The sequence below is a fragment of the Jatropha curcas genome, chromosome 11 (genome assembly GCF_041381405.1).
Source record: "Jatropha curcas cultivar XTBG-Jc1 chromosome 11, XTBG_Jcur_1.0, whole genome shotgun sequence".
Lineage (NCBI taxonomy): Eukaryota > Viridiplantae > Streptophyta > Magnoliopsida > Malpighiales > Euphorbiaceae > Jatropha > Jatropha curcas.
The window spans coordinates 9,923,615-9,995,703 of record NC_143161.1 but is presented as its reverse complement, the minus strand read 5'-3'; the positions used below and the strand labels follow the sequence as shown (position 1 = coordinate 9,995,703).

Here is a 72,089-nt window from a genome sequence, read left to right as displayed (position 1 = left end):
TAATTGATAAAGTGAATTGTTTTTAATGGGGATGTAGCTCAAATGGTAGAGCACTCGCTTTGCATCCAAGAGGTATAGGGATCGATACTCCGCATCTGAAAACTTAAAGCTATTCTTATTTATACCTGCAATAGCATTTTTATTTCAACAATAACTCTTTGGAACCGGTAAACAAAAATGAGAAGAAGTACAAATAACCCAAAATGAGAAGAAGTACAAAGGCAACCATTAGTTAGCAGTTTCCTTGAGTTGATCAGTAAAGCAAATTGTTTTCATTGGAGATGTAGCTCAGATGGTAGAGCGCTCGCTTTGCTAGCGAGAGGTACGGGGATCGATACTCCACATTTCCAGACTTTTTTATTTCCACAATTAACTCTTTCGAACCACGAAACGTACATTTCTTGTCAAAAAAAAGTCCTATTTTCAGTAATTTTTTACTAGATGATTTTTAACGAAGCAAGATCATATGTAATTAAGCTATAATCGAATGCAAGATAAGCCAAAATGAGAATAAGTCTAAAAGCAACCATTGGTCAGAAATTTTAAGGGGTCGATCAATGATGTGAATTATTTTCAACGGGGATGCAGCTCAGATGGTTGAGCAGTGGCTTAGCGTCGAGAGGCATGGGGATTGGTACCCTGCATCTCCAACCTTGAAGTTATTCTTATGTGTAAACGCCATAGGATTTTTAATTGCAAAATTAACTATTTGGAACCACGGCTTTGTACATTTTTCATTAAACAATCCTGTTTTCACTAATGTTTTATCAGACGATTTTTCATGAAGAAATATCAAATGTAATTAAGCAGCAATCGAATGCAAGATAACCCAAAATAAGAAGAAGTACAAACGCAACCATTGGTTAGAAATTTCTCAGTGTTGATCAATAAAGCGAATTATTTTCAATGGGGATGTAGCTCAGATGGTAGAGCGCTCGTTAGCATGCCAGAGGTACGGGGATCGATACTCCCCATCTGAAAACTTAAAGTTATTCTTATTTATACATGCAATAGCATTTTTGAAAACTTAAAGCTATTCTTATTTATACATGCAATAGCATTTTTATTTCAACAATAACTCTTTGGAACAGCTAAACAAAAATGAGAAGAAGTACAAATAACACAAAATGAGAAGAAGTATAAAGGCAGCCATTAGTTGGAGGTTTCCTTGAGTTGATCAATGAAGTGAACTGTTTTCAATGGAGATGTAGCTCAGATGGTAGAGCGCTCGCTTTGCAAGTGAGAGGTACGGGGATCGATAGTTCTCATTTTCAGACTTTTTTGTTTCCACAATTAACTCTTTCGAACCACGAAATGTACATTTCTTGTCAAAAAAAGTCCTATTTTCAGTAATTTTTTACTAGATGATTTTTAACGAAGCAAGATCATATGTAATTAAGCTATAATCAAATGCAAGATAAGCCAAAATGAGAATAAGTCTAAAAGCAACCATTGGTCAGAAATTTTAAGGGGTCGATCAATGATGTGAATTATTTTCAACAGGGATGCAGCTCAGATGGTTGAGCAGTGGCTTAGCGTCGAGAGGCATGGGGATTGGTACCCTGCATCTCCAACCTTGAAGTTATTCTTATGTGTAAACGCCATAGGATTTTTAATTGCAAAATTAACTATTTGGAACCACGGCTTTGTACATTTTTCACTAAACAATCCTGTTTTCACTAATGTCTTATCATATGATTCTTATTTATACATGCAATACCATTTTTATTTCAACAATAACTCTTTGGAACCGCTAAACAAAAATGAGAAGAAGTACAAATAACCCAAAATGAGAAGAAGTACAAAGACAACCATTAGTTAGAAGTTTCTCTGAGTTGATCAATAAAGTGAATTGTTTTTAGTGGAGATGTAGCTCACATGGCAGAGCGCTTGCTTAGCAAGCGAGAGGTACGGGGATCGATACTCCGCATTTCCAGACATTAAAGTTATTCTTATTTAAACATATAGTATCATTTTTATTTCCACAATTATTTCTTTCGAACCACGAAATGTACATTTCTTGTCAAAAAAAAGTCCTATTTTCAGTAATTTTTTACTAGATGATTTTTCACGAAGCAACATCATATGTAATTAAGCAATAATAGAATGCAAGATAAGCCAAAATGACAATAAGTCTAAAAGCAACCATTGGTCAAAAATTTTAAGGGGTCGATCAATGATGTGAATTATTTTCAATGGCATGTAGCACAGATGGTTGAGCATCGTCTTAGCGTGCGAGAGGCATGGGGATTGGTACCCTGCATCTCCAACCTTGAAGTTATTCTTATCTATAAAAGCAATAGGATTTTTGTATGCAAAATTAACTATTTGGAACCACGGCTTTGTACATTTTTCATTAAATAATCTTGTTTTCACTAATGTTTTATCAGATGATTCTTCATGAAAAAATATCAAATGTAATTAAGCAACAATCGAATGCAAGATAACCCAAAATGAGAAGAAGTACAAAAGCAACTATTGGTTAGAAAATTCTCGGAGTTGATCAATAAAGCGAATTGTTTTCAATGGGGATGTAGCTCAGATGGTAGAACGCTCGCTTAGCATGCAAGAGGTATGGGGATCGATACTCCGCATCTTAAAACTTAAAGCTATTCTTATTTATACATACAATAGCATTTTTATTTCAACAATAACTCTTTGGAACCGCTAAACAAAAATGAGAAGAAGTACAAATAACCCAAAATGAGAAGAAGTACAAAGGCAGCCATTAGTTAAGAAGTTTTCTCGGAGTTGATCAATAAAGTGAATTGTTTTCAATGGGGATATAGCTTAGATGGTAGAGCGCTCGCTTAGCAAGATCATATGTAATTAAGCAATAATCGAATGCAAGATAACCTAAAATGAGAATAAGTCTAAAAGCAACCATTGGTTAGAAATTTTAAGGAGTCGATCAATGATGTGAATTATTTACAATGGGGATGCAGCTCAGATGGTTGAGCACTGGCTTAGCGTGCGAGATACATGGGGATTAGTACCCTGCATCTCCAACCTTGAAGTTATTCTTATCTATAAACGCAATAGGATTTTTATTTGCAAAATTAACTATTTGGAACCACGGCTTTATACATTTTTTTATCAAAAAATCCTATTTAAGTAATTTGTTATTAGATGAATTTTCATTCAGAAAGATCAAATGTAATTAAGCAATACTCGAATGCAAGATAACCCAAAATGAGAAGAATTAAAAAGGCAATAATAGGTTGAAAATTTCTCGGAGTTAATTAATAAAGTGAATTGTTTTCAATGGGGATGTAGCTCAGATGGTAGAGCGCTCGTTAGCATGCGAGAGGTACAGGGATTTATACTCCACTTCTCCAAACTTAAAGTTATTTTTATTTATACATGCAGTAGCATTTTATTTCCACAATTAACTCTTTGGAACCACTAAAGATATATTTCTTGTCAAAAAACAATCCTATTTTCAGTAATATTTTACTAGATGATTTTTCATGAAGCAAGATCACATCTAATTAAACAATTATCGAATGTAAGATAACCCAAAATGAGAACAAGTCTAAAAGCGAACATTGGTTAGAAATTTTTAGGAGTGCATCAATGATGTAAATTATTTACAATGGGGATGTAGCTTAAATGGTTGAGCAGTGGATTAGCGTGCGAGAGGTATGGGGATTGATACCCTACATCTCTAATCTTAAAGTTATTCTTACTTATACATGCAGTAGCATTTTTATTTGCACAATAACTCTTTGGAACCACTAAACACCAGGCTTATAATTTTTTACTAGATGATTTTTCATGAAAAAAGATCATATGTAATTAAGCAAAAATCGAATGCAAGATAACCCAAAATGATAAGAAGTACAAAGGCAACAATTGGTTAGAAATTTCTCGAAGTTGATTAATAAAGTGAAATGTTTTCAATGGGGATATAGCTCAGATGGTAGAGCGCTTGCTTAACTTAGCGAGAGGTACGGAGATTGATACCTTGCAATCTCCATACTTAAAGTTATTCTTATTTATACATGCAGTAGTATTTTTATTTCCACAATAACTCTTTGGAACCACTAAATACGAGGCTTGGTACATTTCTTGTCAAAAAATCCTACTTTCTATAATTTTTCACTAGATGATTTTTCATGAAGAAAGATCATATGTAATTAAGCAATAATCGAATGAAAGATAACCCGAAACGAGAAGAAGTATAAAGGCTCCCATTGGTTAGAAATTTCTGGGATTGATCAATGAAGTGAATTATTTTCAATGGGGATGTAGCTCAAATGGTAGAGCGCTCGCTTAGCATGCGAGAGGTATGGTCATCGATACTCTATATCTCAAAACTTAAAGTTATTTTTATTCTTATTTATACATGCAGTAGCATTTTTATTTCCATAATTAACTCTTTGGAACCACTAAACACGAGGCTTGGTACATTTCTTGTCAAAAAAAAAATCCTATTTTTAGTAATGTTTTATCAAATGATTTTTCATAAAGCAAGATCATATGTAATTAAGCAATAATCAAATGCAAGATAACCCGAAATGAGAAGATATACATAGGCAACCATTGGTTAGACATTTCTAGGAGTTGATCAATGAAGTGAATTATATCCAAATAGTAAAGTTTTGTCTTTGCATGTGAGAGGTATGAGGATCGATACCCTGCATCTTGAAATTTTAAGTTATTTATTTATATATGCAGTAGCATTTTTATTTCCACAATTAACTCTTTGGAACCATTAAACACGAGGCTAGGTACAGTTCTTGTAAAAAAATCCTATTTTTGGTAATTTTTTATTAGGTGATTTTTCATAAAACAATTGACGATATGTAATTGAGCAATAGTCGAATGCAAGATAACCCCAGACGAGAATAAGTGCAAAGGCATCTATTGGTATGTCGTTGATATATGCATTGTAAATTGTGATTACGATATTAACTATAAGGAAAATAAACTTTGGACTAGGAAGGGAAATTGTTGAGTTTTTCCCTATTTATATTTGGAGAGGTTTTTTCAAAGTTATAAATTCTTCTTAATTATAGTGTGGAGCATAATGTACAGAGAGTGGAACGATTGGTTCTTTATATAGTGCGATTTGTGTGCCAATTCAAAATACTACACGGACAGCTTTCCCAATGTCTTCCCTTCATAAGTTTTTAAGCAATTGATCATATGTATTTAAGCATTAGTGGAATGCAAGATCACCCCAAACGAGAACAAGTACAAGACAACCATTGATATGTCGTTGATATATGCATTGTAAATTGTGATTATGGTATTAACTACAAGGAAAATAAAGTTTGATGTAGGAAGAGAAATTGTATGGTTTTCCTTATCAATGTTGGAGAGATTTCTTAGAAGTTACAAATTCTTCATAATTATATCGGTGGACCATAATACACAGAGGGTGGAGAGGTTAGTTCTTTATATTTAGTGCGGTCAGTGCCAATTTTAGAAAACTACATGGACAACTTTCCAAACGTCTTTCCTTACCTAGTCTTTAAGATTTTTTTTGGTGAATTCACTTAGGACTTTTCTTAGAAGCTTTTATAGGGTAAAAGATATTTCTCGGAAATATCTAAGAATTGACCGATCAAGTGAATTTGTTATAATGGGGATGTAGCTCAAATGGTAGAGCGCTCGCTTAGCATGCGAGAGGTACGAGTATCGACATCCTGCATCTCCAAACGTTAACATATGTTTACTATACAATTACTTATACAATGAAATAATTAATTAAATAAATAAAATACACTCTAACACGTTAACATATGTTTACTATAACAAGTAACTCATTGCACAGTTAACTCTGTGGTGGCATTTTCAGTAATTTTTTACTGAGATATTTTTCGTGAGGCAATTGATCATATGTAATAAAGCAATAATCAAGTACAAGACAACTCTGAACGAGAATAAGTACAAGGCAACCATTAGTATGTCGTTGATATATGCATTGTAAATTGTGGTTATGCATTGTTAATTGTGGTTACCTTATTAATTACAAGGAAAATAAACCTTGAACTATGAAGAGAAATGTTGGGTTTTTCCCTATCAAGATTTGGAGAGGTTTTTGAAAGTTGTAAATTCTTCATAATTATAATGGTGGACCACAATGTACAAAGAGTGGAGAGATTAGTTCTTTATATAGTGCAGTTAATGCCAATTCTAAGAAACTACATTGACCGCTTTCCAAACATCTTCACTTCACTAATTTTTAAGAATTTTTTTTGGTGAATTTACTTATGACTTTCCTTGGAAGTTATTTTAAGATAGAAGATATTTCATGATACTTGAATGTATATAAACTAGCTACTGTTAGATTGTAGTTCAAAATCAAAATCTCAATTTACGATTCCACTTCCAAAAAATATGGGATCAGAATTGAGAATTAATATTCCTTGTTCAATTTTACTATCAGTTTTGACATGTTTTAATTTCAAAATTAATACGCTATTTGTTTTCATAAAATAATTTATTTAGAAAATAATTTTTATATTTTCTAATGTTTGGAGTAATTGATAAAATCAATTAATAAAAAATATTTTTCTTTAAAAAAATTATTTTTAAAGAAAAATGACTTTAATATTTCATAAATTTGACGAACTTATTTTAACCTTATAAACTAATCATCAATCCTCTCTTAAAAAAAAAAAATACTAATCACCAATTTGTTTTTTTTATTCATTACGATACAAAAATTATTATACATTCTGCACTATTGGTGGTAATTACAATAATTTTAAGCCCATCAAAAGCAAATACAATATATTATAAAACTCATTAAAAGACATTACAACTCAAATGAGTACATTATATGATTACATGGACAGGAATTCAAGCATGCGCCTCTATTTCATTGACTTCGTGTGTTATACGTGGGAGGCTATGACAAAGTAATGAAGCACTAGAATTGGCCCACCCAAGGGTAGATTGACACGTAGGACGAGACAAAATCACGTGTGATAATTCTTTATTATTATTTTTGCTTTTTAAGTGTTAAATTTATTTGTTTTGTGTGCTTGACAATCTATATTTGAATACTTCAATTTGCATTGTTATTTTTATTAATTTTCTTGTCGCTTTCTTTTTCAGACTTATTTATTTAATCAAAGTGTAAGTTAAGTGTCAACGTACAAGTCGGCTTAAGATCCCAATGTCTTGCAAATAATAGAGGGTTAAATAATTCTTAAATCGTTAGTTAAAAAAGATAAACTAGTTTAATCCCTTAAAAATATAATACCCTTCCGTCTCATTTTATTTGTATAATTTGACAAAATACGCATATTAAGAATTTAGTTAATAAAAGTTATTTTGTCCTTTTTTACCATTAACTTATTAAGATATTAATACAAGTCTTTTATTTAATTAAGGATAATAAAAGTTATCATGGAAAAAATAATTATTTATATATACAAATTTAGAAATTTTGCAAACATTTTGGGACATTCAAAAAAAAGAATACCAAATAAATAAAATGGGACCGAGGGAGTATCAAGCAACACATTATATATTGTATTATTTAAAAGTTAACCATTTACATATTTTAATCCTTTAATTTTATTTTAAATTCATTATGTATATATAGTATAGAAAACCTCAACTTAGGAGGAGGAAGAAAATAATTGGTTAACATTTTTTCTTTTATTGATATTTTTTTAATTAAATATTCTTTTTTCTACTTATTTATAATGTTATTAATGATTGGATTTAATTGATTTAAAAGTCATATTTCAAATCAATTTATTAATAAAAAAGGTATTTGGTAAAATTGGCTTATGCATAAAACAACTATTTAAAAGATTAGAGAGATCCAAACATGTGAAGTTAAAATATTATAATAATATGAATTTATACCAACTTTACATATGATAAATAAGTCAATCAAGTGTGGTCTGATAGGTTTTCCTACGTCTCGCATTAATTTAGTGAATATTATTTAAAGAGGAAGGCTATCACCTACTGTATAGCCTACAACGTTATTCCGGTACATTAGGCCTCCCATGTATAAAAAAAATCAAAATGACTGAATTTATTTTCGTATATAACAAAGTTTCACATGTTGCAAAAGAAAAAAATTAACAAAAAAAAAAAATTCTAAAATATTAAACATGTATCAATATAACTTTCCACAAAATAAGTTATGCATAGAAATAGCAAAATAGTGTAATTTAATATATAATCGGTTGGTTCAATATTAATTAATAGGTTTCTATTCCTTTAAACCATATTCCTTTAATGGTTTGGTTTAATTAATGCAGCGAATCATAGAAAGTGTTTAACCAAAAATTTTATTTGAGTTGAATCAAATTTATCGATTTGATTAATTTTAATGCAACCCTACAAATCATTTCAATCCAAGTACAAAATTTATTTCTCCTTCCTTCTTTATCTTTATCTTAGGTTAATAATTAGGGTGAAAGTATATAATTGAAAATACACACTAATATAAGAATTAAAAAGAAAATTACTTTTATATATATATATATATATATAAAGTAATAAAATGAGTTAGTTCAATCGGTAAACAAGGGAATTGTTCTTCTTTACCGATTAATATTAACATAGCTTAAAATCATCCAAATAATTTATTTTTATTGTGTTCGAGTATTGCACACTAAAATATAAATTAAATTTAAGCTTAATGATAAATATAAATACAATCTCATCATAGATTTATATTCAGAAAAAAATTATGCCGGCGTGTATATATATTATATTAGATTTTTTTAGTGGGACCATAAAAAATCCAAAGATCATATTAAACTTTTAGAAGATTAAGGAACAAAGTCAACGCATAACAGTTTTTTATAATAAAAAAAGCAAAATTCAGTTAGAAGTTGTATTCGAATTCGGAACAACAACTTTCCTTCACGCATTGATTTTATTTTTTAAAATTAAAATGCATGATTTGTTTTTTTTGTTCTTCTGAAAAGAAGATAAGGTTGGCGGTGGACTGATAATCTCCTAGTCTTACGATTTGACTTTTGAGGGCATTAATGAAGATTCAGTGTTCGACTTGTAAGATTCTCTTGATTGGCTGCTCCATAGATATGACATGTGTCATTAATTAAAATATAGATGGAACCATATGAGGAGACCGTCTAGTATTCAAATGGTCTTTTTTTTTTAAAAATAAATTTTGTGAAATTTTGGTTAAATTTTCTTTTATTTTTCGGTGGAATTTATATAATTTAATCATTAAAATATTTCTGACTTAAATATTAAGTTACTATTATTATAAAGTTTTTGGGGTTTAATTGAAATTTTATAAAGTGCTAGGAATCAAAGTGTAATTTAATAGGGACTAAATCATAATCTTAAGGATAAAAGTGTCATTTCAAAAGGCTAAATTATAACTTTAGGGACTAATATATAAATTATAGAATCAAAGTGTACTTTTACAGGGATCAAAAGTGTAATTTGCCAAAATCACCTCGCAACAATTATCCTTCCTGCCATCTGGCAGAATCTAACTAGTTCCTAATTTTCCCCCTATTTCGAACAATTTTGACCCCTTTTCAAATCCGCCCATTAGGCCTCATTCTTAGACGCTGATATTTCTCCGGCTTTATTGACACTGAAAAATCTCTCTCTTGCCTATCGTATTGCTATCCTTTTGTAATTGCTAAGCCTACCATTTTCCTAATTAATTTTCTTTAAATTAATTAGGCCTAACTATCCTTAAAATTAATTAAATCACCTTTTTCTAATTAATTATTTTTTCTTAGAATTAATTAATTTCACTCTTTGAATTAATTCTCTTTTAATTAATTTGGCTTACTTCCGTAAAAAATAAAATGAAATTGAGATTCGGTCGAATTATTCAAGTAATTCTTGAAGTTCTCAAAATCCACAATGCTAAAATACGATTCTCTAATAGAGATAAAATTGTGGAATAGAGATGCTCTTCACCTTAAAGTTTTAAGAATTAAATACAAATTACACAATGATGTATGCCTTTATTTCATCAATGTTAGTAGGTATCATTTTTCATTTTGGCGCCAGGTTTGAAAAGTCCTTCCTTTAATTCTTGATAGTTGTAGTTACTTTTAATTGGACCTTTGGTTGAAACTTGATTTGATTCTTCATGAGGTTTCTGTTGTAGACGTCATTTCTTATTAGTTAATAATTGTGTTGCAGATTATGTTAATGGAATAGGGAGATTGAGATGAGATGTTCTACAATTTTAGTTACCGGTTAATATTTGAATTTACTTATAGTGTATTCCTTCCTTAAACGCTATTTTTTATAGTAGTCGATAACATAGTGTTTGAATTAATTTTTAAAAGTTTAGATAGCGCTTTGTGAAAAACTAATCCATATAACATTGAACTTTTAACGTTTCATGAAAATCTATTTAAACAACTAACAGTTAAACGGTACTAAAATAATTAATTTTGTCGAACAGACCATTTCTAAGGATCGGTCTAACTCAAGTGAGTTTACTATTAAATGGGCTTACAACTGATTGCACAATGGCCCTATGCATGCTTTGGAACTAGTTTGGAAGATCTTTAATTTGGACTCCGGCAAGGTCTCGTGCCTCTCTGTATTTGTAACAAAAACTGAAAACATAGTTACATCTTATTTTATCTTTATTGATAAAGTAAACTGACTTTTGGTTCAATTTTCTAATTATCTGCTTGGTCAAACAATTATTTGCAATAAGTTCCAAATGAAAATTATTTATTATTATACAAGTGTTTTTATATTTATATCCGTAAATTCTAATCATCTGAAAATCGATCATTTTTCTTCTTTTGATTAATAAAAGGATAGAGGTACTAAAATCTCTATGCGCAAGTTCTAGAATAGAATGCTCTACTAACATCACGAAAAAGCCATGGAGGAATCAAATTAAAATATGTATACCTAAAAGTACAATTTTAACAAGATTCATCAACTGATATGTGATAAATATAAGATACATGACATTTCCAATCCCCGTCGGCATATGTTTTACTGAAAGAAATGATGGCTTTAAACCATCTGAAAATTGGTCATTTAGTATATTATCATAAGTCAATCTAAAAATAATAGTGACTGTTTGTTTAATTTGATCTATAGTCATTATGTTTTCTCTTTACAAAAATTTAAATTATTGAATATATTATGATATTACCATTAATTTTTCTTAAGGACCACCTAAAGGCGTATTGGGTTCAGACTCTGTTAGATTTTAAAAAATTTTAAAATTTCAATAATATTCTATCTAGATTTTTTTGGAGTTTATTTTAAATTTGATGGTTTTCAAAAAATTGCTGATTTTGAAGGATTCTATAAAATTATTGATTTCATTGGATTTTAGAGTGTTAGGTATGAATAAAAGTGTCATTCACAAAATTCATCTTCCAATCCAAAGATTTCAAAAATATTTTAAAATCTCACAGAGTTTTAATCCAATACATTCCTTAATAGAATAAGAAGCATGACCGGTATTCGTGAATTTTAAACTAATTGTATAGATATCCATTTAAAATTTTACTATCCGTATCCGTTCTAAAACAGTTTAAATACCTATTTAAGTATCCGTATTCTAATCCGTTTAACTATTTACCATCTGTATCCGTCTAAAATCCATTAAAAATATTTTTTTAAGTGGGCAGGGTATCCGCGAATCTTTAACTATTCAAATTTTGAACTTATTTAAAATACATTTTTTACTAATAATGGATAGGGTACCCACGACGAAACTTGTTTAATATTAATGGTTAACGGGAGTGCAGATTGGTCGCTGACGAGGCTGACCATTGCAAGCCTTTTTTACTATCGTCTGCGGTAAAGTTTTAACGAAGAAAAAAGTGATTTTAGAGAAGATGATGCATTTTGGTTTTTGGTCCCTCATTGTTTTCTGTTTTTCATTGGGCTTCAAAACCTTTTAATTTATTTAATTAGATTGTGAAATTAATTTTGATTGGATATATAAAAATCATTGTAATTGCATTAAAGTCAATCAAAATCTATAAAAAAAAGCCATACCAATTTTACAAAACTCTATGTAGAATTCTAGTAGAAATCTAAAGAAATCCTTCAATTCCATCAAACTCAACAATCCTTTTAAAATCTAACATAATCATAATCTATCACATCCCTAAATTTTAATTTGTTTACAAAAAGATAATCTACTTTTGATTTAATGACGGAACATGATGGTTAATACTAACCCTGAGCAAGATTGGTTCCAAGAAGTATAATGTCGGTCCAATGGACTTCCTTTCCACCAATCTTGACCACCTACCAAGAGCTTTTTCCATTCAACGCGTAATGTAAGAGTTTGATTCATAGTTGTAAATTTCTCTTTTGATTTAATTATTGATAGAAGTAAAATCAAATAAAAAGATAATTAAGAAAATAGATAATGATAAACAGTGGGTTGTCCAACTCCGAGCGGAAGACACGACTATTAATAATCAAGCAGTGGGTTGTACAACGCTTAATGTATTTTCAAATATATCCTCAGTATATTTATTAGCCTATCAATTACTATAATATGATTTTTTTATGATATAAATAATATATAAAATATGACTACTGTTTATGACTCAATTTTAACATATTTAATAAATTTTTAAATAATAAGAAATTAATTTATAGCATACTCTAAACATTAAATTCTAAAAAATATATATATAGAGGAGCGAAAAATAAAAAAAAATTAAGATAGCAAGTTTTTAATGCATTGCAAACAATATTATGCAAATTTTATTTTGACAAACAAAGAAAATTTTATTATAAAATCAGTTATAGGAAAAGAAAAATGAACAAAAATTAATTGTTACACCATCTAGAATGATCTATTTCAATTACATTATATAATAATTAAGAATATATATCATATCATGCGGCTAAAAGAACGATAAAAAATATAAGATGCACCTCATTATATCTCTCTCCTTTAAGTAATTACGTTTTCAAAGAAACGTAGCTCTTTTTTCTACCAAAATCTAAATCCTTAAAAGCTTTCTTTTCTTTTTCCATATGCCGCCACCGGTGGTCATCTTCTTTCTCGTTTTTTATTTGTATTTTTTATAAATAATCCTCAGATCTATATACATATATGAATTATTGTCATCCAAATATTGTGATTTATAATCGCTCATATCTTGAAAAATTTTGTTCTCAGATTTAATTATAAGTTATTGTTATCACTATTATGGTGATTTTATCTAGCGGTTTTTATTATTTGGATAGTTATGCAAAAAGAAGTGCAGATTTCCTCTCTAATAAAAGGAAAAAATTTGAAGGTAATCATATTGGACTCGTGGAAAGACCATGGAAACGAACAATGGCCATGAATAGTCATCAAGTGAAGTAAGTGATCGCCTATGATACAAATATTATGCTTTGTCAACTTGATCAGATACTTCAAATCAAGATTGTGTTTTTTTATTCTTTATATGAGTTGTTTTTTTTTTTTTTTTGAAAACTTATAATTCATTAATAATGAATATAAGTTGAATACACCATAATATTTCTATAGGAATAAGAAATACAAATATAGAAAATTGAAATCTTCTGCTTAGAGATGTTCTTGATCTTGGCAGAAGAGGTTAATCTTCCGAGTAAAAACTGGTCAATTTTCAATAGGACGACAAAAGAAATATTCCACAATATTATCCCAAACATTGTTTTTTTGAAAATAATTTGTTACAAACGACACCCGTAGAAGAGTTTGAGTTTAATATACCAAACTTTAATGGAGAAACAAACCGCACTACTAGGCTCCATTGTTAAAAGAAACTTACTCGAACTTGAATATTTGAAGTCTCTAACTACAAACAATCAACAATTCGTCTTGTTTTTAGAAATATATGAGAAATAAAATATGCACATAAAAACTCTTCAATAACGAGGAATAACCCCATGGAAGGAAAAAAAAAAAATAATAATCCCACTAAGAGGATACCAAAAACACTCAAGATCTACAAATCTGAGAGACTAAATCCAAATTGCATTCTAAACAATCATAGGTTTAGAAATTACGAAAAAAAAAAAAAAACTAAACAAAATAAAGAAAAAAGATAGAGAGGGACAAAAAGAAACCATTGCCGACCAAAGAAGATGACTGACGATGATTTAGAAACAAAATCTACAAGAACACAAGAGAGAGAGAGCTAGAGTTTTTTAAATTACTAATTTGATAAACCTTTATATAAGTGATTTATTATTAAACTTCCTATATAAAAATATAGAAATATATTCACCTATATTTTATATTTATAAACAATTTTATCTTAATGAAATTTTTAGTTTGATTTGTAGGGATAAAAAATATAGATACTTATGTATTTAGTAGATGCAAGATTAGCAGGTCAATCAATAAATAAATTAACTCAAACGATAAAATAGTTTATTACTTTAGTCATAGTCATAGCTAAAATTAAGCTCGATATAAAGGGAACAAATTAGGCCGAAGTAGCATAATTGACGATTAAGGCCCAAAATATCATAAAACGGAAAGGCCCAACGTAATCTTTTAAAGCATTATAAATGCCCAGCCCAATAACAAGACATGAAACCTCAAAAAATGACATTTGTTAAAATGCCCCTTTCTTTATCATCTGGCTCCAATGCATAAAAGAATTGCTGTTTTTTATTTTAATTTATTTATAAAACTTAATTTTTTTTTATTTATACATAGACCTGAAATAACATTGCGCGATGAGTTATAAACATAGAGGAATCTTCTTCTTATTCATCAATTTTGTGTAAATTTTTATAACGGAGAAAATTCGAACTTGAGACCTTATATATTGATATTCTTAAAGAAAAATCTCAATTTTTTTTTTCCCAATAAACGCTCAGTTTTAGCCTGCTTTGTTATCGAGAGATTTATCAGAACTCAATTAAAAATATACTTATATGTTTGTCTATTTTTCTTAAATATACATTTGTATTTTAATGCGAAATCAATTAAAGCAATTTTTTTTGAGAGAATTAGCAACATTATTAATTCTATGATGTGAAAGATTATTTATTAAAAAAGATTATTAGAATATTTTGATTATGGATAACAAAATATTAAGAAAGGTTTCAACCATATGGATAACAAAATATTAAGAAAGGTGTCAACCATATGTGGTGTGATTGTTCTTTTAACTAATATGAATAATGTGAACTCTTGAGTTTTTTTTACTACAAGAGTTTTTACTAATTTGCTGAGTAAAGAGTAAGATTCCCTGAACAAAATGAGACACCCGTCAAAACAAGATTAGTTTCATAAAAGTATATGGGATACCTTTTAAATATTTTTTTAAAAAAGATCAATGATATTTTATTTTCACAAGGCAAATTAGATTCATTTGTGTAGCCTTTTTTAAAATTGTCCAACTCATGAAGTTTTTAAATTTATTTTTCAAAATAAAAAACTACAAGTGCAAATTAAAAATATAAATAAAAACAGAGACCGTTTGTTTAGATTATTCCACTTTACATCGGATTTGGTCATCTTATGTACAATTTTGGCTCAGATCATATTTTTTTATGTAAATAATAAAAATTGACTTAATGAAAATTTATCTCATCAAAGATTAAAAAACAGAATTGTAAAAAAAAAAAAAAAAAACAGAATTAAAAAAAGGAAATTAATTGTTTCGTTATTGAGGTTCTGCAAAATTAATTAGCACGTATATATATTTTTGACTATTAGGTATTTAGACCTCATTTTTAGTTCGGTTTCAAAATTAGAATTTTTTCCGTTAAATAAAGCTGAAAAGAATAAAATACGCCCTTAATAATTAAAATAAATATTGACAAAAAATTAAAACTCACTGTCTCTCACCTTCTTTATCATCTACTCAAACTTATCTCCGGTGACCTTGACAAACACATACTCTTGGGCTGAGTTTGAGATTCGGTGATAATTTCAAATATGCAATTAATTTCTAATTCAGTAACAGCATAAAACGAAACCGATAAATGAACGATTTGGATTTATTTTGAGGCATCGGAATCTCATTCGGAGCATCTTGCATTTGGTCATTGAAATGAGGATTCAGTTCTTAGTGTCAATGATGATGCAAGTTTGAATTCCGGTGGGCTTATTGCAGCTTGAAATCTCGTGGTTGCAGTAACCGTAGCCACCACCATTAAATTACCCGGCATCTTCTCTAACCAATCATCCTGGTCCATTTACACTAACAAAGAAAATCCCAAATCTAACATTAAATTGCATATTTTTTATTTTTGTTTTGCTTATAGTTTATGATGAAGAAGATGGCATACACGATTACAAAGCAAGGAAACACAAATCTTTGGATTAAACACCAACCTGGTATATGGACCCCACGACCACCTTTTCCCACTAAATCAAATCCTCCACTTTCTCCCAACACAAGCCTTTAGATTAAACACAGATCTCAAATCGATCAGGCTGTCTGTCGGTGAAGGCGAGAATCTTATATGGGGAAGGCGAGTCAAGCCATCTCTGCTCCTAGAGAGCTGTCTAGCTGGAAAATGAAAGATTTTCTGTCCAAGTCTGATTGTTGCTTCATCTTCGGCCGAGGGAAGCGATTTCTCTGGATGAATTCTGTTTTTTTCATTATGAATCGGTCAACTTGATCCCTGTTGGATTCTGATTTGTTGTTCGTATTTTTTTGAGATACTTTGTGGGATTCAAAGATTGCTACGATTGGATTCTACAGCATGCTTAACGAGATTGAAAATCATGTCTTTCTATGAAGTTCAAGCGCAACATGAAAAAGAAGATGAAGAGAAATAAAAAGAATTTTTATTATTTTTTCCATATTTAGTTGTCAGATTTTATTAAGGGTAATTTGTCATTTCAAAATATTTCTCTCTCTTAGCCTCATTTAATGAAAAAATATTTAATTTTAGACGGAATGACTGTTTACTAACGTGGAACCAACGTCGAGGTTAAATAATTTTGTAAAACTTTAAGTACGGAATAATTATTTTCTTTTAAAAAAACTTAAAACAATTAAAATATCTTATCCAGCCGCCGTCATGTACTAGACTTGCCTAAAAAACTAACCGCGTGTCAGACACCATAACACGCTGTCGTTTTATATTGTCGTACTCAGCTTCTCTGCAGGCGACACTTGCAAGCAACCTATCACAGCAAGCGTGTCCTTTAATTCTCTAGACAGTCCAAATTCAGCTTTCTTTATCTTAAATTTGCGACTTCCATAGACAGTGACCTTAAGCTTTCTTGAGCTGAAGCTGGATTAAATGGGTGTTTTATAAAGTCTCAAGTCTTTTCAGATTTTTTTGGCTTTAACACTCTTTTTCCCTCCTAGAAGAAAACCCATTATCCGTTTGGGTAGGCGAGAGGGGTTGTTGTTAGTCTTCTTGCTCTTAAAGAACCTTTTTATACAGGTTGTTACCTTGGTCGGTCTTTGATTTTCAGTTTTCTATACTTATATATTATTAATTTATTTGTTTGGTAGGTGTTGTCATTTGTTTAGTCTTTTTGATTTATTTTTCTCATCCTTTTCTCTTTCTCTAGCCCTTTTAGTCTTCTTCCCTTTTGCGTTTGTTTTTCTTCTCTGTTGACCATTTTTTGGGGTGTTTAGAACTTTCCTATATTGCTTTTCCTTTTTGTCTTGGCGTAGTGATTGTGTGGTGAGGATGGAGGAGAGGTATGAGCCAATTAAGGACCTTGGTTCAGGAAATTTTGGAGTGGCAAGGCTAGTGAGAGATAAGAAGACAAAAGAGCTTGTTGCTGTAAAGTATATCGAAAGAGGGAAAAAGGTAAAACTTTTTTATTAATTTCTTAATGTACTTAAATTGTCAATTCTTCTTTTTCTTTTGTTGTGCGTTACTTATTTTAGAAATGGCTTTATCTGTTAGTTGTCGATTGGATATTGTTCATTTTTGATTCTTATGATTTTTTGCATTGGTGTCTAAAGGCTTCTCATTCTTGCGGCTATTTATGGTTAGCCTTCTTTAATTTGGAAGGTCCCATTTCGTTTTGGGGATAAAAATGGAAAGCAAAGCTTAGAAGAGCCAGTTATTCTAATCTTCAAGTATTTATGTTAACCTTATAATAATTATTATGTCGAACCCAATGGTGCTTTTGAGAATATAAGGTGGGATTGTTGAAGGGATTCTATATTCTAACAATATACTTATATCAAGTTTTATTTGGCTAGTAAATTTTGGAATTGTATGCTTGTCTTAGGCTATACCTGAATGTATTTGAACTACTTTTGTCTGTTACGAATAGCTTTGTTGTTTCACTAGGTAAGTGCTGAATTTATCAAATGATAACTGTGATATCTCTACCTCCTATGAAGCATTTCTACAATATTTTTCTCATTCCTGGATTCACATTATTGCTTGCTTAGTGCATATACATTATGTTTTCTTGTAATATTGCATTTAATGTTAAAGAAAATAACAAAAAGGGAACTTAGTGAACACAGAGCATAGAGGTTTTATCAAGTATTGACCATAAATGTTAAGGACTCCAGAAGTATATCAGAGTGGCATACGTTCCCTTTTTCCCCTAAATTGGCAGTTGCGTGGATCAATCATTATTTGCATAGATTGGGCTTTGGACTATCATATCACAAAAGCTTTTGTTGTCTCCAACTCTTTTAATCCTAGAAGTGCAAAGCTGGTAGTAATCATAGTTTGGGGTTGCATACATTTCTGAGTATGACTTATAGAACTGGTATTATAATGCCAATGTAGTATTAATTTTTTGCTGCAATTTTGTCAATTATAGCAATTTATTTTTCCAAAGTTTTCAAATTCCTTTGCAAACTCTAAGGCCTTTTCTGGTTAAAAGCATCTGGCAGTATCAACTTGCTATTTTCACATGCAAAATGATAGGACGCATAGATAGTTTTCAAATGGACAACAGCACGATAAGGCCTGATGCCCTTTTTGCTTTCTTCTATACATAACGAAATGAGTGAAATTATAAGTGTATATATATAATTAATGTTGCATTTTGTCTATTATGTCAACATGATAAATGAGCAATTACTTTAACCTTGTTGATATCTCTGGTTTGCTTGTTGTTCATTCCCGTCTCTTTTCATTTTGTTTCTTTAATTTTATTTAATTCAATGTATAAATAATAAATATGAGTTTGTTTTTTACTGATTTGACTGAACAAGGTGCCTTAAAATTTACACTAATGTAGCAATGCTATCTAAGCATCAAATATTTCCATACTGTATCTTAAGCATTTTTGTTGTCAGAGTAATAATTTAATTTACCATGATAATCATTACATTTTCTTAATAACTGGTTGGCTGATGCTACCTATGTAGTTTGGTGATGTTTATGTTAAATTGGTTGCTTGAACCCATCATGCTTCAACGTGTCTGACATTCACTAATCAGATTTCCGCTTCTAATATTAACTTGTCATATATACATGCATGCGAGTCTGATGATTATGAATTCTATTTCTGGTGTCAGATTGATGAGAATGTGCAAAGAGAAATCATCAACCACAGATCATTAAGGCATCCAAACATTGTCAAGTTCAAAGAGGTAACACATCAATTCTGTATTTTTTCTCACAAGACAAGTCATTCTGGGCTTCTGATGAATAGCCAAGTGAACTCTACAGTGGTTAGAACACCTAAGCTTGTTTGACCTTGGATTTTATTAGTTACAGTAAAGCAAGGTTTGACAGAGACTTTTGATCCTTTGCATGATGTTTTGGTACCAGAGCTTTTTAATAAAATGCCATATAGTAATTATTGAAGCTTTTTTATTTTCTTGATCTTTTGAAATTATGTTATCTTTTCTTATCCAATCCTGACACATTAATCACAAAATTCTAAGGTTCCTTTTTCTTATATGTTTTTCACATTTCTATTTTATTGCGTATCATCTGCATTAGTCTAAATTCCTATAAATAGATACACAGGAAAACTAAGATGTGAGCTCTATATTCAGGTTGATTAAGTGAACCTAGACATCTGATTTTTAAACCCAATTCTTGAAAATAAAAGTCTATTTACTTAGCTATAGTTCTAGTGAAATAAAACAAAAAGTGGTTAATCAAACAACTACTTTCATCAATACATACTTTCTTATCTGGCCCACCAGTTCTGGAAGTAATCACTTGATGTCGAAGTCTTGAGACCATCATCTATCACCTGAACTTGTTGAACTTCTCTCCTGTTGGAGGACCTTAAGGACTCTGTGCGTTAAAATTTTTTTATGCATTGGTTGTTCTTACTTCTCAGGATTTGAGTTTGCAGCCTTTTGGTTCCAAGTCTGAGACACTTATAATCAGTCCAAGCAGCACCTCTACTCAAACTTCAAATAAATTTGCATGCAGTGTAAACTTTTGTAGAATAACATGTAATGTTCTTCACTATTGGTGCATACTTAGAGCCATTTACACTACCCAATATCTGGAGCCCTACTTGCTAGTTGTAGGCTGTGCAAGTTCTTATAATAGGTACCTTCTTTGACAATATGCTACATTTTTTTTTTGTGTCGCATCACAATTAATGCTAGATTTTTCCTGGGATGCATATCTAGAATGAGAATATTGCAACATTAATTATGGATGCCAATGTTTCACTTTGTTCTTATCCATAATCATATTTCCTCTATGCTAAGCATATAGAAGCACATTCCTCTTAAGCTGAGGTGCAGAACAAAAGCACTCTACAAGGCCAAGCAATGATGGTCCTAGGTCAACTTAAGACTGCCTTGTCAATTTTGCTGCTTAGTCCTAATTTTTGAAGCCTAATTCACCTCACAAGGATATGTCGGTAGATCTGCCAAGATTATTGTACCAGAAGCACATTTTTGTATGTTAGTAACTTAGCCATGCATGTAATCAACCTCTGCATATTGGTTGAATAACAGACCTTGAATCCGCTATAAAGGAATTCAGGGTTGAGTATAACCATTAACATGCTCTAACAGTTATTTTTTTCCTGTAGGTTTTATTGACTCCAACACATTTAGCAATTGTCATGGAATATGCAGCTGGTGGTGAACTCTTTGCAAGGATATGCAGTGCTGGTCGATTCAGTGAAGATGAGGTTATAAAGCTGTTGCTTGTATTTTGTTTGAATAATTTTCTCTTGAGTTAAATACACTAATGAATATCTAATTGACATATCCTTTTCACTGCAGTCAAGATTTTTCTTCCAGCAACTAATATCTGGAGTCAGCTACTGTCATTCTATGGTATGATGTCTGAGGTTTCTTGTTATGCCATAATTCCTTCTCTTTTACAATTTGTTGCTTTTATTGCAGGAAATTTGTCACAGGGATCTGAAACTTGAGAACACACTTTTGGATGGAAGCCCTACTCCACGACTTAAAATATGTGACTTTGGTTACTCGAAGGTGATGTTGCTTTGTCCAATTCTATCTTGTATGCTATTCCATTATATATATTTTTTTTCTTATTCAATTTTGATTTTCTTTTCTTGCATTTTTAATTTCAGTCTGCTCTGTTGCACTCACAACCGAAATCAACAGTTGGGACACCGGCATACATTGCACCTGAAGTCCTATCACGAAAGGAATATGATGGAAAGGTACTTAGTCAACATAGCCCAAAGCCCAGCTCCCTCTCACTTTTTTTTGGTCATCAACATAACTAAAGGCACACTTCAGGTTTCACACTCCTGTTTTCTATACAACACAAGTCTGTATTTCGGCTGTTTAATTGGTATATAAACCTTCAATTTATTTCACATATAGTGTCCCCTATGTTTTCTACAAAAAGAGACAGTGTAGCTAGTGCTTTATCATGCAGCTTCTTATTGTCTTTAACATTTAATCAATATGTTGGTTGTCGATGTCCCAATTTGAAAAGTTCTAGTTGTTTTAGAATTATCAATATTTCTTTTGAATCTTAGAATTAGTGAGTAAGTAGAAAAGGACAAGAGAAGAAACATCTTGCAGTTTATTAATGGGCGCTCTCTATACGCTTATAAAACATTCAGATGAATGGTTGATGACCATTTAACTTCACATGAGTTATCGAACATACCATTTTGTGCTTCATATTGTAGAGCTTTGATATTTTATTAGCTGTTCATAAGTGATATGGGCTGCTCAAGCTGACTATTACCAAGTAGAGTTGCTGTTGAAAGCTTTGTAATTAAAATCAATATTGTCTTTCCTAGTTTAGGTTTATTGTCTTTCCTAGTTTAGGTTTATTGTCTTTCCTAATTTAGGTTTATTCCTATTTAGATCTCTTCCTATATTGGAACAATCTTGTGTATATATATAGTGATGTAGAGATTGAAAATATAACACACAATAAAAAAGAAATTCGAAATATTCTTTCAACATGGTATCAGAGCCATTGCCGTGAATTTTTTCGGCGATGGTTTCGATTTGAAACAGGGCTGAGATATACACAGTGCCGCCGGAGTTAGGAGTTGGCTGTCACCGCCCAGCTCAGAAGGAAGAGGGACTGCCGATCGGCCCTCCATCCAAGCCGCGTCGCTGTCCGACCACGCGCGTGTGCACACGCGCCGCCAGAAGTTTTCGGCCGTTCTTCACGCGTCGGCGCGTGCGGCTGTTTCCGGCGAGATCCGTCGATGTTTTTTGTTCCGACGGCCTCGATTTGTTGTGGCGTTCTTCCCTTGCTGGTTCTTCAGCACCAGTTTTGCTTTTTGCAATTTTTTCCTTTTTTTGGTTGATTTCTGCCGCTGCCAGTTCTTCGCCACTGCCGCTTAAAAATTTTTTTCTGACAATATGGCTGACGGAAAAAAGGTAGATATGGGTTTTCACTCAGAGAGCCCCTCTCTTCAGATTAGTCCGGTGAAGTTAGATGGAACAAACTACCTGGCTTGGTCTCGATCTTGCTTATTATTCATTGAAGCAAGAGGTTTGCAGGGATACCTTGATGGTGGCGCAACTAAACCAGGTTCGACAGATCCAGGCTTTAACAAATGGAAATCCGAGAATTCTCTTATTATGTCTTGGTTAATAAATTCCATGCAGCCAACTATTTCCCGAGGCTATTTGCTTCTTGATACAGCTAAGAAGATATGGGATGCCGCTTCACAGACGTATTCGCAAACTGGAAACTATGCTCAGAGGTATGAATTGCGACAGAAAGTTCATGAAACCAAACAGGGAGATCTGACTATCGCTCAGTATTTTGCTGAACTTAGTGGGTTATGGCAAGAACTGGATTATTACCAAGACTTTCAAGCCAAATGTACTGATGATGCGACTCAAGTTCAGAAGTTGATTGAAGAAGAACGTGTGTATGATTTTCTAGCTGGCCTAAACAACGAGTATGATCAAATTCGAGTCCAAGTTCTTGGACGAGATCCTTTTCCATCCTTGCGACAAGCATATTCTTTTGTACAGCAAGAGGAGACTTGGAGGAATGCAATGGTTCACAGATCTATAATTGATAAAGCAGGGTTGATTGCTAATTCTGCAAGTGAACATATACAGGCTGCCAAGAACGGTTCTTCAAACAGAGATCAATTATTTTGTGACTATTGTGGTAAGAACAGGCACACGAAGGAGTTCTGCTGGAAATTACATGGACGCCCAACTAAAGGGCGTGGAGGAAAGCGGTCAGTTCTTCTAGACTGCAGGCACACATATCTGATGGTGGAGCTTTATGTGAGGAAACATCTACTACTGGTAGCTTTTCTGATAAGGAAATTCAGTCCCTGAAACGATTGTTGTCACAGCTTGATTCTTCCTCAACTCAAACTGCAGCTTCTAATTTTGTTAATTCAGGTAATGCTTTTCTTACCTTTCTTGCAAAAATTGCAAAAACCTCTTGGGTTATAGATTCAGGAGCAAATAAACATACAACAGGCTCTATAAAACATTTCCTTACGTATTCTAAGTATCAAGGCACAGAAAAAATTCGCATTGCGGATGGCTCCTTAGTACCCATTGCTGGCACAGGTTCTATTAACTGTACTTCCAATATTAAACTCTCCTCTGTTCTTCATGTCCCTAGATTCCCTATTAATCTATTATCTGTTAGCTTAATCACAAAAGCGCTTAATTGCAAAGTAACCTTTTACCCTACTCATTGTATATTTCAGGAACTGAACACGGGGAGAACGATTGGCAGTGGTAGCTTGCGCGATGGACTGTATCTGTTGGATGACGTTTGTCGTTTTTCAAAGTCGGGTACCGGTCAAGCTTTGTTAGGAACTTCTAGAAATCCTTCCCATGAAGTTATTCAATGGCATAGGAGATTAGGACATCCCTTTTTTTCTGTTTTAGGACGTTTATTTCCCACTTTATTTGCTAAGTGTGATTTCGATTCATTAGTATGTGATGCTTGTGAACTTGCCAAACACACCAGGCATTCTTATTCTCAAATTAATAATAAAAGCTTGATTCCTTTTGCTACTATTCATTCTGATGTATGGGGTCCTACTAAAACTGTCTCTCTTTCTGGTTATAGGTGGTTTGTGACCTTTATTGATTGTTGTACTAGATTAACTTGGGTTTATTTGATGAAAACAAAAAATGAAGTTTTTTCGTGTTTTCAGAATTTCCATAGAATGATTTGTACTCAGTTTGATGCGCATGTTAAAATCCTAAGAACTGATAATGGTACTGAATACATGAATGCAGTTTTTCGTACCTATTTAGATTCTAATGGTATTATACATCAAACTAGTTGTGTCAATACTAGTGCTCAAAATGGAGTTGCGGAAAGAAAAAATAGGCATTTACTGGAAGTAGCTAGGTCTCTTATGTTCACTATGAATCTTCCCAAACCATATTGGGGGGATGCTATTTTGACTGCTGCTTACCTTATCAATCGTATGCCTCTTCGTACTTTAAATTTTAAAACTCCATTAGAGGTTCTTCAAGGAAAAAACTCTTATATTGTACCTCCTAAAGTCTTTGGTTGTGTTTGTTTTGTTCATCAGAATGGTCTAAGCAAATTAGATCCTAGAGCCTTGAAGTGTGTGTTTGTTGGTTACTCTGCTACTCAAAAAGGATACAAGTGTTATCATCCTCCTTCTAGAAAATATTTTGTGAGTATGGATGTTACCTTTCGGGAATTTGAGTCTTATTTTCCTTCCCAATCACCTCTTCAGGTATCAGATGGAAGAGGTGATGAATGACGTTCCTTTCCAGGGGGAGTTTCCTGTAGACATAGATAGTAGGAGAGAACAACCCAAACCTCTAGAAAGATTGGATAGACCTGATTTGAAAACCTACACACGACGGACTAATACAGATACAACCATGGAGCATGAGACCTCTGATCAACCGTCTTCTCCAATTTCAGGCTCTGAAAATACAGCCGAACAAGAACTTGGTGAGTCTTCTTTAATTCCTGATGATTCTGATCCTAATCTTGATTCCAGCCCTTCTGACAATGACCTTGATATTCCTATTGTTCTTAGAAAAGGAGTTAGAACATGCACTAAACATCCTATCTCCTATTTCATCTCTTATAATGCTCTGTCCCCTTCCTATAGAGCCTTTGTTTTGTCTGTTTCTTCTGTTTCTATACCGCAGGATTGGCAAGAGGCATTACAGGACTCAAAATGGAAGGCTGCAATGGTTGAGGAGATGAGAGCTTTGGCAAAAAACGAGACATGGGATCTTGTAACTCCTCCATCAGGGAAGAAGCCAGTTGGATGTAAATGGGTGTTCACAGTTAAACATAAGGCAGATGGTTCCATTGAGAGGTACAAGGCCAGATTGGTAGCTAGAGGGTTCAGTCAGACCTATGGAGTTGATTACCAGGAAACTTTTGCCCCTGTAGCCAAAATGAATACAATTAGAATTTTGCTGTCTTGTGCAGCCAATCTTGACTGGGAATTACATCAGTTTGATGTTAAAAACGCTTTTCTACATGGTGATTTGAAAGAAGAGGTGTATATGGAGATTCCTCCTGGATTTGATGATGACAAGACCAGAGGAAAAGTTTGCAAGCTGAAGAAGTCATTATATGGGCTGAAGCAATCACCAAGGGCATGGTTTGAAAGGTTTAGTAAAGCTATGCTTTCTTTTGGGTACATGCAGAGCGATGCTGATCATACTTTGTTCATCAAACATCATAAAGGTAAGATCACCTTGCTTATTGTTTATGTTGATGATATAGTGATGACTGGAAATAATGAAGAAGAAATGACTCACTTGAGAAATTTGTTAGCTAGGGAGTTTGAGATTAAGGATTTGGGGAAGTTGAGATATTTCCTTGGGATAGAAGTTGCTAGATCAGAAAAAGGGATTTTTATTTCTCAAAGAAAGTACATCCTTGATCTCCTTAAAGAAACTGGTATGTTGGGATGTAAACCCGCAGAATCACCTATTGAAGCCAATCATAAGCTTCAAGCTGGAATGGGAAGTTCAGTTGATGTTGGCAGGTATCAGAGATTGGTCGGGAGGTTGATTTACCTTGCCCATACTAGACCAGATATTGCCTATGCTGTAAGTTTAGTGAGTCAGTATATGCATGACCCTCGGGAGTCTCACTTAGAAGCTGTGCATCGGATTCTAAGATATTTAAAATCAGCTCCTAGTAGAAGACTTTTATTTTCTAAACATGGCCATTTGACAATAACAGGCTATACAGATGCGGATTGGGCTGGTTCTCTTGATGATAGGAGATCAACTTCAGGATATTGTGTTTTTGTTGGAGGAAACCTTGTCACATGGAGAAGCAAGAAGCAGGCTGTTGTTGCAAGGTCCAGTGCAGAAGCAGAATATAGAGCTATGGCACAAGGAATATGTGAACTCCTGTGGTTGCGCAGATTAATGGAAGAGTTAAAGTTGGTTGAAACAACAAATATATCCTTGTTTTGTGATAGTAAAGCAGCCATCAGTATTATGAATAATCCAGTCCAGCATGATCGAACTAAGCACATAGAGATTGATCGTCACTTTATAAAAGAGAAGATAGTTGAAGGCCTTATAAAGGTCTCCTATATAGCTTCAAAAGAGCAACTAGCCGATGTTTTCACGAAGGGTTTGAATAGCAAACTGTTTCATCCTTTGGTTTGCAAGTTAGGCATGAGTAATATCTATGCACCAACTTGAGGGGAGTGTTGAAAGCTTTGTAATTAAAATCAATATTGTCTTTCCTAGTTTAGGTTTATTGTCTTTCCTAATTTAGGTTTATTCCTATTTAGATCTCTTCCTATATTGGAACAATCTTGTGTATATATATAGTGATGTAGAGATTGAAAATATAACACACAATAAAAAAGAAATTCGAAATATTCTTTCAACAGTTGCTAATGTGGTTCTGTGAACGTGATCTAAATGTAAGATGAAAGTAGAAATTTCAACTTAATGTTTAGAAATTAACTCCAGTATCAAAAAACCAGAAATCATTTACCTCAATATGTCTGGCGAGATTGGCTTTTTACATGACTCCTATTGCAGCCAATTTGCTTGATATAGCTGTAAAATTGGTGTTTCTTGTCATTAGTAAATGAAAAAGATGCCTATTTCCTACCTTTGCTTGGTAATTTGATGGTTTATCAGTTTTAGATTGCAGATGTTTGGTCATGTGGGGTGACACTATATGTGATGTTGGTGGGAGCATATCCTTTTGAGGATCCTGAAGATCCTAGAAATTTCCGTAAAACCATTGGGGTGAGTTCCTTTAAAACACTAATATCATGGTTGGTTGATGGCTTGATGAATCTTTTTTTTTTTTTTTTTTTTTTTTTTCCTTTCCAGCTAAATTTGTGCTAACAATACCATTATTAAATTCATTCTTTAACTTCACAGCGAATAATGAGCGTTCAGTACTCCATACCGGACTATGTTCGTGTTTCTGCAGATTGCAAGCATCTCCTTTCTCGTATTTTTGTTGCCAATCCTGCAAAGGTATTCCTTCTAACTTGTTGCATATCTCGAATACCAGCTGAAATGTCATTGCATTGATTTTTCGGTTATTTCAAAAAGACTTTAGAAACATGTAGAATTGTTGTATGAATTAATTTAAGAAGTAAATATAAGAAAATATGGGGGCTTTATGGATGCTGGCATTGCAAATGCTAACTGTGAAGAGTTGCTAGGAGCTTTTCTTGTGTTTTTAGTAGTTAAAAGAAACAGTAGATTTGATTTAAGATGAACTAACAATAATAAAGCCTATACCTATTGAACTCAAAATTACCTTATCCTTAACTCTTGAACCAAATAGAAATCTAAATAGATAAAAGTAATTTCTTCTTTTCTTACTAAATATAAAAATATGACCAGTGACCACTAATTCAGCAACATTGAAAATCAAGCATAATTATTTGACCACAACCCTTGGTGCTTGAACGTTCAATAAAGGCCTAAATGAACATTGCATGACCAACAAAACATTGCAAAGTAAAATTTTTTTCATCATACAGATGCTTTCAAATGATAAAAGAACAAAGCAGAATTTTGTTTGCTATGTTGTATTGTATACCAATTCTATTTTGGGTATTCAATATTATTAGGTATCATATGCTAATATTATTTAATTCTCATTTAAGAGAATTACCATTCCGGAGATTAAGCAGCATCCCTGGTTTCTAAAGAATTTGCCGAAAGAGCTGATTGAGATTGAGAAAACAAATTATGCAGAATCAGAAAGTGACCAGCCAAGTCAGAGTGTTGATGAGATAATGCGTATCATTCAAGAGGCAAAAACGCCTGGGGAAGCAGCTAAAGTTAGTAAGCAAACAGTTGCTGGTACGTCCGATGACTTTGGTGATTTGGAATCTGAAATTGATGAAAGTGGTGACTTTGTGTATCCTGAAGCATGAGCTTTTGAATTGTGTGCAAAGGTTATGTTATTAGTATCACATTCACATGCTTTTCTCACGTTATTTGTATTGTAAAGTATTTGTCCAAAAATATTGCCTTTCTTTGATGCTAAAGCAGTGTGAGTGTATCATGTTGTGAAATGGGTTGGTCTTGTATTTACTGTGTATTTTGCATCTCATTTGGAGATCATTTTGTGCATGGCTTATGCTAAAAATTGGGGTAGCCTTCCCCTTGTATTTACCCAGCATCTTGCATTAATGTACATCTTATTTTGGAGAGCATTTTGCTTATGGCTTATGCTAAAAACAGGGGTCGCGTTTAGGGGTGTGCAAATGGTTTCAAAAACCAAACTGAAGTAAATAAAATCAAACCGTACTTTTGACTCGGTTTGGCTGATTTTTGAAGGATTTTTCAGGTTGTTTGGTTTTGATTTTTGAGCCTTAATCTTCTTAACATCGAGCCCGAACCAGAAAAAACTTTGGTTCACCCAATTAGATCAAAAATCAAACCTCCTTATGAGATATTGATTGAACCAAATTGATTTGATTTGGTCAATTCAAGTTGAAGTCTGCACACTTCTAATAATGTTTTTCTTTTAATAATATTTACTAAATTGGCAGGCAATTTTTGATTAATATTTATTAAATTAGTGATATGTTTACAGTGAAAAAGATTTGAATCCTAGATTTTTTACTCAATATGTCTTATGGGATGTGAGAAGTCTAATCAAATTATATATGATTGATGATAATGATTTCTTAATGAAGAAAAGTATCATATATAAGTAATAGGTCAAATGTGTAATTTCCCTCTTGAACTTTTCTCAATTTGCCATTTGTGCTTCTCAACTTTGAAGTGGACCGCTTGTACTTTTTAAGTTGCGTTTTTTGTAGGTTTTATACCTTTTAACATGTTGTAAAAGAGCTGTTTGAATTTAAACACGGATAAGAGTGTGAACTCTTTAAATCTTTTCCAGCAGCGTAGCAAAAACAAGCTCATTTTACATTCTTAAAATCATTATAATTTCATCTCCCATCCTCTCTCTCGGTTTCTCTCTCTATTTTTCTACTTCTCATTCTCTCAACAGATCTATCTCGTTTTTGTTCTTCTTCTTCTTATCTATTTCTCTGTAATCAAAATTAAACCAACATTTTCTAATGATTTTATGATTAACGAAATCGAAACTACTGATACAAGTTTGTATGATTTTTTTTTTCAATTTTTATTTTTTTGATCTGATTTTGGGTATTGATAATCTTTAGATTGTGATGTTGGTATTATAAGAGATCTTTTATCTCAGATTTAACATCGATTTCGTTAAAGAAAACTCTTCTTAATTTGAAGTTTTAAATCTATTTGTGTTTTTGAATCTAATTTTATTTTGTTTTTAGTTTTTATGTTTCTTTTTTTTTTAAATTTCAAAAAAAAAAAAAAAAAAAAAAAAAAAAAAAAAACCAATGGAGTTACAACATAATTGTATTTGTAAGAGAAACAGATTTCAACAAGACAGAGGAACCGAGATTTTTTTATTTTCCTCTCAGTTGCAAATTTCAATTTATTGCAAAGAGAGGTTAACATTTTTCATTTAATTTTTTGCTTTTCTCTGTTTCTCTTTCCCATTATTTGTTGAACACGTGGAAACCAATGTGGCCGATAAACCGATGACATATCAACTGCTTATGACACGTCAACGTGAATGTATTTCACACAAAAGTTTCAATTTGCTTAGAGGTACAAAAGCTATAAAACCGCAATTTAAGGGGCACAAGCGATCATTGCAAAGTTGAGAAGCATTAGTAGCGATTTCAAAAAAGTTTGGAAGGAAATTATGCATTCGGCTATAAGTAATATCATTTGACTTTTTTGCTGGTTAAAGAAAAAATAGCTTAAATGAATAATAAGATTTGTTTACATTTAGTGTATAAGATGGTGCATACAACAAACCTATCTATAAAGGATTTTTTAAAAAATTATTATTACTTTGTCCTTTTTTCCTCTAATGAATAATAAAAAATATCTTCATTTGAAAGAATAATTTATTTTTAATTGGTTTGGTATACGATCAGACCATACATATAGGGGGAGTTTGTAGATCCATCCCATGTAATTCAAGAGGAATTGAAAGAAGGTTTTGCTCATTTATTTTGCATTTGATATGTGTAAAAATTAGTCAATAGTTTAGCATAAAATGAGCTAACCTAGCTATAGGAGTGACTTGCTTTTTTACGAATCCAATGCAAAGAAGAACTACCATTGTGCCTAATAAATAGCTTGCAATAAATGATAATGCTACCAAAATTTTCATCCAAGCAGAGAACAGCATGATAAACAACTTGGGAATCATCATGAGACCAGAGAATCGTCTCTCTAAGGGCCATTGCTTCAGCAACTGCTGGATCAAAAATACCATCGGTACAGCTAGAATAATCAGCCAGAAAATGACTGTAACAAGATAGAACTTGTTGTCCAGTACGACATCTTGTGATCTAATGTATATTCCTACTCTATGAGGGTTAGGGTTTCGTTTTCTTTCAGCGATTTTTTCTTCTCTTGTAGGAGCTTTGTTGTTCTTCCGTTGATTAGTTTACGTTCCTGTGTGTCCTTATTTTCCTCAAGTTTTGTCTTTGTTTCATCCATGTTAGTTTTTTCAATTGACAAAATTATTTATTGCAGGAATCAATAGAACATGATTTCAATGTTTTTGGAATTAAATTAAACAATTAGCTTTTCAAGATTTTAAAAATTAAGAGAACGCAATTTTTGAGAGTATAATAAAAAACAATATTGAAGTATAAAAATACAATAGAAAAAATTATCTAATTGGCAAAAGCCTGACAGGGCAATGTCGCATGGAGATAGAAGGCCTACGCGTCGTGAACTATTGAAGGAACTATTGAAGGACTAAAGAGTAAAAATTGAAGAATTTGGAGACGACTAGCGTCAAAAATTTTAGAAGAAAAATCTAGTGACATTAAAAAACCTTACGTTAGTATATTAAATCTTTTAACTTATAAAATTACGTTTACTAAATATTTTAACTCATAATATTTTATCTATTAAATAAATTTAATTTATAAAATTGTATTTATTGAATACTTATTGAATGGTCAAATATATAAAAATTATTGTTCAATGACTTAGTTTAAAATTTGCATAATGTATGCCACTTATTAAGCATAAACCAAGTAATTGAAAAAAAAAAAAATATAATTTTAGAAGTTAAAGTGTTATAATAACTCTAATTTTTAGTACTCTCTCCATCCTGAAAAGATAGTTCATCTTATATTTTCACACAGACTAAGAAAGTAGCAATTATTATGGTTAAAAGATAATTTTATTCATATCACTTTCCTACTATGTCCATCTTAAGTAACACATTTAATAAGGGTATGATAGGTAATTTAAGGATTAACTATAATATAAAAAAAGAAAGTGGACTATATTTTAAAATAAACCAAAAAGGAAAGATGGGCTATCTTTTTGGAACAAAAGAGCTTAGTACACCTAAAAGTTGATAGTACTAATAAATTTTTCTTATAAAATTAAAGTATCAATTTTTGCAATTAAAGATAAATAATGGGTTTAGCATTCATTTTATGGACATTACATTACTAGTGCATATTAATCGTGAGCATTGAAATCATAAATTTTGCAATTCTTTAAAAAACAAAACTTTTATTTTAGTTAAACTATTTTTCATCCACATCACATGCATTTAATTTAAATGCTAAATGTACATTTCAAGCTTCTATCTACCCATTTTACGAGTAAGTTATCAATTACATTGAAAATTTACCATTATTTATTAAATTATGTAATTCAATTAGCAAAATATGAAATATTGGTGTAAACTAATTGTTAAGTAGTTTCTATGTTCCATGAATATATTTTAAAATGCTCAATAGCTACTTTGATAAGCAAAATTAAAGTTATAATACTTCTAGAATAATGGTATCCTTGGACATATTTATTTTGTATAATTATATGATAATTTTTATAGCATTTAAGGATAAATTTGCTAAATAATAGTTTCTTTCAAAGCTAAAGAAGCAAATAAAGAGTTCACTGTCTGTAAGATTTAGAGATGCAAATAAACTTTTGTATTATGAGATGAAGTGGCTAGTAACTCGACTGGCTTATTGCTTAGCAGATAATGAACCGTGAACTGCGAGAAATAACAGAGGTAAGGAATTCTATTATTATTTTGAAAGACTAACTGCATGAAATAAATTAGATGATTAGTAATTGATATATGTATTTTCGATTTTCATTTAATTGTATTATCTTTACAAACTTTTAATTATAATATATTTTTATGGAAATCAATTTATTTTATTGTATCATTATTATATAAATATTATCATTTATTTATAAGTTATAATGCATAATACACATATATTACCCAAATATAAAACAAATTAAGGTATTCTCAAAGCACCACTATTTTTATGCATATTTAAAAATTGAGACAAAATTATTATAATTTGCAGAAAACTAATAACAAAATCCCACTATAATTTTACAAAACTTGACATATATTAATTATATATCAACAGTCAACAATAAATAAAAAAATAAACAATAAGAAATAATTATTCCTATAACACTCAGATGAAATATATATATAAATGAGATGTCAAGGTTGAGTGGTTTAGTTAATATTTTTACTTATGTGAGGAGTTAAAGGTCTCAAATTCGAGTTATCACCAATTTAGTAATTTTACTGTGTAGCCACAATGTTATTTGACCATTAGAAAAATTAATGTGAATCATCTTATAAAATTGAATTTTATTTCAAATCTCTTGCAAGAATATTGAATTACTGATATTTTTTTAAATAGAAGTGAGAGCGATGAATCCCACTTGATAATAACATTTATTTACATCGTGACATGTAAATAAATAAATAACAATGGGCGTTGACTTAATTTTCTAATGGTTGTTTAAGCGGAATGTCTTGAATCATACACTAGATGCTGCAACTCGCACCAAAAAGCTTTAGAGAGTTGGTTTAACAAAAAGTTTCTATTCCAACATATTTAGCTTAGTTGTCAACTTGTAGCTAGCTAGTTAGTAACTTAATTATTTTAGGATTGACTGGACTAAATTAGTTTTATGAATTTATTTATGAATTAAATTAATGAAAAATTATTTTTTTATAAAAATAAAAATACTTCTGACCATTCCTTGAAAAAATGATAAAATATGAATAATTTTAAAAATTCTCTATTTAATTGATTTGTTATATGGGCGGACCCATAAACTAAATCTAGACAAATCTTTTAAAAAAAATGATTTTTTTTTACATATAAAGGATTTGTTCGGCAATACTAGCTGTTTTAATAGTTATTAACTGTTTTAGTAGCTATTAGCTGGTAGATATTAATAGCTAGCTGTTAGCTGTTTAAATCGTAGCTGAAAACGAAAGTGTTTGATAAAAATAACTATTTAATTGGCAATAAATTTAAAATGATAAAAAAAGACATTGAAATATTCACCTAGAATTTTTAATTAAATTCATTATAAAAAATAATTTAGTAAAGAGAGTGAAACAATAAATATATATGAGATAAAATAACATTTTTCAAAACACTCCATAAACATCTATATATCAAATTACTGATCATAATAATTTATAAATAATGTTTTGAATAATTCAAAATACTAAATGTTGCTTTAAACGGTACTGCCCGAACACGCCCGAAAAGTTGTAAATTTATGGAGAAAAAGCCCATTTTCTCATCAGACTTTACTCGGTCAATAAAAATTAAAACTAATATTTTATTTTTGAAAATTTTATACGTCTAACTGTAAAGAAAGATGACTTCAAACTGCAAAAATTCCGCCTTAGAAACTTGAAAAACCTATATATATCCCAAATCTTGAAAATCTCAACTTGAAATCGCTGTTGATTATATCTAATCCCTCCTTAATACAATTTGATTTATCTTCATAAAAAAAAAAAAAACAAACAGACTGTTTTTCTAATTAGATCCAATGAAGCCTAGAGTGATGAAGTCTACGTAGAAAAGCTATTACACAAAAGAGAGTCCTACACCTTCGCGTGCAATTCCATTCCCGCACTTTTTCTCTACATCATTTTCTTCTAAAGACTTAAAACAAGATTGTTAGAAAATCAAGATTCAACGAAGCACTTTTAGTCAAGCGTAATTAGTTTTTATTTTTAACTTCAATTTTCAGTGTTATTAGGAATATTTGATTATAGCTATTGAGAAATAGGTAATTAAATTAGATTAAAATAATTAATAATTTTAAAAAGATTATTAGTGATTTTAGAATTATTTTTTCTATGTTGAACAACTAAATTGATTATCGAACTAATGAAATAAATTCTATAAAATTAAGTGAAGTCAAAAAAATTCTAATATGAAAAAAAAATAATTACAATACATGATAACTGAAAATAATCGTCCATAATAACAAAAATATTTTATTTAGATTAACTTAAAGTCCCCAAATTTAAACTATGGTGACAGGCTAATTATTTCTTCTTCTTATTAGAAAATGTTATATTTCATTGGAATACTAGTCATTAGTTTTAATTACAATACTAATTATTGAATTTGATAATAATGCTAGTTATGAGAGAGATTAATTATCAAATAGAGCCAATCAAAATCTGGGTGCTTAAAGAAAAATTTGTGAAGAGAAGTGAATGCAACCTACGGGAAATACCAGTTCTAGAACATATCTTTTTATGACATGTCAAATATCAGTAAGTTCTTCACAATTTTATGGCTAATAATGAAAAACACACCTCAACCCTAAAATTTTACACGATAGTTGTTAAAAACACAAGGCACACTATTGTTAGCGCCTCACGCCTGCAGAAAGACGCGCCTCACGCCTGCAGAAAGACGCGCCTCTGCGCCTTCAAGGCTCGAGTCTCTGTGCGTTAATTATGAAACGTAAGACGCAATGCAAGATCTCCCCCTGGAGTAAAATAGTACTTCCCCACAAACAGAACACTTATTATTAAATGCAGAATAAATAATCATATAGTAATTCATTGTGCAAGCCTACTCTAACTAACAAAATTGACCATCTTATGTTACATTAGGAAACAACCTCTCTCCAACAACCATAATATTTGATTGGGCCGAAAATAAAGGTTTTTTGGCTACCTAACCCAAGGCAACCATCGTATTATGGCAGTCAGAATACAAACTTTTCTTCCTCCGCACCCGCTGAGAGTACTCTATCTTTCATCTCCCGAAGAGATGCAGCTGCTGAATCGCTTATCCCCAGCAGATATTGCAAGCGAGACAGCTTTTCCTGTGGGGGATCATTTTTCATGTAGATAGTGAATAAATCATCTAGCTCTTCTGGTACTTCCCATGTCAACGGTTCAGAAGGTACAGCTTTATCACAAGCCAGTAAGTCATTAAGAGTGGAAACCTGCAAAAGCAGAAAAAGCAAAAAACCACCACTAATATTGTGAGCATTCAAATAAATAAATCCACTGCTACTTCAACTGGCACCATATACATTAAAATAAAAAATAAAAAAGACCAAATTAATAATAACAATAATACTGATAAAACCACTAAAATATCTAAGGTTCAAAAATTCAATACCACTCCTTGATGATTTCTCTGCCTTAGTAGTGCCACAGCCTGAATCAATGAGTTTGATAGTCTAGTCCGAGCAAGTTCATGAACAACGCTTTTTGACTTCTCAGCATTGATGCTAAGATCTGCAGGGATTTTCTCATAGACTTCCTCTTCATCAAACTCTCCAGTACCTGATGAGAATATTTCATCCACAGTTTTTTTGAACAGGTTCTCTCGCAACTTCTCAGATATCATGCTGTCCAAATCAACACTTGCTTCCTTAAGTTCTCGAATCTGCTTTATATTAAGCCTTCCCCGACTGACAGCAGTTTCAAGGGCTGCAGCCATTTTTGTAGTCGTAATGCTCTTAATTACCTTTTGTGCATACTCTGGTGGCAATCCAACTTGTTTCTGCACCTCAGTGAGCTTCTCAACCCTGTCTTTTGTCAGCTGTCCATCGGCTAAAATCACCTCAGCTTGTTGCCTAAAAGCCTGCTCAGCAAGGCTCCTGTGAACTTCCACAATTTCCTTGCCAGTCAAACCCAGAATTCCACCTAGTTGATTCAGCAAAAGATACTCCGAGTCATCCTTTTTGGTAGTAATTTGAGCACCAAATGGAATCCTGGTCACTTCGCCAGTTAGGCAGTATAGCAAGTATGTCTTATAAAGGTCAGTCCGATCTCTTTCAGGAAGATCATCTCTGAGATTTATCTCTGTCTGGCCGGGCTTCCCCATCTTTGCAGCAAGGTCCTCACTAGGTTTTATTTTTCTAAGTGTCTCAAGGGACTCCCATTCTTCATCATCCCATTCCTCATCCTCTTTAATTTGCTTTTCTTCCTCCTTCAAAGTCTCTTCTGATTGAGTTTCAGAAGGTTCCCCTTTTATGTCAGCAACCAATTCCGTCACAACCAATGTATTGAAAGCAATCATTTTCTTTAGTTCTTTTGCAGCCTCAGTACGATTGTCAGCAGTACGTGCTCTCTTTATATAGTTAATGAAAATCTTTCGAACCTGCAAGGTGGATCACGATTACAGCAAAAAGCAAGCGCAAATATCTTTTGTTTTAAACATATATTTCACTTAATAGTATATTGTAGTCAAACTTATACTCACTGCTTTGCCAGCAATAGTCATGGCAGCTTCCCGTGTTAATCGTAATCCATGAGCTGCCTTCCTTACTGCCATCTTGACATCAGCATCATAACCATCAACACCTGAGGCAATTGCTTGCTTGACCACCTGAAAAGGGCAAATAAACATAATCAGCTACTTTGCCAGAAATAACTGGTATTGTGTCAATCAATCAGACAACATGGTTTTTCACTTTTGGATAAGGCAGTGATTTCATTAAAAATGAAAAAAAAAAGGAACAAAAGAACAAAAAACAAAGAAATAAGCCTGTAAAGCAACAATTTGAGCTCCCAGTGAGTGGTAATACACAAGCTTTTCATAACTATCAAATTCCAAACCAACAAATTTTGACCGCAGGCAAGCAATGAACAAAACAATCCCAACCAAGGACAAGTGATCACCATGCTCTATGTAGCCTAAAATGCGCCATGACATTAGCCAAATGAACTTTCAAAGGCCACAATACATCAATAGTTGCATTATGAAAAATGCCACTAATTTTGGGGAAGAACGTAAGGATTCCCCTTGAACAGATCAAAGTGGCAAAAAAACACACCATAGAGATACCTTTTTATGAATATTTACCTTATCCACCTCTACAGTACTAAATCTCTCTCAAGTTACAAAATAATAAGATCAGCTTGATGATAGGAGACCACTATATGCAAGTTCTCAAACAACAGAAGATCATAAACAAACTAACTGTTACCTTTTCAAACAGACTGCCACAGATATCAGAATGAGCTGCATCGATAGTCTGCTGAGGAATGCAGAGCATGACTCGCAAGCGGTTCAAAGCAACAACATCCTCTTCACTCAGCTCTCCATCAGCCACACATTGCTGGAGCTTTTGCCGGTAAATTTCTTGAAAGAACAAGAGAGATAACAAGACGTAATTCAGTAAAAATAGTACTAGAACTTACTCACAATCTTCCCTTCAATATAGAATGAAATTCTGACCAACAGAAAAAATTCCAGAAAATGAAGGCATCAACATAATGAGTTAACAGATTTATGGCTTCCCATTATTCAATACCTTCATGTATCTCAGTTGCCTTCAGTGCATCAAAGTGCAATTCTTCACACAGATTTTGTAGGAAGGCAGCTTTGCTGTCTGCCAAATCCAAATCACCACTGGAAACAGCCTGTGCAAGTCGTTTCCGATATGCCTTTGAGGTAACATCAAGTGAAATAGTTTCTGCTTCCCTTTTTCCTAAACCAAATATATTCCTTAAATGATTCAACGCAGCAAGCTACAAAAGGATATAATAAAAGGGTTATAAACTCATAATACATAAACAGTTCTGTAAAAATACATAAGGGAAACCCACCATCAATAAGCACAAACTTGTTAGAAGTCATTCACATATTCAAATATAAATAATGATGTATTTAATCCAAAGTTCTGACATGATTACAGAAATAATCAACTTAAACATGCTTAGAACTTGAGCTTGCTTAAAACCAAACTCGAAGGCTTCAAGGCTCGCATTCACTTGTTCAGAGCTAGCTTCCTTTTCCCTTTGGCAAGGTAGCAGGCTCCTAAATATCAGCAGATACATTATATATTGGCTGTTTCATAACAGTTCTTAAGGGTCAATACTATTTTCCATTTTCATACCCAGGATTTGGATGCAGAGGTGAATCCTCCGTTACCATAGTGATTATACCAGCATGGACGATTCAAGACTAAACCAAAGAAACAGCAATGTGGCCATCTCTGATTGTCTAAACTATATTGCAGACTATCTATTACATAAAATATGAAAAAAGGAGAGAAATTTGACAAAAAATAGAATCAATTTCTCTGTGAAAAGAGAAGCAAACAAAAAAAATAAGAGTCGATTCAGACTAACTTGAATTCAGAGAATCAAAAATACTTGCTTCCTTCTGTCTCCAGAAATTCCTTTTCCCTTCTAAATCTTCAAAATTTCAGCTCTTTTCATTTTGTAACTTCCTAATTTCTTGCTTTTTCCTTCCCAAAACTTTAAACTTTCACGATTCTTGAATTATCCAGATGATAGGGAGGGCATTTAATTTTTATTTCATTAATATCTGATAGAAAAAAGAAAAAAATTTGGTGTTTCGGTTTGGGAAATCACAAGAAAAGGTTGCACTGAGATATAAAAAAGAGATGAAAAGTGTTGAGAAGAGGAGTTGGATGTGTCAATCAGTTTCCTTGAGGTGAGAGAGGCGTTGGATTAGCTTTTGCTATTTTGAGCGATGATCTAAACAGTAACAAGGTTAGATTTGCGGCTTTATCTTGTTCTCCCCCATCTCCAAAAAATAAATAAATAAATGAATGAAAAAAAGTAGTTTCATGTGTTTTTTTCCCCCTGATTTTTATATGAAAAGGCAGGATTTCAAGTTGCAGTTTTCTATATAATCTGAAATTTTCAATTAAATAAGTTTTATCTAATTATTATATAAATTAATAATATAACACTTTATTCAGGAAAATTGTAAAGAAGGAAAGTTAGAAAAAAAATTTTCCAAGTTAAACTTTAAGCTTTTTTTAGTAAACAGTTATTTTGTATCCTATTTATTAATATTGTTGTCTTTCTCAACAAATTTGCCATATAGTGTCAGCTACAATCACAGTTGCAGACATACTAGCACATCCACAGTGCAAAACCCAACACCACCTATGACCGAGATTTAAAACCACGCCAGGTAGTGCCAATGTATTATCTTGGATTCACAATTGGATAGTTCCTAATCACAAAGTACAAGTCATACACGAAAAACAAGCATGCACACACAAACAAGAAAAAGAAATTCAGGTGCATAGCAAGGTAAGGGCAGCATTGTTTACCTTATTCTCTGTCATGCGACCACTAGATAAAGCATCTGTTATATATACTCTGTAAAGGAGCTTCAAGTCATCCATCTTTCTCTCGTTATCATACTCGCCACCTAGGCCACAAAGTTTCAATAGAGCCACCTTCCAGATTAGAGATGTCCAGATTCATTTATGAAGAATGGGAAAGCAAATGTTCCATTAGCATCCTACCTACTAATGAAACTGATCCAACCCCACGAGCAAAGGAAGCTGAATCAACATGGTTCTTTAATGAAATAAGCTTATTGTTGAATGCCAGTATCTTTTCAAGCTCTTCCACAACTTGCGTCACACCCTTACTGTAAAACAAATTAATTATGAAATGATATGCATTACAATAATAAAACATATATACACACACACACACATAAACACATATATATTGAAATATATATTCTGCAAAAATGTACTCCATTGAAGAATATATATATATATATATATATATATATATATATATATATATATATATTCTTTGAAAAATCAATCGCCAATTAAGCTTGTGATACTTAAAGCTGAACTTAAGCAAAGTGATACTGATCATACACAGCTCTTGTCCTGGACTTCAGAATATCCAATGCTGTTGATATATTTTCCTCAACTATTTTTCTTGTCTGCTGCCTAAATAAGTCCTCTGCAAGCTGTATGAAACACAAAAACCACCAATGAACAAAAAACAAAAAGCCTATAAAAATCTAGGTCAAGTTATGAAGAAGGTACCTCATCAGAAAGCCGATATTGAAGCTGCAGTTGCCTGAGACTAACAAGCTGCTCCACATCAATATCTGTTTCAAAGGAAAATGTAATTTAGTAAAAACTAGAATGTCAACAAGTTCCGGCATCAGTAGAAAAGGAAATTTCAACTCATCTGATGAAATCATACAAGGAAACATAACCAAAAGCAAAATTGAAAGCATATTAATAAAATAAAAAATTGTAAATGAATTGTCCCTTGTCCATCCCAAAGAATTTATATCAAGCTTCTTAAGAAAATTAACAAGCATCCTCCACTAAGATTGCTGTATTAATTTAAACAAATTCTATATTGATCATTTTGACACAGAGAAAGTCTTCCACCCCACAATCAGTTGATTGGTAATCAGTGATGATAAGCACAGCACTTTTAACCGGGGGAACCATTAGTACCACTTGCCAGTTGCCACACACACACACACACACACACACATTCCATTTAGATAAGTAGAACATTGTCCAAACAACACAGCATCTGGAAGCTTGCAAACCACTTGGTTCAGTCAGTGAAAACAATATAACAATAATATTAGAGACCTTAATACATATTGCGTTTACCTCTGGTAACTGATTTTAGCTTTGAAGCATATAACCTCTGAGCATTATCACGGATAGCAATCTCAATCTGGGAACATCAGAATAATGAAAAAACAAATATATAGGTTACAACCCAAAAGCCAAATAGAAAATTATGAAAAACTCCGAAGAACGAAAACCAACTCATGTACAAGAATATATTTGGCTTAATGCATGTTAGTATTTCACAAACTTAAGGTAAAAAACAATATAGATCTTCAATGCTAATAGATCATCAATGATAAGACCACTACAAAACAAATTCAGACAAATTGATAGATAGAAAAACATAGAGCATATGAAATAAGTACCTGTGAATCAGTAACTTTGAAAACACGCTTCCAAGGTAAAAGAAATGATGATGCTTCTCCAAAAACCAGGGTTGATACATAGATCAACTTCTGGAATGCCTGCACAGAATCAGTACTAATGGTCAAGCTTCACTCCACACCCGAATTACATACCTCTACTTAAGGTGTTGCATGATATTACTAATGGCATACCCGACGCTGCTCTACATCACCATCACGATCTCCAGTTTCAAGCCTTTGCCTGAAAATCCGCCGACCAATCTACAACCAAACGAGTAAAATCAATAAGTATAATCCAGTCAAGCATAAAAGTTAAACGTTCTGGAAAGGCATAAGAATAGTTTATGTAAGAATACCTCTACATGCATACTGGCAGCATCTGGGTCATCAATGCCCAGTGCACTTTTGAAGTTGGATATTATTTCAACTTCATTCCCTTTAAGATCTTCACCTCCTGGAGGGAGAACAGATGACACAAACCTATGCAGAACCAATGTTATGAAAATAGAAATACATAAATTTAATTACTGAAAGTACTGGTAAGGTGGACATTTAACTCACCTACAGTATAAATCACAAAGTTCGGCATTGAATGCCTCGTCCTGCTTGCTTACACCGTATCTGAGATATCAATCAAACAGTACAAAAGGAATTCATTTGAGAATTAACAAAAGAAAATTATGTAAATAAATAAACAAATAAATAAAAACCTTTTGGCAATCTGTTGGATATCCTCCTTCTTAACAGTTTTGGGATCATCCAAGGCAGCCACATAGTTATGTAAATCAGTGGCTGCAACTTCCGGTACGGAAGAATTGATGGCAAAGACAGCCGCAGCACCCGCACCTCCTACAGCGGCTGCAGCACCCAAAGCCAAATTTTGGGACTTACCAAACCTGAAGCCTAATGCATAACCAGCAGCCAGAGAACCAGCCAGAATAATAGCAGAGCTCGCCAATCTCAATGGCGGTGAGAGATTAGCCACCAATGGCTGTATTCCACCAAGCTCTCGCTTCCCTCCAAAAACATCGGAACTGATTGAAGAGGAAGAAGATGAAGTAGAATCATCACTTGATTTATCAGAGGAGCACCGTGGGATGGACACGCGGAAACGGCGACGGCTTGTTGTTGGGATGGTGAGACGGAGAGGACTAAGAAGGGATTGGCTAGAGGAAGATGGGGATGTCAGGAGAGACGAATTGTTCATGACTCGCTCTAACTCAGGGGCCTTGTGAGAGGAGAATTTTTGGTAACAGTGATTCTGCTTTTAGGGTTTAACAAGTGAAAACAAATGAACATAGAGGATGGAGCTGGATGGTTAGAAAACAATGAAAGGGTTATATAAACAAATCTACAAAAATACAAAAAAGAAAACCCACCAATAATAAGAGCCAATAAGCTCAAACTTGTTAGAATGTCAATACCAAATTGAAAATAAATTTTCTAAAACCATTTCAAAACCTCAAAGATCAGCATTAACACCCAACATCAAATACAAAAAACCACCCAGTCAGCCTCAATCAAATTGAAACAAAGGGTAAATTGGCAAAATTTAGTAACCAAGAAAAGCAAATTAAATTACTCTATAGATATAGAGAAACCAGATTATTATATAGCTAATTGCATTTTACATCTTTTTCTCTGAGAAAGAAAAAGAACTCAATAAACTAATTCACCAAGAAAATAACAAAAGCCACTAACCTACTTCGATGATTGAGAATTGCAGCTCAGAGGTGTGTTGAGTAGAAGAGCAGCCACTGAGAAGGATATGGGCGGCTAAAGAGGAGAAGAGAGGGTTAACCGATTTTAGGATAATAACATTGGAGGGTAGTCTTGCCAATAACAACTTAGATGGTTCATTTTGAAAATTCTACCAGTTTTAATACAACTTTTAACATATGCTAGTTTATTTTCGTTTATTTCCGTAAAATGAGTTAGAGATAAATATTTTTTATAAATTTTTTGTTGTTAGAAGTGTTTAGAAAAATAAATCAACGAACAAAATTTTCTTGATTAAAGCAAAATTAAATTATTTTTAAGAAAAATGACTTTTCATTTTCAAGAGAGAAAAAATATTTTCCCAATATTGATAAACTTATTATAACTTTATAAATGTATATTTTTAATTTATTAATCACAGATAGCCACTACCACTAGTTACCATTTACTACCAGCCATCACCATCGGTAATTAACAACTTTTATGATTTACCATTTTTTGCATTTTTTTTCTCATATTTAACAATAAAATTTTTAAAATACAAAAATTCTATTATTATAAATATTTTTATGGTCTTGTAAGTTAAACATTTTAATATTTTTAACCAATTTCTAATATTGCAACAAAACAACTGGAAATAAGTCATTTGTAGAATATTCTAATTTGTTATTTACATTATATACATCGTGTTCAGTTATAACTTTTTAAGTAGCTTTTATATAACGATCGATAATATAGCGTTTGAATTAACTTTTAAAAGTTGAGATAATTTTTTATAAAATGTTAAATCATATAACATTTAGCATTAAACATTTTATGAAAATCTACACACTCAAACAGCGAACAGCTAAATACTATTAAAATAGCTAACAGCTAAACGCTACTAAAATAGCTGACAGCTACTAAAACAATTAATTTTGCTGAATAAATCCTTAATGTTATAACATAAATTCATTTTGAGATTTAAAAAAAATACAATAATTAATTTATATTACATGTTAATAGATACTTATATTTTGTACATATCTCGTAATACGTTAGAGTCAATTAAAAAGAAAATGATGTATTTTTTTCTTTTAAAATAACACTTTGAATGTGTACGTTATTTATATTCATGATTTATTTTTTTTTTTGAATATAATCTTCTAGTAATTTGTGTTGTCTATTATATAATATAAAATTCAGTTGCACGTTTATACTTTATTTTATATAATTATTTAAGCATAAAATATCTTTTCTGATTTACTAAAAAAAATACAAAAACATTCGTGATAAGAAAATCATTATACATCATATTATAAAGAAATTTTAATTCACGATCTTTAATAAAAAAATAAGGAATAACTTTTAAATCTAGATTTAGATAGATGGTGCACTTAAATTTTCAAAATGAAAATAGATTCAAATTAAGACTAAACTAAAAAATATTCAGTTTATTCATACAAACCGAAAAACCAACTCAAATCGGTTCAACTCGAAGTTCTACTAGCTCTAAATTTAGGAAGGAATATAGGTTTCTCGGGGAGATTTTAGACAAAACCCTAACTAAGTACAAAATAGACCACTGATCTTGGTCACGTGTCATTTCTAACATATACAGTTTCTCTTCCTCTCTATTATTAAAAATAAAAAAAATACACATATTTATTTATAGAAATTTCACATAAATATATTAAAGAGTAGAGAAAATAATCTACATGTTGTGATTCAGTTGGTAATGTAGGCTGGACATATAGAAAGATCTCTTAGATTTGAATCCCACTAAACGCATCTGCAGGGAGGAAGGAAGGGTCTTAATTGTGACTAAGCTCTGAGCCAGATTAGGTGGTCTTTGATAATAGGATCCAGATACCGGTGATTTACACACAAAAAAAAAAAAAAGAAAGAGAAGAGAAAGTAATATATTAAATTTCACATAAACTATTAAATCAATTAAATATGTTATATTTTTATTATTTTATAATTTTTTTTAAATTTATTGCATAATCCTGATTATTTCTAAAGGTATTAGAAAAGAAAAAAGAATATCACATATTCCTTTTCTATAATGAAAAAAAAGAAAAAAAATATTATGTAAGTATTTTTTTTTAATAATCTTCTATAAGAAAAAGAAAAAAAAATAAAAATTAACTAAATCTTTTATAAACGCCATGTTATCATGAAATTGGGTTATTTTCTACAAAATAACTAAAAAAATTATTTCATATGTAATATATTTTTAAATTTAAATAACTTGCAGGTTTTAAATAAAAATTTCTTTTTAAAAAATATATTTTTGTTTATGAGCATTTTTTATATTATTTATTATTACATAATAAGTTTTAAATATTTTTAGAATATTTTACATCTAAATTTAATTTAAATTCATCAATACAATACCAATAAATTTGTTAAAATTAAAATTTCTATTCAATTAAGGAAATGATTTCTTTACGTTTCAATAAATAAAATTCAGAACTCTTGAAGATATTTTGTTCATCTTTGAATTTAATAAGGTTATTTTTATCTATCTATATTCTTTCTATTTTTACTTATTATTAATTAAAGTCTTTTAATTCGGTACAACTTATTTTTTTAATTAGATTATTTTAGTTGAGTATGATTAAGGATATTTTAGAATTTTTAATTTAAATATTTTATTTAATTGTCCATTATAAATGATATTTTAATATTTTTAAATTAAAGTACTTTAATTGATTCGTTAAGGATATTTCAAAATATCTCTAATATTATTAAGGGTAAATTTACGAATATATTATTTCCCTTCTCATCCTTATTTTTATATATGTTATAGATAGATTACAGATAAACGTTAGAATTAGAGCTCATTTTTTGAAATAATTAAATAATGCTCTACTGCTCTTAAATTTAGTCAAGTAAACATATCAATAATAATAATAATAATATAAGCGGGAATGAGAATAATAAAGGAATTGGCAAAAAATATCCTCAGTTAATCTAAATATAGGCAAAAATATATTTAAGGATTTTAATTTTATTAATTGAAAAAAATAAAGATAATTTTATTTCTAATAAAAAAATTTAACGGGACAATTCCTAATTGAGGAGTTTTATACTAAATAAAATTTTTAATTAAAATAAAAATTATAAAAATTATAATTATTATTAATAGGTTTTCCATTATTATATTTCTAATTTCTAAAAAAAATATTTAGTACATTTTAAAATGCTTAAATTAATTTCGTTCTTAAAAGAATCAAAATATAAGTAAATTCTGATTTTAGATGTCAAAGTTTGTCATATAAATTTATACTTATTTATTATCTGAACTGAAGAAAATTATTTATTCTATTGAAGTTTTGTAGTTTAAATTTCATAATAATCATTTGGTTTTTATTTGATCAATTAATATATTTGTCAAAGGCATAATCAATATAGCCGAGATCAATGGGTGATCAAGAAAGTTCATGGCTCGGGCCAGTGATTCTAGTGTTCTTTGAAGGATTGTTGTCTGAAGGTCTCCGGGAAAAGGAGATCATACACCATAATTTTGTGATAGCATCTTCCAATTTCAGTTCTAGTATTTTTAGTAGGCAAGCGAGTGAACGTGGAAATTAGCACAGTCCAGTTGGAGACCCAAGTTTACTGCCTCCACCTTATATCCTCCCCCAGGGCGGCCAAAATCCGGTTTTTAGAACTAGAACCGTCGTTTTGAATCGGTGGGAACCAAATCGGTCCGAATCAGAATCGGAATCGATGGGAATTTAACTGGTAACCAAAATTAGAATCGATCCGAACTGATTCGATTCGAACTGTGAACCGGCGGTTGCAAAAATCAGTCATAACCATCGGTTCCAGTTCTAATTAGAACCGTTTGGAACTAGTTCGAATCAGTCCGAATCGTCGGTTTTGAAATCGTTAAAGAATCAAAATTGAAACCGTTAATTTTCGGTTCGGTTCCAATTCTAAAAAATTTGGAATTAGAGCCGGGTGGTTCCGGAACCGTGTCCACATCTACGAGTCCCCATAACATAGATTAAAAAAGATGAATGGTCATTAATGAATCTTTTAACAACAACTGATTTTAAACCAAATAAATTTTTTTTTTTAGAGTAATTATAAATTTTTTATAGTTCCTTTTATAGTTAAATGGATTTAGCTAAAATTTCTAATTGAAAAAATGAACCATTTAAAAATTTATTTTTTTTAGTTTAGACATTTCTTTAGATTTGTGGCTTTTTTATTATTTTTTTCTATGTAAAAAAATTATAAGCAATTTTTGGGACTCTTGAAAAAAAAAAAAAGGAAATATAGGACAACAGAAAGTCAAAAGAAAATAAAAAAAGGAAGATGAATTAAATGGATATCACTCCTTGAGTGAAGTCATTCATTTAAGAGGAAGATAAGGGTCAGCTTAGGAAGTTACGTGGATAATCTACGAGTTCGAATTAAACCATCCAATTATAAATTTGTAGCAGAGTTGCCAAATCAGCAACTGGTATCATTTTGGAAAAATCAAAACCTTGAACATTTGCAGTGGATTCTATATCAAGAATGCCACCAATATAGTACTTCAGAAAATGCTCCACTGATGAAGAAGTAAGAGGATTACTTCATGAGAAAATTCTTAGAAGATTCTTAGAAAATTCTTAGAGGATTACATGTGGAAAAGACAAGTAAATTACAGTCTAAACGGAAGAAAGTTACTGCTTGATACTGTTGTTGAGTCATGTAAAAGGCACGTAGTCATTTGACATCTTGTTAACAATAGACGGCTTGCAATGCTCAACATTCAAGGAGTCAGCGATTAAAAGAGGATCCTTGAATTGGATCAGAATGCATAGAAATGCATGGGATAAGCATTAATAAATCAAAACCGGATACCAAGAGTATTAAAAAGACTCTTTGCCACCATATTGGTGTACTGCAAGTTGGAAAACCTGATGGGATTATGAGATGATTATAGATATGTCATATAATTTTTATTAATTGTTAATTACATTGAATTTTTTCACGAAAACAATTACATATGAACCTACTACATTGAAACATGTACATTAAGTTATATCGTGGTATTATGTGTAGTTAGAGTGGATTTTAAATAGAGTTTATTATAAATTTGGTATCTGAATTTACTAAAATTTTTCATTTTAATATCTCAAGAGAAAAAAAAATATACAATCAGGTGCTTAAACTACTAAATTTTTTTTTCTAATTTACATGGAAAACCAGAATTATAAATAGGATGAGAGATGTTATGCCACGATGGTAAGTTCGTTGACGTGGAAAACATTGCTGAGAAGTCAACAGACGATTGATGAACTGATAATTTATTTTTTCTCTATCTCTTAATTTTTTATATTTCTCTCAAACATAAATCAGACCAAACATTGTCTTTTGTTACTCAAATTAATCAATATCTCGTAAAAAATCATATATTGATAAAGTGTCAAAATTCTCAAAGACAATAAATCCTTAACAGTAACACATTAAGCAAATCAGAACTCTAAGCCAAGATCTCATTTCAATGAGAGGCAAACAATTATAACGGGATAGTTAAATTAAGGAGAAAAATAAACAGTTGCATACAATCACGTAATACAAAGCCAAACACCAATTACAATAAAAAGTATTTGAAAAACAGTTGCAGTAGCACAAGCTGTCTTGTTTGTAACTTGAGTTATCAACGTATTGCTCAAGAGAGTTCAGAAAATTGCAAAAGCTAAAAGATTGAGTAAGAAAGGGATAGAGTATTGTCAAAATAATAGAAGGCTGAGCAAGTTTTCAAGTGAAGAAATCGGTTTTTGGTGAAGCTTTTGTGGGCTTATTAAAGAGGAGGAATCATATGCCATAGAAAGTGCACCACAGGCGTTAGTTGTTCCTCATATTAACTGCACCTTCACCATCTTTTCTATATCTCTTGCCATCGTGGTCAAGTAGTGTATCCTAAGTCTGCATGGATGTGGATCTAAGATGGTAATGGTTTCCATAGAGTGCTAGGTAAACGACGACATCGAAAAGTTGTCTGCTTCATCATCTTCTCCATATTGGCCATCTCTAAAATGGTATTCAAGAAGTTTGGGAAGGATGGATCAACGCATGAGACAGTGACCTCCCAAGACTTCTTGATGAAGGGTTTTAGGATTTGAGGGAGAGATGAAGCAGCAGCAGCTGTGGCCATTTGGGGTTCGATTTATGATTTGAAAAAAATAGAAACAATGGATGAGAAAAGATACATCATCAGTTGAGGTCTTAACAAATTTTCCAGATCAGTAAACTTGCCACTGTGGCACACCTAACTAAGATCTCTCTCTCTCTCTCTCTCTCTCTTGAGTCACTGATCAAAAATTCACGGCAAAACTAACTGGTTTGGGCTCTGTGACTTTTCCATGTCAAAACATGAGAACCAACACTGAGCTAATACTGAGCTCCGCCTTGTTGTTAAAGCAGGTCATTTTGTACTTTGTAGTGTCTTCAGCATCTTCTTGTCCATAACGGCGCTTAAACTTGGCAATCTGTCCTAGACTTTCAGCCATTTGTCGTCGTGCACTGAAGTTGTAGATTTTACCGAGACGGTGAATTTAGGTCAGCATAATGTGCATCAATCTGCCACTCTGTGTCACGCACGATATCCACTGCATCTGAGAGTGAATTCCTTTCTTCATTTTGCATGAACCTGCAAATCCAACATTAACCATATATCCAACGAAACTCGAACGAATTTCATGTTATACAATCAAGATCATCAAGAACATCCTTTATGTGCTAGTGCTAATGCAAATGCAATAATCTCATAATGTCAAAATTGCTCTTTTGCCTATGATAAAATTATAAGATTTTATAAACTACTGAACTGGCAATTTAAAAAAAAAAAAAGTACATAGATTAGAGCAAAAATAATGTTTCATTGATTTGATATCATGAAGATCATAATCATCTAAACCAAATATAAAGTTCCTGTTTCCCTCTTTTTTTTTTGTTTTTTTGTCTGAAGGCTTGGGCACTAAAAACATAACCCCAAATGAAAACCAAGTAAAAAAAGCAATATTATGCATAAACCATGATTCAGAACAGAACACAATTCTATGAAAGAACATCATTAAAGAATAAAAACAAAAATCAGAATCAAAATTCGCAAATCCCAGAAAATAAAATTAAGATTAAAAACTGAAAACAGAAGAATAACTAATCCTTGAAGTCCAATAGAGATGAAACCAAGAATTCATTCAAACCAACTTTAAAAACTAATAATTTGATAAAAAAAAAAAACAAAAATAAAAAACAAAATAATGAATGGAAAATAAAGAGGAAAAAAGAAGTTGCAAACTACAGAGAGCAAAGAGAAGCAAACAGATGATAAATCTTCACTTCTAATAAAGCAAAGAATCCCTCAAAAAAAATAATCAATTAATTGTTTAAAACCCAAGTAACCTGCCCTGAGGCATTTTTATTCCAATACCTCAATCTTAAAATTTTGTAATCACTCCAGCTACTTTATCTACTGCTATCTATAATATTTAGTTGTTTTGCCCAAATTAATTGTCATTTTGAGAGATTAAGGAGTACTAATTAATTTCTTCCAATTCTATCCTTATTTGTATTAAACATAATAATTAATTTATACAATTTCCTAAAACACATCTTATCACTTCTGCTCTCTCTCTCTCTCTCTCTCTTAATTTTAGTGATATATTAATGGAGGGTGAATTATTAAGATTAGAATAATTATGGAACATATAAAGTAATTTAATTAAATTAGGGAATATTTTGTTATAAAACCTTGAAGAACAAATAATAAATTATCCTAAGTTAGTGGGTCAAAATAAATCCAAACTTCAGTACTAAGGCTATATTCGGCAATAGGTTTTTAAGTAGCTGTTAGCGTTTTAACTTAAAAAGTTATTTGGTAACATGCGTTCTGTGAAAAGTTAACTCATGTAGCGTTTAGCTTTTAGCGTTTTATTAAAAACTACTAAAACAGATAACACTTAAAAGCTAGTAAAACAACCAACAGCTACCAAAACAGTTAATTTTATCATAGACCAAAGAAACAACAATATGGTAATCTCTGATTCTCTAAACTATATCTGTAGACTATCTATTGTCCTCAAAGAAAAAAAACAGAAAAAAAAAAAAAAGAAAAAGACTAAATAAAATATGAAACAAGAAGAGAAATTTGTGACAAAGGAGAATAAATTTCTCTAGAGAAGAGAAGCAAATAAAAGAAAATAAAAAAGTTGATTCACAAATAATGAACCTGAATTCAAAGAATCAAAAATAGCAAACTGGCCTCTCTATCAAAAATAGACAGTATCTACAATTAATAGCAAATTGAATTTATTCAAAAGATAAAACTTCTTTGCAAATAAAGGAAAATTTACATCTTTATTTTATAAGTAATAAACAAAGCATACAAGTCAAAGATTGAATTTCTCCAAACCTGACAATTAAACATTAATAAAAAGCTACAATGATAGCTAGACATTAATTAATATTTCTAGTCCTGGAACACAAATGGTTTAGAATAAAACATCAAATACTTACAGCAATAAATGGCCTTTCTCGCTCAAGCGAAGATTGCACATATATTTTTTATTTACTAAACCACAAATGAGTAATCCAAGATTGGACAATGAAATATCACAGGAAAGTAGCCAAAAGAAAAGAAAATATGTTAAGAAAGAGAGAGAGAGAGAGAAAGAGCGAGATATGAACCTTGTAAAGCTTTCCAGTTTCGAAAAAAAAACTGTAGATTCAGAAAGGGAAACGCCTCCTGTAGCGGCATTCGCTTTCACCGCAATGTAAACCTGAGAAGATTCTATTTATATCCATGCAAAAACACCAAATTATAACTCAAATCTATGGAAAGTAAAAAGAGCAGAAAAGAGGCATGAAAATGCCAGAGAGAAAAATTAATGTTTTAATGTTTCACATTCAATGTTCAATGTTCCTATAAAGTTACATATCAAACTAGAGCGCCTCAAAGATTGTCTTTTAATATTGCAGTTTCCACTATTAGTCTTGCCAAAAGAACCAATCATCATCGCAACTTCCAAATAAATAGATGAGAATCAATCCTCAAATCAATGCTATGGTTGCCTGGCGTTAGGTGTAGGTAACTTATTATTATATGGAGAAACATGAGGACCATTTGGTCGAACATTCCTCAAGGTGTTAGGTATGAGTGACTTATTATTATATGGAGAAACATGAGGACCATTTGGTCGAACATTCCTCGAGTTGTTAGGTGTGGGTGACTTATTATTATATGGAGAAGCATGAGGACCATTTGGTCGAACATTCCTCGATAGCCCTTGGCACATTCTGCTTCCATTTCGAGTACTAGGGCTAGAGCTAAAACGCTCTGCCTGCATGGCTTCAAAATGGGATGATGAACAGGCCATGTCCTTGAGGTAGGGCAGGGGTTTTAAGATATCAACGACCTCACTCATCAGAGGTCTGGCTTTTGGATCACGTTTGAGGCAGCGAGCAGCCAACTGGATTGCCTTTTGAGAACCCTCAATCGAGAAGCGTCCTTCAAGACAAGGATCCATCAGTCGGTAGAACTTTCGCTTGTCCCCAAGATGTGGTCTTGCCCATTCCACCAAATTATGGTCACCATTTCGTCGGCTTTTGTCTATGGATCTTCTGCCGGTTAACATTTCAAGTAATACTACCCCAAAGCTGTAAACATCACTCCTTGAAGTAAGATGCCCTGGCACAACATGAAATGTAATAAATATAGCAGCAATATGAAGAAACCCATAACAAAATATTACATGTCTTTTTCAGAGAGAGAATATAGTCCTGATAAATTACATACACTTCCATTATGTTTTCCCTCTTCTTCTTTCTTTATTTCGTTTTCTTAATTTTTTAATTTATTTTTTGTCTCTCTCCCCCACAGGATTATAATTAGTCACAAGGTCTCACATGTAATAATATATATAATTCACCATGGCATAAATGAAAAATTCAAAAAGCATTTATTCTAGTATAAATTTCAGTATGCAAAATCTACCAAAACTATAAAATATGCAAACAAAAGTTCCAGACATGGTAAATTTCAATACATAACACTAATATAATCATGCTAAGATGTGATGTAATTTAAATGAAAATGAAAAACAAAAAGCCAAAACATCATATATTTGTTAATAAATCTCTCTGACTGTATTTTACTTGCATGCCACTCTACCTTTCCCAAACTGCAATTAGAAGACTCCAGCAAAAACTTCTGTGGTGAGCTATAGCAAAACTTTAATTGCATTTAAATTCACCGTTCAGCATTAATCATTAATTTAAGATTTTAACTTTCAACTTTAGAGGAGAGGACTTATTTGGCAATTAGCAATAAGTCAAAAAAACATCTTAATGGTAGAGGAGCTTTGAGATTTGGAGTATAGTAAAGATTTCTAATATAAGAAGGGGAAAAAGAAGAGGTGCTTAGATAATAGAATTTAATTGGAGAACAGGAAGAAATACTCAGCAAGAAGAGCAACAAAAAAGGTAAGGACGACGTGAGCCAAGGGCATCAGATATAGTGATAGGACATGCAGGTAGCTAGCATTTACAGGGACTTTATTTTGAGGTCGCAGTATTGTTGTTTCAGGGTGCCACGGCCAAAGTATAACAATTGCAGCCAGTATTATAGCAAGTATTTTAATAAATTAAGCTTTCATGAGAAAGCAGAAATATGTAGTGTAATGCCTCTAAGAGGGGGTAAGAGCTGTAACAGAATAATTCACCTTGATTTGTCATAAGATGGCCTGTAAGGTAACCCTATTCCAGAAAAGTGATACGTAAAATAGCTGTTAACTAAAGCCTATGTTTTTTGTGCCTCAACCAGCAATTCAATGGAGGGTATACTGTGAAACTTAAGATTTTTGCTACTACCAAAATTAAACCACATCTTATTTCTCACAAGAAGGAAATATGGATTTTTCTTGTTTTCCCCTTTGTTCGCACATCTATGTGCACAATTGAGGATTTGCAAAGAGGTGTGCCTCTTTCAAAAGGCGGGAAGCAATAGATAAATGAAGTTGGGTTTCAACTGCAGAAATTAACTAGGTAAACACACTACCAGAAGAAAAGTACTAGAGTAGAGAGGCCAACAACTTAGCAACATGAAATTCAGGTACACGCAAGAATACAAAATCGATTCAAACAAACATGATAAAGCAACAAAACATGATAATAATAATCTGAAGAAGGATAAACGCTTAAAACACTTTCCAAGGATGTCTGATTAAGCCCAACATGATCTTTTGGACCAATTTAGGACAAAAATTTTATTTTATGGCCTATTACATCCTACTTTGACTTGAGAAAAGAGCATCTGCCATACGTATTATTTGAGAGTGAAGGTTAATTTCAAAAAGGAAAATAAGAAAAAAAAACACGTGTTTCTCTCACCATGTCTTCCTCACCCACTACTTTGTCATCTCCTCCCACACCCCAGCTACAAATTGAACACCGAGGAGTTTGTTCCATTTTGTTTAAGGTCTTAATCAAGTCAAAGATTTAACTATTTTTTTAAAAAAAAAAAAACTAAGGTAAGGAGTTTGAAAAGCCTTCATGATCAAGGCATCAAGCTATTTCCAAAATTTTTTTCACATCACAAATTTTAGATTAACTATGAATCTCAAATCTGAAATCCAATATTAACTCATTAGAGAAACTTCAAAGGGTTTTTCTTTTGTTGAATTTTATTTGCCATCAAGGAATTTTACTACTTTTGCAAAGATACAAATTTTGCAAAATTGCAAAAACTAAACCTCTTCAGTGGTAAATTGTTATCTTCAGAAAGAGAAGGAAATAGAACTCTTTGGTGCCCAAAAGCCACCACTTTGAAACCTTCCCACACTTTAGTGTAGAGGCACCGAAGTGTTTGAAGGGTTTTGGTTTCTGAAGTATAAATAAAAGTCCAGAGCTTCAACTAATTTCTGTAAGTTCTGTGATGTTTGAGTTGGAAATTAATTCACCTCTTCCTCTCTCTTTTCAAATTTTAAGGGTTTGATCCTGGAATTTGCAGGTAGAGGGATAGTGATAATGATGGAGATGAAATTTAAAAACACCATCAGGTTGTCATTTGGGTGATGGAGAATACATTATTTAATTTTTAATTCAGTTTTGAGCACACGTATAACACACTCATTACTCAGCCTAAAATTCGGCATAATTGATCATAAACTGAAATTTATTGTCCTCAATTGTCCAAAAGCTCGTCTCCAGCTTGATTGGAAATCCTTGAAAATTCCAAGGGGGAATTGATTGTTTATCCTCAAAGAACTACCATACATTGTCTATCATACTTACCTGTCATTACATACTCTGGAGCTGCATAACCATATGTTCCCATCACACGAGTAGAAACATGAGTCTTGTCTCCTTCAGGACCATCCTTGGCAAGGCCAAAATCAGAAAGCTTGGCATTGTAATCCTGGAACAGATGTAGCAATATTTTACAGAAGAGCAAATAAAAGGAAGAAAGTAGCATATCACATGCATAGAACTAGTCACCTACTGCATCTAGCAGGATATTAGATGTTTTAAAATCTCGGTATATCACTGGATGTTCAGCTTCCTCATGAAGAAAGGCAAGGCCTTGTGCAGCACCAAGTGCAATTTTAATTCTGATGGACCAGGGAAGAGGCAGAGACCCTAATATATTAAACACAGTTATTATTGGAATGTACAATAACATGCCGAGTACAGGATTTCTTAAATAATGGGAATGGAAACAGTAACGGAAACAAAAACAGATTAAACAGTGTCATGGAATAGGACTGAATCATTCCAAATCAACTGTCATGACAGTTCAAAGCCATTCACAAAATTGCCCATATCAATAACTCGAGAATTTAATAAAATATAAGTTCAAAAAAGAATTCAACAAACTATGAAAGACATAAGTTAATAATTGGACCAGACATTAGAAACGATTGTTTCACATGTTTTATCTACCATTTAAAGGCAGTTGGCAAATCATCCATAGAGAAAAGATAATTAATAGGGGCTAAAATTCAATTACAAAAATGGCAGAAACAAAAAAGCCTTTATTTAAGACCCTGGTCAAGTAGCGGAGATAACTTGGTCCTCAGACATTCATGTTTGCATGCGTGTATGATGTGAAGTAGAGGGGGCTGGTTGACATTTTCAGAATGCATTATCTCTGAGAAATATGATCTCAATGCATCCATAGTTGATATAGCTTCTATTTCCCTAAATGCTTATGGAGAAATTATTATCTAAACTGTTACAATTTTCCCCAGTCTTTCAAAGCAAACTATAATGCCCATTGTTTTTCAGAAACTCTCTTCACTACTTAGGGAAAACATAAAATTCTAACATAAACAAGCAAAATAGACAAAACACACAACACATGCACGTGGAGAATTATTTTGTGCATTGCATGAATGTATGGGCGCACACACAAACACACACACATAGACAAAGAGAACTTTTCCCTTAGACCACAATTAGGATTTTAACTTCCTTCATATGTTAATTATGACATATATCAGCACCATCATTCAGCAGTGGTGCATAACGTATACATCTATTCCTTAAGTTTGTGCAAGCCCACCTTTGTCGCATTAATGTTTTAACTAAATTTGCCCAATCTGAAAAAGGTAGTAAAGTTTAAAGTGTTACAATGTAGTACTCTTACCACTGCAACAACAAAGTAATAATAGCATGAGAGGTACAGAGAAAGATAGAGGGTACTTGTTCCTACCTCAGAAAAAGTGGTATAAAGGAAAAGCAGAAAGACCATAAGGAAAAACACTGATACCTATAATACCAACCTAATAAATAAATTGCATAGCATAAACTCCAAAACTCTATATATGAATTTCTCAAAGACCTACTAAATTGCAAATATCAATACTACTATCAATAATAATTCCCCACCAAGGGAAAACTTTTTAAGCTTTATAATCTTTTCAATCTTATAATTCTGGCATAAATCAATCCATCAATTTGAGCCCTAATGATCTCCTAAAAGAGCTTTGAGTTTGAAAATCAAAGACGTGTATTCCCTATTTAAAGATGATCCAATAAAATGTTTACCAACGTTATGGAAGGAAAAAAGAATATTTTAAGCAAACATTCAAAAATAAAAATTCAATAATTACTCCTAAAGAGGTGATTCTCCAAGCTTCCTCGAGGCATGAACTCATAAACAAGCAGCCTTTGATCATCTTCAATGCAATACCCAATTAACTTAACCAAGTGAGGATGGTGAAGAGCACCAAGATAATTAACTTCAGCCTGCCAGGCAAAATGGATAAAAAGAAAAAGAACTACCATTTAATCATAGGAGTGGAGATAGAGCAAGTATAAGTAGTAGCAAAAAATGTAAGGCATATATTTTGAATCTACACACTTAAGCATAAACAAAATCAGATTGCGAAGTTTCTTACAAGCCATTCTTTATGACCCTGAAGTCCACCATGGTTGTGTTTTTTTACTGCAACAGGCAGACCTGTCCCAGGTTTAACTGAAGCAGTCCTAGTCTCGCTAATCCATCCTTTGAACACACATCCAAACCCACCCTCACCAAGAAGATTCTCAGGCCTAAAATTTCTTGTTGCTGACTTAAGCTCATTAAAGGAGAAGTTTCGAAGCTGAGAGGCAAATTTCAGTTCCTCAAGTATGTTAGGAGTAGATGGAGTACTTAAGGGATAGCTAGTGGATGAAGATGATCCAACTCGGTGGTCTCTGCTTGTATCATTTGCAGTATCATTCGTAGATTTACTTTCCACTGAATTAGGGAAAAAAAAAACTGTGAATCTCAGTTAATTCAGTTATACAACTACATTTGCAGTCCATAAATTTCAAATATGAAATATGATATCAAAGGACAACCTAGTCGACAGATTTCAAGTTTTAAAATTAGTTAAATTACTCTAACAACGTAAAACAGGAGAAAAATATAATGGGAAAATATTAGATCCCTTTTGTTTTAACTACAATTATGACATTTCTACCTACCGAATTCCATGCAATATCACGATCAAAATTTAAGACAAACTTTATCACAGTTAGTAGCTTAAAATACCATGTATTAAACCAAAAACATAGCAGGAAAAGCTTCACTAGATTGAATCTCATTGTGCATTCATTACTCTTCCTATTTTCATCATGCGTGTTCCAAGCATTTGAAACTTAATAAAATTGGTTCTGAAATTATTATGTTTTTCAGAGATTCATTATCAAAAAAAAGTTATTGTTTTGATAGATATAGTCTTCGGTCATGTTTACTGCATTATGCTTCTTTTTGAGCACATGTCAAATTATTACCACTTTTTTACTTTAAAAGCAAATGAGTAGGATGATGGAAAAGATTACAAATTTCCCTACTTCATATAATATCTAATAATGCATGATACTTCAATTTAAAGCAAATATGTCTATCCTATATACCATGGATTACCAAAGGAAAATCCAAAAAATGAAATGAAATGAATCAACTCCTCAAATATTGCGGTAAAATGTATCCTAGACAACCACATAAATCTTGTTATATATATATAAAGACTCTGCCTTTGCTTGGCTAGGCTCAAGGTTAGCATACGTCAAAAAAGTTTTTTACATTTTGATGGGTGCTTCCATTCTTTAAACTTATGTATTTGCTTGTTCTGTTCTTCAACTAGAAATATTTCACTGCTTCTATGGTTTCCCCATCACCATTATATATAACAACCTACAAACATTGAACTATCATGTCACACTATTCAACAATTTCACCTACCAAAGGAAAGAGGCGAAAATAATTACAATAAGGTAAGATCCTGCAATTAATGTCTACCGAATAACTCTTTTATGAAAAAGTTCGTTAAATGTTATGATTAACAATCCACGTCGCAAATGGAATTTGACATATAAGCACCTACTAAAATAGAAAGGTTTACATATGCAAAAGTGGCGAATAATATTAAAATCATAACGACAAGAGAATAAACATATTCAATAAGAATATTGGATGACGAATGCAGTAAGATTATATACGATCAGACATCTATGTACACGTAATTGACGTGAATAGCAAGTGATCACAAACAGAACATCTACCTAATAAATGGAATTAGACATGACAAATAAAGAATTTAACCAAAACTAATAGGATGAAACAATTTGTGGCAACAAATGAAATAAATGATACCATATTGTGTGCTAGTGCCATTTGTGGAGCTATCAGTCTTGGTCTTTGAAGAAATGCAGCTCCCCAAAAACCTCAACTTAAACCAACACCTAGTCTCCTTCGTTTCTCCATCTTTCTTCTTCTTTCCCTTTGATTTTCCCACATTCCCAGCAACAACATTCACAGATTCACGACCCAAAACCATTTTGTTATACCCTTAAGCTAAGCTAAATAGTTCCTATATGCTAAATTCTCATATCTCAAAACCCCATTGCAAACACACCACTACTTATTCTCCCCAGCCAAAACCAGCACAAACCCATCAAGCATTCTAGTTTCCCGATTGATAATGATAGAAAGAGCACACAAATTAGATGCAAACAATTAATCAAAACTCAAAACAACCATTAAAAGGAAAGACCCTTGTTAAATCCTTATTAACCTCCTATTCAAAAACATAACAATGTCATTTGAATCCAAACAACAAGTTTGCAAATAGAAAGCTAATGTCACTGAAATGAGCATAACCTATATCAGATGATAAACATGCAAGGCTAAGTAACCAACATTGAAGAGTAATCAAATCAATACTAAAAACAATGAGCAATTCAAAGAACTGAAAACAACAAGAAAAAGAACCCTAAAAAAATGAAGAATCAAAGACAACAACTACCATAATAGCAACTATATTACTTAAAATTCAATGGTCTGTTTCAGCTTGCTAACAAAAACCAAAAATACATTCACTCACTCACTCACTAACATATAAATAGAATCACAAAGAGTCCAAAGACATTGTCAGGCTCTACAAACTGATTACCATGTGTTTATTGAGAATGAGTGACTTTGAGCGAGAATGAAACGTGCCTTACATGCGACAGGGAGGGAGAGAGAGAGAGAGTTAGAAACGGTCAGTTACATTGGACAGCGGCTAGCTTCAATTTTGGTATTTGGGTGGCTAATTTTGTAACTACTGTATCTGCGTGCTCTGCTCCAAAATTTAATAAGTATAACAAACTATAAATACTATATCATATTTTGTCTCTTCATGACTTTCTTTTGCTCCTCGCGTCAGCTTTTTATTATTTTTTTTTTCTCGTCTCTTTTTGGCAAATCATGTATTTGGTCATCGAAAGGCTAAATTTATAAATTCACAATAGTTTACAAAAAGATCCTAGCGGCACCTCAATATTTAAAATTACATAAATTAAATATTTTAATTTGTCAAATTTTTTTATTAAATGCCCCAACTTTTAAATTAAAATCAATTAAACACTTATTGAATAATTAAAAATGTGAAAATTAATATTTGAAAAGTCATGCTAATCATGTATCAAATAAATATATTACATGTAAAAGCTAAAAATACCAAAAACTACTATTATTAATACAAAAATATGTGTAACAATCAAAATTCATATCTCTAGAGGTATACTAGGTCCTTCATAAAGTTAAACGTGTGTTGCACATTTGTGTAAAATACATAAGTGAATTTATATATTTGGCATTAATTAAGTGCGTCAATCATAATTATAATGAGGAAACAATATTAAAAATAATATATTTTTAAAGAAAAAATGATTAAATAGGAAAAGTTAGAATTATATTAAACAAGGATGAGTTGATACTAATTAAGCACTTAATGAAATTAAATAGGAAAATTTGAAAAATAGTAATTAGGAAACAAAATATATTACAATATAGCAAAATTTAGAATTTCAAATTAGTTATACTCCCATACCATGTGTATGTTCGATTAAATATAAATTATTTCTTATGAATTAGAAATATATTATTTTCATATTTAAAATTATTTTATTGATTTTTATTATAACTATTAATACTAATGTTTATAATTAGGAGGTAATCAATTTAAGAAATTAATCAAAAAATTAACATTATGCTCATAACTTATAGTATTATTGAGTATCTTCTCTAGTTACATACCTATATCTATTTTACAATATTGCATTAAGTGTTCTTTGTTTTAATTTAGATGAACTATAATCTATTCACAAATTTACATTCATAGAATAGAATAATTAATAAATAGATAGAGTTGTTAAAATACTAAAAAATGTATAAAATAAATAAAAAATAACCGTCCAATGTTCTTTTATACATATTCCCTTGTCAAATTTAATTTTAATATATATAATGAGATGTGTGATCATCTAAAAAGGTATGAAAAGACAATTTAGTATTATAAATTTTCAATATATTGATTAACATAAAAGGTAATGGAGTTGTTAATATCACTACTAATTATTTTTGCATTAAATGAATTTCCCTTAAAAAGAAAAAAAGAAGATTCAATCCCGATTTTTACTAAATTAATTTTTCAAAATTTCGCCACATCAATAAATGGGTTTTTTGCTTTTAAATAAAATGAAATTAGATGTAGGTTCGTGCGATATTTTATTTTATTTTATTATATAAATAAACAGGTACTTTATTATTAATCGGTAATTAATAATTAGATAGTTAGTACATATTAAAATGTAAGCACTCAAAGTACTTATATATTACCTGATAACTTTTGCTATTGAACTATATTAAAACGTTCTTAATTTGTAAGTCCATAATAACATTTTTTTTATAATAATAATAATTAACCTCATATTTAATCATAAAAATTGTCGATTATTCAGAATTTAAAAAATTATTATTTTAACTTTTTTATATCCGAATTTAATTTCAAAACTATAGGATCTCAGATTTTATTCGTAGATATCTCCAATTCAAATAAAGAAGTTGCAGACCATTGATCCCACCACAATTGTAGAAGCATATGTTTATTTTAATAGTGGGTAGAGACTTTTTACTTCCAAAGAAGAACATTGAATTTGAGAGGACTATTAGGCCAGCGGGCTTTGAGCGATATTTTCTGCCTTTTCTGATATTCTGTTTTTCTGTTAGTATCTTTAAATATGCTAGATCCACCTTCTCTTGCCTTGACGCCATCATTAACTTCTTTCTTGAAAAGGAAAACGCAGCTTTACTTGAAAAGATATGGTTCTTGCAGTATTATTATCAACATTTATTAGGTGGTAAAGCGGCGCCGCTCAACGGTGAAGCGCAAAGGACGATTATTAAAGATAAAGCTCTAACTGATGCTGGGAGAAGAGCAAAACGCATCGTTTTATTTATGGGATCAGTTCTCGGACATTCACTTCCATATTTTTCACTTTCGGATTATGGTATCAGAGCATTTACTTCATCGTCTTCAAGCAATTGCTGATTCTCTTTGTTCTCTTCTACAAGCTTTCAAGTTCTTCAATTACTTTTCTTCAATTTTGAGTAAGAACTGAATCTTTCATTGCATTTCTCTTGTTGCTTCAACTGAACCAAAACCCTAGAGCTTGTGTTTTCTTCTCCAATGGCGACTCAAATACCAGATCATTTGCAGAATCCATCCAATCCTTATTTCCTCCACCCAAATGAAAGTCCGCTCTTGTTTTGGTTTCTCCAGCACGTACAGGTTCCAACTATCACTCATGGGCCAGAGCTATGAAAATGGCTCTGGCATCTAAAAACAAATTAGGTTTTGTTGATGGCTCAATTACTTCGCCTTCCATTACTGACTCTATGTACCATCCCTCGCAAAGACGTAACACTATGGTGATTTCATGGTTAACTAGGTCCCTCTAACCCTCCATTGCTCAGAGTATATTGTGGATTGATAAAGCCACAAACATTTGGAAGGATTTACAAGACAGATTTGCACAAGGTGATGTTATTAGAATCTTTGATTTACAAGAAGAAATTTATGTGTTTAGGCAAGGAGAGCTCTCAGTTACTGATTACTTCACACAACTTAAGATTCTCTAGGATGAACTGATGAATTTTAGGCCTATTCCATCATGTGAGTGCCCTACACCATGTTCTTGTGGTGCTTTTGGAAAATTCAAAGCCTATATGGATAATGATTATGTCATACGATTTTTGAAAGGTCTCAATGATTCAGATTCTACTGTGAAGTCACAAATCATGTTGATAGATCCTTTGCCTTAAATTAACAAAGTCTTCTCTCTTGTTATTCAACAAGAAAGACAATTTGCATATGCAACACAAGTTGAATTAAAGGTTTTCATGAACAAATCTTTTAAGAGAAACTAAGGCAGAGGGCAATCTAGTGCAATTAAGGTCTGCGCATACTGTGGGAAGGAAAGGCATACAGTTGAGACTTGCTACAAGAAACACGATTTTTCACTGGGTTTCAAGTTTAAAAATTCATCTTGTGGTTCATCTTCTTCTGCAAATGCAGTAACTGTTCATACTATTGACCAGCAGAATGCTTTGACTACTAATGAGAATTTAGTAGCATTTTCAGAGGGCTCTGGCATGACTTTCACATCTGAACAATATTACAAGTTACTTTCGTTGATCCAAGATCCACCTAATCTTTCATTAATCAAATTCACTAGTGACAATTCATTTGTCATTTCTACCTTTGTCAAAATTTTGCTAGTGATGAAAAGATTGGGAAAATTGATTTTAAACTTGTATTTCATTAATTTACTTCCCTCTTATTTCAATTACCACCAAACAACACATCAATAAATAAATGTATTCCATTGTAAAAATCAATTTATAGCACAAATTTTATTAATTTGGTAACCGTTAGGATTTTTAGTATCTTATAGTATGGATTATTCTTTTTTTTTTAAATTATCAGAGAGGGACATTTGAATCTGTATCTATTATCAATTCATATATGCACGAACCATTAGACTAGTGTGCAAATTATTCAGTATTCACTATAAGTATAAGTATTAAAATTGAAATTATAATAAATGTTATTCAATTTCTTTAATTCTTTTTTTAATAACATATCAGTGTACTTTAAATACCTAATTGGCATTAGGAAAAAGGTTCATTTTAATCTCTAAACTCGGACCAAGTATTTCAATTGACATAAATTAATTTTTGAGCCAATTTTCTCTCTAAATTTTGCTAAAAATATCAATTTACACATTATTTGATTAATTTGGTATTGGGTCGCGGACAAATAAAGATAGAAATTACTTGTCTAGACCGGGTCCAAATGAAACTAAGAATTCTTTGAAAATTGTTTCGACTTTATCATTTTTTCTAAATATATGGTTAGAAATACTATCGTTTTAATAAAAATTATTAATTTCATTAATTTGTCTATAAATAGAGTTAAGTTTAAAGCCATAAAAATTCTTAATTTCATTGAATCGCTTACAAAATGAAATGATTCAAGTTTAAAGCCATAAATCTTAATCAAGTCACAAGCAAATTCAGCAGTTTAAAGCGACCAAAAAAAAAAAAAAATGTGCATTTGACAACGATTTGGATGAAATAATTAACAAATCATTTGAGAAGTGGACAAGAGGTATATTAGAACAAGATCGATGAAGCCGAGCGAGAAGTTAAGGCCTGATCTTGCGGGTCAAGTGATCCACAAAACCCGTTCAAAACTTCTAAAAAACACAACTCGAAATGCTTACATCCTTCGCTTTCGAGATAAGATTAAAGAATTGAGACCCACTACATTATGACCCAAGGAAGTAAATTCTTTGTTGCATGACTCCTTTTTTTTTTTTTTTTTTGCTAACTTATTCCTAGATCGTTTGACATGGAAAAAGCTGATATAGAAGCAGGAGAACCAGTGACGGAGAGAAGAGGTGCTGGAGGGGCCACACCCACCAACTAATCAGGCGATATATATATATCAACTAACTAAAATAACTACATAAAACCTCCTTCATTCTCTTTATCAAGAGAAAACAGAAAAAGCTATGGGATTAAAAAAATTAGTTAAATTAAGTTTTCTTTATAAAATGCCTTTATTTCATCATTAATTATGGGAACAACAGTTGGCACAAAAGACAGTCCCAAGAAATACATTTATTGCCTATTTACATTATTTAGCATCACTTCCAACCTTCTTTATTAGAATGGGAACCTTTTACATAATACGTGCACAAAAACGAAAAAAATTTGGAGCCAAATTAAAGACCAAAATTTTGAACTTATTCATTAAAAGCCACAAATTTCCGAAATTTTCGAGGAAAATAAAAGAGGGAAAATTTATATTTTGGCGCTAACTTGTTTAAACTTGAATAATTTTTCAATTCAAATTTAAAATTAAAATCAAAATTTGGTTTCCCCAAAATTAAATGAAATTCAAAAAGTAGTCTCCAAATGCAATACATTATGGTCAAAATAAAATAGAATTTAAAGTCAAAGTTTTTGAGTTTACAATCAGACTTCTTGACTTCTAAACATTTTCCATATATAAATGAAATCACAGTTAATGATTTGATTTAAGAACAATCATCTAAATCGGTCAGACCATATCTAGAAATGACCACTGCTTTGCATCTTTCAGACTTGAATCCTATACATAATGAAACAAAAATTGCTATGTTTGTCTAAAACTGTTAACTAACACAGAGAAACAAAAACTATTGAAAAAGTGCACAAATACTAAAAACAATAGGTCACTAATTGGTTTACAACAGAGTATAATCATTATAAATATTTGAAAAAGTGCATAAGTACTAAAAATAAAATGTCACTAAGTGACTTACAAAAAACAAAAGATAATCAGAAAGTGCATAATTACTATTAATAAAAGTTCATATTAACCTATTTATTGTCACCATTCTTACCTAGATCAACAGTAATAGTAGCGTGTCCTCTATGATTTTTCCTATTGGGTCATCTATCGCATCAAACATATATTCATCAAACATACAAATAATGCCAACTTTGTATTTATGTGGCCAAATTTATAAAAACGATTAGTGTTACTATAAAACGAAATAAAAAAGTAAGTTGATAATTTGTCCCTTGAAACATGCGTGGATTACATGTTGAGAATCTTTGTGTTTGCCACTTTCCTTTATTGTTGAACTTCAATCTTAAAAAAACACATATACTTCAAAGGCTTTTGATCTTTTTAATTTGACTTGAATCTCAAAGTTTCTATTTAGAGCGACTAACTTTTTCTATATAAAAAAAAAATTTTCTCTAAATAAAAGAGAATGGAGGGAGTATTATATATATATATATATATATATATATATATATATATATATATATATATATATATATATATATATAACACGTTTGTATTATACACACGCTAACTAAAATATAAAAATTGCTGCCATTAGGAATGTAATATAGATATAAACTAACTAAAATTATTTTTATATATAAAATACAAACTAACTAAAATATAAAACTATTGCCATTTAAAATTCAACTCAAGTCTTAAGCTTGAGCAACAAAATTCTTACCAGTAAGTTAGAAAGTAAGTCTTAACCATTAAGCATGTCAAATCTGTTATAGAAGCCAGGGAGGGTGGGTCCCCTAAGCACCCATCAATCACTAGAATAATGAGATTTTTGATAACAATTTTAATGAAATTTGAAATATTTTAAAATAATATTAATTATGCTTAATTAAAAATTTATATTTTATTAATCGATTAAATATAAATTATTAAAATTATTTATATATATATATATTAAGCATTTCAAAATTTTGTCAACCAAAATATTCAATTTTAAAAATCAGCCTGCCATATTGAATAGCTTAATTAAAAAAAAGAACTTGGTATAATGGGTGCGTGCATAATGATCGGGACCCTTTACCATTTGCAAAACTTTATATCTATTTTTTACGTTTTTAAATAAGTGAGAAGACCATTTACTTATAATAATTTGATTGATCTATTGTTAGATTTTTCCTCCATTATATCACTGGATGGGCCTCAAATTGAGAAGACATAAATAATAGTGGCCACTAAATTGGAAATTGTTGGCAGGCGATAACAGGATGATTTTGGCTTGCCTGTATTCTTTAGACAAATTCTATCAAATGCAATAATCATCTTTGTCTTGGTGGTACAGCCATCACATCCACAAGGTGATGGCCACCACCATTTTTTTTTTTTTTTTTTTTAAATATAGAACTATATATATAGTATTAATTATTTTTACTATAGATGAACTCAACTCATCAATAACTTTTCCTTGGTAATTAGTTTCTATTCTGCTGTTAAGGTTCAACCTATAACCATTAACAGGTAGAAAGAAATTAGCTGTAAAACGAACGTAAGGCTTGTTGGAATTGATCCCCTACGGAATTTACATTATATGTGTGGCTAAAATGGCACCACACTGCAATCTTTATATATAGGGGCGCATACTGCAATCTACAAGTAGAAAAGAAAACAACATCTATATCTAAACTTCTCCTTTAACGTTACATAACAAATGACACCACCACCACCACCACCACCTTTATCTACGGCATTTTCAGTGCAGCGCCGTCAGCCGGAACTCATTCTTGGGCAAAACCGATATGTTGGCAGTGGTGTGCCCACTCAAGTGCGGACCCATGCGTTTTTTTTTTTGAAAAGAAAAATAAAAACAAAATATAAGTCAGTAAAGGGAGGAAGAAATAAAGAAATCAGGCGACAGCCGTGAAATTTGTGCAAATTGGAAGTGGTAGCCAATTTGCACTGGTATTGTATAACTCATTCAATATGCGTTTTGTTCTCCTATAAATAGAGGAGATTAGCCAAGCCTCAAGAACAACTCACAGAAGAGAAAGAAAATCCTGTGTGTTTTTGAGAGAGAGTTATTTAGCTTTAGGAAGTGTTTCCTAAAACTAGGGTAGAGAAAATAGTGAGGAAATTATTTTTGGGTGTTTTTGGGAAATACTTTTGAGTGTCACTATTTTTGTATTACTCTCTTTGTAAGCTTATTATTTTTTAATAGTGGAAGAATAATTCAGAGTTTGTCCCGTAGACGTAGCCCTAAACAGTTAAGGTGAATGTAATGCCCCAAAATTTTCGAATCTTAAAATGATATTATTTTATCAGGTCATGAATGGTGCTGCAGAGAGGGGGATAATATTTTATTTAGACCTGAGGAAGATATTGAATATAATTAATTATGGATGGACAATGATTTACCAGGCTATGAATAGTATCACCGGTCTGTGAATAGTACCTCCAGTCCGGGAATCGGTATCATTTTGGTTCGAAAAATTACTATTTATGTTTTATATTTTATTTAATATTTTTGGAGTATGCATACATGATTTTTATGGGTGGAGAGTCAGTAATGAAAAATATTACTCGCTAGACTTGTGAATACTCAATTACTTCTAATTCATAATCTATTTATATGTTAAGTTAAGACGGTGTCTTCGGCACTGAATGTAGCATCCGCCGTCGGGTCTCACGGGACTGGGTGGAGGGTGGTACAGTGAACCACGTAAATTCTGTGTGTCACAATTTTACTTTTCTGCTGCCGTAATTATTTTCGTAATTTTACTGCCGGGACCCTAACAAGTGGTATCAAAGCTGAAGGTTTTAGAAAGTCTAGCCAAACAGATAGCGGTACTGGATCTGTTGATATATTTTAAAAATAAAATACCACGACGATGAGAAAATTACGACGAGTCTATTGGTGCAGTCCGTTCGAGAAGACGTTCCAGAATCAACTTAGTGATGAATAGTAAAATAGTAACTCAAAGTTGGTAGTGAACCGTACTATTGGCGTTACTGTTGTTGAGGTGTCACTCTTAAGCCAACACTATTCACGTATAGTACTATTTGCGTATATTGTTACTATTCATGGGTCACTATTCACTTATACTGTTTCTGTTGGTGATAATATTCTGCGCAAGTCAAAAATGGACAATAGAACAACAGGCACAATGGTTAGACTCAACTCATCAAACTATGCTGTATAGAAGATATTAATGGAAGATCTTCTATGCTGCAAAGATCTCTTTGAAACGATTGAGTTGAAAGGGGTCAGGCCAACTTCAATAAATGAGACCGATTGAAAGTCGACTAATAGAAAAACAGTCGCAACTATCAGGCAGTCTGTTGAAATGAGCGTCATAAATCATATCGCTCATGAGAAAGATACCTATTCAATCTAAAAGAAGTTGGAGGACATGTACGAACGGAAGAATGCCCAGAACAAAGCTTTTTTAATCAGAAAGCTTGTAAATCTAAAGTACAGAGATGGCGGAAGTGCTTCAGATCACTTGGGCAAATTCCAAGAAATTTTAAACCAGTTGACGACATCAAAAATAGTGCTAGAAGACGTGGTGTAGACACTATTCTTATTGAGTTCCTTGTCGGACAGTTGGGAGACGCTGGTTGTCAAGCCTAGTAATATGTCAAAGGGGAATCTGACCTTAGCCACAGTTAAGGAAAGTATTCTGAATGAAGAAACTGGACGTAAGGAGAATGGTACGAGTAGCAACTCAGATGCACTTGTTATAGTTACATAAAGGAGAGGGAGAAGCAAAACCAGATACCCCCAAAATCCAGACAAACGTGACAATTCACGGAGAAGATCCAAGTTAAGAAAAGGTGTCACTTGCTATCATTGTGGCAAGCCCGGTCACATCCAAAGGCACTGCAAAAAGTGGAAGAAGGAACGAGCCAAAGAAAATGATGAGGAAAAGAAAGACAATACGGAGATAGCTTCAGTAGCTATTGATGTTGACGCACTTGGTGATGGTAGTGCATTGATTTCTCATGCTGGTCTCAGTGAGTGTTCCACTAGTCAACAATCTCTTTGGATTATTGACTTTGCATGTTCATATCATATTTCTTCAAAGAAGGAATATTTTTCATCACTTACCCTCTGAGATTACGACCATGTCAAGACTTTGAATGGCACATATGTGAAAATTTGTGACATTGGAATAGTATGCATAAAAACTAATGCTAGTTACGATCTCTGGTTGGAAGATGTGAGATACACTCCTACGGCAAACTTTAATCTGATCTCAGTTCATTGTCTTGATGAATTGGGTTATGCAAATCTGTTTACCAACAGAACTTAGAAGCTTTCCAAAGGTAACTTGGTGTTCGGTAGAGGAAGAAAGTTCAACACCCTCTACTACACCCTAGCCAAAGTTTGCACAGGAGTGGTGAATGCAGTTGAAGATTCATCTGCTGAGTTGTGGCACAAATGTCTTAGTCATTTGAGTGAGAAAGGAATGGAGACTCTCACCAAGAAGAAAATGCAATCTTTGAAAGGTTTTCCTCTAAAAATATGCACCGGTTGTTTGTCTGGTAAACAACATAGAATTTCCTTTCAAAGATCCCTTTCTCCTTCTAGAAAGCCTAGTATTTTAGAATTGGTACACACTGATGTTTGCTCAATGGTTGACAAATCCTTGAGTGGTTGCTCATATTATGTTAGCTTTATTGATGACCATTCTAGAAAGGTGTGGGCTTTACCAATAAAGTCAAAAGACAAAGTGTTGGATATGTTTAAAGTCTTTCATGTCAGTGTTGAACGACAAACGGGAAGAAAGTTGAAATGTGTTAGAGTTGATAATGGTGGTGAGTACAGATGACCATTTGAGAAGTATTGCTTAGAACATGACATCAGACTTCAGAAGACAGTTCCTAAAACTCCATAATAGAATGGAGTTACAGAGAGAATGAACAGAACCATTATTGAAAGGGTTAGATGTATGCTCTCTCATGCCAAACTTTTGAAAACCTTTTGGGCTGAAGCAATGAGAATTGCAGTTTACTTTATCAACCTTTCACCTTCAACCTCCCTCAACAGAGATTTACTAGAAAAGGTGTGGTCAGAGAAAAATATTTCTTACAATCATCTTAGAATATTTGGTTGTAGGGCTTTTGTTCATATTCCAAAAGATGAAAGATCCAAGCTTGATTCGAAGTCAAAATAGTGTATCTTCTTGGGTTATGGAAATGATGATCTTGGATATAGATTATGCGATCCAGTTGAAAAGAAGCTCATCAGAAGCAGAGATGTAGTATTCCTGGAAGACCAAACCATTGAAGACTTTGAGAAAAATGAAAAGCCAGAGTCTATCAATGAGTTCCCTGTTAGTCTTGATGCAGAACCTCGTGTAGAACCACAAAGTGATTAAGAAGACGATGGTGAACCTGTTCAGAATGATGCTGAACCATGTCCTACAGAAGAACTGCCTCAATTGAGAAGATCTACGAGAGGCAAGATACCTTCCCAGAGATATTCTCTTAATGAGTATGACTTGTTGGCATAAGGGGGAGAACCACAGAACTACCAGGAGGTAATGGAAGATTGTAAAAAGAATGAGTGGTGGAAAGCCATGAAAGATGAGATGGAGTCTTTGCATGAGAACCAGACTTATGAGTTGGTGAAACTGCCTTAAGGTAAAAAGGCACTAAAAAACAAATGGGTGTTTAGGTTGAAGATTGAACAGAACAACTCATAACCAAGGTATAAGGCAAGACTGGTTGTGAAAGGGATTCGGTCAGAAGAAAGGAGTTGACTTTGAAGAAATTTTCTCACCCGTAGTCAAGATGTCTTCTATCAGAGTTGTGCTCGGTTTAGCAGCTAGCTTGAATTTGGAGATCGAGTAACTTGATGTAAAGACCGTTTTCCTCCATGG

General features: G+C 31.9%; 3 protein-coding genes, 1 long non-coding RNA gene and 1 pseudogene across 10 annotated transcripts; 1 reads left to right on the top strand and 4 right to left on the bottom strand.

Annotated features, from left to right (window-relative positions):
* Positions 1-15,682: 15,682 nt before the first annotated feature.
* LOC110010268 (uncharacterized) lies at positions 15,683-16,716 on the bottom strand. Its single transcript, XR_002285249.3, has 2 exons — positions 16,250-16,716; positions 15,683-16,115 (listed from the first exon to the last, which is right to left on the bottom strand). It is a non-coding gene; the product is annotated as an uncharacterized LOC110010268 (long non-coding RNA).
* Positions 16,717-17,055: 339 nt separating this feature from the next.
* On the top strand, positions 17,056-28,886 carry LOC105641145 (serine/threonine-protein kinase SRK2A). Of its 3 annotated transcripts, none has more exons than XM_089715872.1 (10): positions 17,056-17,316; positions 17,553-17,691; positions 19,374-19,448; positions 20,864-20,965; positions 21,060-21,113; positions 21,183-21,275; positions 21,377-21,469; positions 27,390-27,494; positions 27,633-27,731; positions 28,464-28,646. In XM_089715872.1, exons 2-10 carry the CDS (start codon positions 17,569-17,571, stop codon positions 28,503-28,505), a joined length of 786 nt encoding a protein of 261 aa, XP_089571998.1. In that variant the 5' UTR covers positions 17,056-17,316; positions 17,553-17,568; the 3' UTR covers positions 28,506-28,646. The 3 variants fall into 3 exon arrangements, with proteins under 3 accessions (XP_089571998.1, XP_089571999.1, XP_012081018.1); XM_089715873.1 differs by lacking the exon at positions 28,464-28,646 and adding an exon at positions 28,337-28,461; XM_012225628.4 differs by having other exon boundaries at positions 17,060-17,316; positions 28,373-28,886.
* Positions 28,887-35,617: 6,731 nt separating this feature from the next.
* On the bottom strand, positions 35,618-43,690 carry TIC110 (translocon at the inner envelope membrane of chloroplasts 110). Of its 5 annotated transcripts, none has more exons than XM_012225633.4 (16): positions 43,532-43,690; positions 42,541-43,091; positions 42,392-42,451; positions 42,187-42,310; positions 42,023-42,091; positions 41,831-41,929; positions 41,502-41,568; positions 40,911-40,975; positions 40,737-40,831; positions 40,365-40,492; positions 40,167-40,267; positions 38,388-38,604; positions 38,061-38,215; positions 37,334-37,459; positions 36,245-37,231; positions 35,618-36,065 (listed from the first exon to the last, which is right to left on the bottom strand). In XM_012225633.4, the coding sequence occupies exons 2-16, from the start codon at positions 43,035-43,037 to the stop codon at positions 35,823-35,825; spliced, it is 3,033 nt and encodes a 1,010-aa protein (XP_012081023.1). In that variant the 5' UTR covers positions 43,038-43,091; positions 43,532-43,690; the 3' UTR covers positions 35,618-35,822. The 5 variants fall into 5 exon arrangements, with proteins under 5 accessions (XP_012081023.1, XP_012081022.1, XP_037493993.1 ...); XM_012225632.4 differs by having other exon boundaries at positions 42,541-43,140; positions 43,532-43,687; XM_037638065.2 differs by having other exon boundaries at positions 42,541-43,094; positions 43,532-43,676.
* Positions 43,691-49,038: 5,348 nt separating this feature from the next.
* Positions 49,039-50,182, bottom strand: LOC149492542 (uncharacterized; annotated as a pseudogene).
* On the bottom strand, positions 49,039-60,459 carry LOC105641151 (serine/threonine-protein kinase PBL36). The gene is made up of 7 exons (XM_012225638.4): positions 59,679-60,459; positions 57,937-58,277; positions 57,649-57,784; positions 56,037-56,173; positions 55,829-55,952; positions 52,226-53,225; positions 49,039-50,186 (listed from the first exon to the last, which is right to left on the bottom strand). The coding sequence occupies exons 1-6, from the start codon at positions 59,860-59,862 to the stop codon at positions 52,600-52,602; spliced, it is 1,548 nt and encodes a 515-aa protein (XP_012081028.3). The 5' UTR covers positions 59,863-60,459; the 3' UTR covers positions 49,039-50,186; positions 52,226-52,599.
* Between the last annotated feature and the right edge of the window lie 11,630 nt (positions 60,460-72,089).

Coding starts and splice junctions, on each gene's coding strand:
- TIC110 (XM_012225633.4), bottom strand. CDS start 43,037: ATGAACAATTCGTCTCTCCTGACATCCCCATCTTCCTCTAGCCAATCC. Junction 42,311..42,391: donor CTTTGTGATTTATACTGTAG/GTGAGTTAAATG, acceptor GGTTCTGCATAG/GTTTGTGTCATCTGTTCTCC. Junction 41,930..42,022: donor GTGATGTAGAGCAGCGTCGG/GTATGCCATTAG, acceptor GATTCTGTGCAG/GCATTCCAGAAGTTGATCTA.
- LOC105641151 (XM_012225638.4), bottom strand. CDS start 59,862: ATGGTTTTGGGTCGTGAATCTGTGAATGTTGTTGCTGGGAATGTGGGA. Junction 55,953..56,036: donor CTAATATCCTGCTAGATGCA/GTAGGTGACTAG, acceptor CATCTGTTCCAG/GATTACAATGCCAAGCTTTC. Junction 53,226..55,828: donor TCCAGAGTATGTAATGACAG/GTAAGTATGATA, acceptor ATGTTGTGCCAG/GGCATCTTACTTCAAGGAGT.
- LOC105641145 (XM_012225628.4), top strand. CDS start 17,569: ATGGAGGAGAGGTATGAGCCAATTAAGGACCTTGGTTCAGGAAATTTT. Junction 21,470..27,389: donor GAAAGGAATATGATGGAAAG/GTACTTAGTCAA, acceptor TATCAGTTTTAG/ATTGCAGATGTTTGGTCATG. Junction 27,495..27,632: donor ATTTCCGTAAAACCATTGGG/GTGAGTTCCTTT, acceptor TTAACTTCACAG/CGAATAATGAGCGTTCAGTA.